This window comes from Ixodes scapularis, unplaced genomic scaffold (genome assembly GCF_016920785.2).
Source record: "Ixodes scapularis isolate PalLabHiFi unplaced genomic scaffold, ASM1692078v2 PGA_scaffold6__148_contigs__length_123643588, whole genome shotgun sequence".
In the NCBI taxonomy this organism is placed as follows: domain Eukaryota; kingdom Metazoa; phylum Arthropoda; class Arachnida; order Ixodida; family Ixodidae; genus Ixodes; species Ixodes scapularis.
In genome coordinates this window covers 47,679,239-47,751,327 of record NW_024609881.1, presented here as the reverse complement: position 1 = coordinate 47,751,327, position 72,089 = coordinate 47,679,239, and the positions used below count along the sequence as shown (strand labels likewise).

General features: G+C 46.8%; 2 protein-coding genes and 1 pseudogene across 2 annotated transcripts; 2 read left to right on the top strand and 1 right to left on the bottom strand.

Annotated features, from left to right (window-relative positions):
• LOC121838476 overlaps positions 1-2,160 on the top strand; it is a 15,837-nt pseudogene extending 13,677 nt beyond the window's left edge.
• Positions 2,161-33,886: 31,726 nt separating this feature from the next.
• On the top strand, positions 33,887-43,957 carry LOC121838475. The gene is made up of 3 exons (XM_042294753.1): positions 33,887-33,907; positions 34,129-35,237; positions 43,882-43,957. The coding sequence occupies exons 1-3, from the start codon at positions 33,887-33,889 to the stop codon at positions 43,955-43,957; spliced, it is 1,206 nt and encodes a 401-aa protein (XP_042150687.1).
• A 23-nt stretch (positions 43,958-43,980) lies between these two features.
• Positions 43,981-71,016, bottom strand: LOC121838474 (cytochrome P450 3A14-like). Its single transcript, XM_042294752.1, has 5 exons — positions 70,885-71,016; positions 69,884-69,975; positions 67,175-67,315; positions 62,085-62,247; positions 43,981-44,315 (listed from the first exon to the last, which is right to left on the bottom strand). Exons 1-5 carry the CDS (start codon positions 71,014-71,016, stop codon positions 44,238-44,240), a joined length of 606 nt encoding a protein of 201 aa, XP_042150686.1. The 3' UTR covers positions 43,981-44,237.
• Positions 71,017-72,089: the final 1,073 nt, after the last annotated feature.

Sequence of the window (72,089 nt, the reverse complement as noted above, 5' to 3'; positions counted from 1 at the left end):
CACCAGTTTTCATGATGGGAAAGGCGCAGAATTGACGACAACCAAGAACGGAAAACACAGGATTGCGCGCTGTGTCTTCTATTCTCTGTTGTCGTCAATGCCGCGTCTATTCTACCATGAATCAACACCACCTCGCCCAACTTATTGGCAACTTAGCTACGGAATCTGAGAGAGAACTGATTAAAGCCTATCGAATGCGAGAACACGGTCAAAATCACTGTGTGAGTGTATTCTCACTATCGCTATTGGGGGAAGGGGTGCCTTAATTAGACAAATATGGTTAGTTGGAACATGTGATCCAGTGCTGCTTTTATGTTAGTATGGCACATGAACACATGGTTTTCCTTTGCCCACTGTGACTCTGGTGGTAGTCCCAGCATGTGTGGTGTCGTGCAATTCTTCTCCTTTTGTGTATGCGTCTTTGGAGGCCGGGTGTCATTTTCAACTAACAAAACATATATTGTACAATATTCTAAAAGCAGTAAAACAATGAAAAAGAATGAAAAGAAATGCAATAAATAAAATGTGCTGCATTTTATTGCATACTAAATAATGCATGTGTGCAAGCATTATTATGTAGTACCAACACAGGTGTGCTGGAGTCGGGAACTCAATGTCAAGGCAAATTCATGCAGCAATAGGTGTGTTCCTTAATTCTTCCTTGTTCCTTGCAGAAGTGGTATCAGCACCTTCCACGCCTTTGGCGTGGAAGGTGCTGATGAAGAGGAGAAAAATGAAGAGGAGAAAGATGAAGCCAAGAAAGTCCTCGCACTCAAAGCGAATAAGAAATGCGTACAAGGTTACTTTTTCAGCGGCAGGAAGAAGGTGCTCCTGCGTGACCTTCATAATTTAACAACTATGAAGGAGGATAGTGTTAAAGGGTCAACGCTTGACTCCACTGCTTCACGCGTGCAGGAATCTGGTGGCACTATGGACATACTTGTAGACAGTGATGACGTACTGGTTGGCCTTTTCTACCAGGACAGCGACATGAAAAGGGCAAATGAGAATTTTCCTGAGGTTGTTTTTGTTGATGCAAACACAAGGCAAACGACAAACGGATGCCATTGTATGTGGTCCTTGTAGAAGATTCTAATGGTGAGAGCGAAGTAGTGGCTCTGATATTGTGTGCACGTGAAGACGAGGCAACTGTACAAGCGTTGTTTTCAAGATTCAGCACAAACTGTGGGTCAACCACTGGCACAAAAGTGGTAATGACTGATAAAGATTTCGTCGAAAAAAAGGTCTTGAAGACTGTGTTTCCCTGTGCAGTCAATGCCATATGCTTGTTTCATGTCCTGCGCACATTTAAAAGAGAAGTAACCACAGAGAGGATGGGCATCGATTCTCGTATGAGAATGCTCATTCTAATATTGCAGAAATTGTGCTACTCACAAAAAGTAGCACAATACCAAGAGACCTATAAAGACTTACAGGACACGAGTTGCACCAAGATGCTTGAATATTTTGACAGGAATTGGCACCCAATACACAGTGAATGGGTAGAAGGCCTCAAACACCAAGCCACAACCTTCGGAAATTCCACAAACAACCAATGTCTGGGACCGCCACTGGGTAACATGATATAGGAAGTAGAGCACGGCAGAACCTGAACCTGTGAGGCGCGCCAATTGATCCACCGCCGTGGAGGGCCGCACAACGCGTAGAAGATAAAGATACATAAAAAAAAGGAGAAAGAATTGCGATTGAATGAGATTATCTGTAACTTAATTAATAAGACAACAGTTTGGAGAATCGTGAAATCCAATGTGGGTATGCTCATGTGACCTACATAAGTGATGGTGCAGCAAGCCACTTTAAGAACAAATACGAACTACACGAGCTCCAGAGCCAGAAATACACGTCAGCGAGGTATATTTTTTCTGCAACTTGACATGGCAAGAGTGCCTGGTAACTGAATCGGGGGTCGTGTCAAGCACCAGACAACGTTGTGCAGCCTCCCACGGCCCACCAAGTCATGATCAAGTCGGCGCCAGAGATGGTTACCCCACCAAACACTAAACTGCCGAACGTGAAACTAATCGAAAGCAAAGGACTGGGACACTGTCTATGTTGTGCGTGGAATTGAGCCCTGTCACTTTTTCGCAAAGACAAACATCTTTTTCCGAAAACAAGGATTGGTTTTATTCTTCTGGGCATAAAGCCAGCAAAACCTGTTTTTTTCATCAAAATAAAAATGGTCACCGGACATGGTTGTTCGATCTTACCTGAAAATGCCCTGTTGCGTACCGTTCTGCAAGTCAGAACGGGGCAAGGCAGTGGGAGTCAGCTTTGATGAATTTCCCACCACAAGGATCCGGGACGAGTAAATAAAGGCCGTCAGTCGCAAAGGTAAATATTATTCAGTTTGAGTAGTTCACTAGACAACACCTATTTTCCAATCAAATTAACATAAAACCACGCTTAGAACTAACCTTGGTTCACAAAATTTATGCTAAATATTTATCAACCCCTCAGTGCCATAAACCCTTGAGTTTTTAGGAAATTTCAAGTGAACTCTAAAAGAGTTGTGGCTATATTTTTTGCCCAGGCTGAACGAAAATGTACATTAATTTGCATGATGCCTCTTTTAGGGGCCTCTGATGGAAACACTCTCAGTTCAGGAAATCTTTATCAAAAGAATGAGGCAAAAGTAAGTCGTTCACCAAATATTTGCGTCCGCGCGGGGAGCTCAGCCTTCGTTCTGCTCCCAAACGCGCGAAACTAGGTATGCCGCATCCGGGGACAGCGCTCCCCGTAGGCGCGCTCCGGGTGAAGTGGCCGAACGTAATAAAGTTGGTCGTGGCCTACCGTACCGCAAAACTTATTGCCCGCCGTCCGGTCCTGTAGCCTGGTCCACAGAATAAAGCTGAAGTTTATCTTGCAGTCTGATCCACAGAATAAAGTTGAAGTTTATCCTGTCGTCTGGTATACAGAATAAAGCCGAAGTTTATTCTGCGGTCTGGTCCACAGAACAAAGCCGAACACAATCCTGTGGTCTGGTCCACAGAATAGGCACTGCGTGAAATAAAATGTAGCGAAATGCTGTGTATTATACATTATCTGGGGCAACGCGCAATAAATATATTCAGGCAAGGAAGTGATTCGTCTCATTAAGCTGCGTAAGACGCGAGAGGGATGAAAAGTGTTGCTCATCCAAACTTCAACGGGTACCGGCACCGGCGAAGAAAAACGTCGCACTGTGGTTTCTCCGTTCTCGGCAGCAATTTTATATACGTGAACCTTATTTAATGAAAAAGAAACAACACAGGGGTGTCCAATGCAACTTCATTGTTCAGAAACAAACACTAACTAATTCAGATATCATTAACCAGAAAGGTACAAATGTAGTACAGGAGACTGTAATAGTACGGCGCAAGGAGTTTTAGATTGTTTCCCATGTTCCGATAACAATACCACAGTGGACACATGTTGAAGATAATCGAATCGAACATACTGTACTCACTTGTGCGGGGTGTGCTACTATGACCGTAGTTATGAGCACGAAATGTATTTCTGCCGAACAGCACGTACGGCATCAATCTCTTGCCGGGGGGAGTGCTGAAAACCTCGGACGAGCATGGTCGGGGTCTCCGGGAACACCAGAGTATGAGAAAGTGATCTTCGCTTAAACATTGCCTCGTTCCATCGATGCGCCGCTGCACCGGCTGCACGTCCGCCGAATCTTGCCAGGCTGGGGCGGCCACACCAAGCCTGACGAAATCTACGAGGAACTTATCACGCTTGCGTTTCGCCGCAAGGGCAGACGCGGTGGTCACTGCCATCATCACAGTGACTGCCATGACCCCGTCGACAACACCGGAGGTTCCTGGTGCCCAAGAAACTCTCGTCAACCCGCCCACAGTGAGCCCACCTGCACCACAAGAGACTGTTGCCGAACCTCCGGGGAGATGAAAACATGCGCTCGTATTTCCATGTGTACCAAGCATGCCTAGTTTGGTCGTCATCCGGAACCGAAACCAATTTTCCCGCGATGTCTGGTTACCATTCTCGACAAACATCCGAAATAGTATAAACAGAGCGGAACATTTTACCTATTAATATGATAATATATTACAAAAATATTTTGTGCGCTTTTTAGAATTTAGTGAATTTAATATCGCGAAAAGTTGAAACACTTATTAATGTTATCTGGCAACCATGGCAACGCTCTGAATTTTTCCGAACTTTTCTGAATCTCTTGAGATTCGGCTACTCTTCCGAATCTTTCCGAATCTTCCGATTCGGCTCCAAATCTCGATTCAGATAAAGATTCGTCCGATCATCACTACACGAAACAATGATTCCTGTTTCGGCGCGTGCCGTAAGCGAAATAAGAGCTCCTACTCGGTGAACCACTGCAGTGTGTGTTTGGAAAAAAAGAAGGGGGAGGGGTGCGGAGGAGGCTGGGCAAGGCAGGACTTCTTGAACTTGACTGCGCTTGGACTTCGCATGTCTCGTTTATTAGAACTGTAGATAATAAAAGAATGTCGCTTCGGGTACAAGGGTACGGGACGCTTATGCTACGGCAGAGCCAAGGAGGAGGTTTACGTTTGCCGCGCGGTATAGGCCTCTCGTCTCCAGCCCCCTAATAGGCATATCCGGTACGGGCGACGAAAAAATACAAAAACGTTTCAACCTGTAAATAGTAAAAAAATAAAGGGGAGGCAAAAAGATAATGTGTGACAGTTACACTTATATCCGAAGTGTCTTCTACTGGCATAGCGACGGCAAAACAATGTTTTCGCCCCTACTGGAAGTGACGACAATTGAAGATGGTGGCGCCCTTGAAGAAAGGGTCTATACGTGGTTCGTGGTCGCTCTCCCTGTCAGGAGCTGGTAAGATATTCGAGCTCGCGTTTACCGCTGGGTAAACATACACATCCTCCTTGGCTCCACTGTTACATAAGCAAACCATACTTCTGTACCTGAGACGTCGCTCCTCTATTCTCTACAGTTCTACTAAACGAGACTCGAGCAGTCTTCAGCCTGACTCCAGCACAAACGTTTATGCGCTTCCTTATTTGCGTCTACAAAAGTAACAGCTACCTAAAGATGACGGCTCGTCAACGCTTCCCATTGAAGGAAATTTCGAGAATCCACTGAGCTTTGAGCGCATCAAGGTGGATTACTGTGACAGTTCATCTAGGTTTTTTTGAATGTGCGGTGGCAAATTGATGTCTTCGCGGCAGTGATATCATCTGGACAGCTGTGTGTTCGTGCGTGTGTGCACAGGAACGGCACAGAGGCGGAGCTTCACTTCACATGAACTTTGACTCTGCCAGGTGGGTGGCCACCAGCGCTGGTCGTCAGCGGGGAACTCCTCGGTCGCAATAGCATTGCGAAACCTTTGGGTTTCAGTTGGTTTGGCAGCGCAGTTGAAGCAACGGAAGAAGGAACAGACATCGCCGTTGTGCACGCAATGTACGCAGCTCATAGCTTACTCAGAGCTTTTGCGCCGATTACCTCAGCGTTCACAAGAAGAAGATACAATCCAAGAGAAATTTTCACAGTGTCAAGCTCCTAGATGTTGAATCACTGCAGAAGCTGCTACCAGGATGGGGTAATTTGAAGAATACAGACCAGGTCTGCCAGCACTGCTTTCGGCGCCTTAAGGCGCTCGTCCTACCTTCATCTACCGCCACACCCAAAAAAATGAATGAGACACTTCTTCAGGAAGAGCTAATATCCTGATCTGCCGGCACAACTGAAGAAACCGACGAGACATTTCTTCACGAAGAAGCAGTGAGTGACCTCACCAGGTACGTCAAACTTTCCAAAGTTTCTTCGTTGAAGCCAGCATCTTCCATTCGGAAACGGCTCAGAAAATCTTATGGAGAGAGAAAACAGGGAGAGATTGTAAAGGAAGCGTTGACAAAATTACGCTCAAGTTTAAGTACCACCTATGGAAGCACCAGTACCCCTGGACAGACAGAGGAGGAATGTGGCATATGCACTGGTTGGATAAGGAATTTTAAACAAGCTAATGAGGCTTCAACATCCTACCAAGAGCGTCTTCGTCTCTTAACCTTACTTCCACCTGAACTACCTAGGAAACAACTTCAGGAGGCAGTTCCAGCTGTCACAAAATACATGCTAGGGAAGTCTCAATATTGGCGCGAAAAGAACGGGGTGCAGTCAGTTTCGGATCCCCACACGAGGTCAAGATTTAGCCCGTCAGATGTGCAGGTTCCACTGGACTACTTCACAAAAGATGAACTGGGATGCTCGCGGCAAAGCCCGAACAAAAAAGACGTTGTGTCTGTTGTCATCGAAGGCAAAAGAGAGTATGTGTCGAAGAGATTTATGACACATTCAGTATGGGAAACATTTCAAATATTCCACGAAACTCACCCTCGGAGTTCAATAGACCCTTTACAAAAGTCAGTCAAGCAACTATGAGATACCGAAACCGCCGCCATTAGTGCGTCGTCGTTTCGGGAGCGAGCGAGCGAGCGATGGCAGATGCTTGTGGCAGTACTCCCGGTACCTTGGACTACGGTCCTCAGGGATGAGTGATTTTGCCCTCCCTGTGGAGCAGTGACCTTACTACAGTTCCGCGTAGCTTTGACGAAACTAAGATAGAGGCGTACCGCGCCTCAACACTCGCTTCGAGCCGGCAGGTTGCCCGAAGCAATAAGTTCCTCACCGAGGCCTATGTTGATCCGGCGTCGGTTCAAGTGTTGAGGTAAGCACTGTTCTTTCTTGTCGCCCGTTCAGACCTAAGCGTGAGTCAACCCAAAGCTACACGCGCGCGCATCACGCCGTGAATGTGTTTTACGTGCAGGCGGACTTGTGCCGTCTGCCGCTGCGCCGTACACAAGGAAACGCCAAAAGAGGCCTAATATACTCGCGCATCTTCGGCCTCTTTTGCAATATGAAATAAATTTGGTATTTTCTGGCTCGTTGCTTTCTCACAGCTTGAGATAAGTTTGCGAAGCTCAGTGGCATTCGGACTAAAGAGTATGAGGCGGGGGGTGAGAGGTAAACAGAATCGCTCTTGCGTCGTGCCGGTGAACTTCGCCTCTGTACGCCGTGCCTCATAGCTTTTTTTTTTTTTTCTTTTAGCAAAGGCGCCAGTTTTTATCGTATTGCTTTCTGTGCTGCCAAGTTTCAAGTTGACGATTTGACGTGTGTGGTGCCCGCGAGCGTGCACTATGTGCACTATCAGCACGAGCATGCTAGCTCAAAAGTTACGACAACCAGTCCTAACTTTCGGTGTAGTAAAAGCTTCCGGCGTTTATTAAACGAGCAATCGCATATATGTCGCGTCTTTTCTCACACATAGTGAGCACTGCTAAAATTATGCCCCTTACTTATTTGAAAAACAATGTGGGTGAACACATAGTATGTTTGCTCACTGTACAATCTATGCGGTAAACATAAGTAAACAAGAACGCAAATTTATTTCAGATCCACCACCGGAGTGCTCATCAAGGCAAGCTGCTTTAGGAGCCAGAGGAAAACCGCAACGCCATACCAGGTTGTCTGTGACATCCAGCAGAGTGGGGACGTATGTGACGCAAACTGTGAATGTGCAGCGGGTAAATCTGGGGCATGCAACCACTCTCTAGCTGTCCTGAAGCTACTGGCTCTGCTACGAGCGAACAAGTATGATGAGGCTCCACCTGCAGTGGCCTGCACAGAGTTGCCTCAACAGTGGCGGCGTCCAAGGGGAGAAGCGGTCGCCTCCACGAGCCTGCAGTTAGTGGACTGGAGGAGCGTTCGGGAAGAGGGGCTCGAAACACTTATCACGTCAAGGCTGTATGACACTCAAAGGAACATCGTAGATGTCAACGACAGAGTGGCGTTGACCCGGCAGCTCGGAGATTACCTTTTCTCGACCCAAGGTTCGCCCTTTGCTAAGCGCCTCCGAGCAGCTACCACAGGGACAGTCAAGACAAAGTTTGGAATGGCTCCCCCTGGCAGTCCCTTAGCATACCAACAGTCACTTGTGCCATTCGGCTATGAGACTTTCTCCAGCCCGGAACTGGCTCATGTGCAAGGAAGGAGTGCTGCACTACCTTCTTGTCCTGCCTTCTTCGAGGCCTGCACAGGCTGGGACATGTCCGGGCTCAACTTTCCTGTGGAACAGGACCTGCTCCTTAAGTACCATGTCATTTTTGTTTTTCTTTTAAATTTGACGTTCATGTTTACACAACGTAAGGTTGGTCTGCCAGGATGAGGTGACACTGACTCGCACTGTAGATGAGCAATTTTTTCAGTGCAGTACGACTGCTAGCCTGGGGTCTTTAACGTGCCCACGCAGTAGTGATACATGATCCCACGCTGGTACGATGCTCATCCAGATCGAAACAGGCAGGAGTAAGGCTCAAACCAAGGATCCTTAAGTTCTGCAGCACGAGCTTCCTCTACACACGCGTTGAGCTTCAAGCCGCTTCATGTTTCAAAAGTAGCGCAAGGTTCGTCAATGCACGAGGCACCTACAACGTGCAGCTCTTGGGAAGATCATGGTGGGACGTGCCTCGTGCATTTCTACAACGATGAATGGCGTCACTTTTACCAGGATAGAGGGACTTTAGTCGAGCTGGTTGTGCGCTTTAGCCCACTCAGCCACCGATTCCCCCTTGGGAACTTAGAATCACACATGATATTCCAAATGTATGAAAGGAAGAAGAAACGAACCACAACACCTTAGGAAAGTAATCTCGTCCTCATTCATTTTCAGATGTTTGTTTCTAATACAAGCAAAGCAAGCACGAATGAATTAAATATTGCTTTTGGCTTGGATCCTTGCAACACAAGTTAGTATAAGCAGTATCACCCAATGCCTGTTCATTCTTGCCTCGGGCTTTGCTACCATGCTGGTAAAACTTTTCCACCATTTGCTCTATTCACTTGCACATAAGCAAATTTTCGTTAGCGTCGTTTTCGGTGTTCCAAAATCTCGGAAGCATTGCGAGTGGCTCTAGCGGCAACAAAACTTAAGAAGCACAATCTGGGATATATTTCAGTCGCTAAACTCTTGATTCCTTCTTCCTTTCTTCGAAGTTCACCCGAGTGAGTCCGCCAGGGCCATTTTGGCTGGTGGTGAACTGATTGCCAAAGCGTGAGCGCATCTTCATCTATGAATAATGGCAAGCATATGTTAAAATCAAGCACCAGCTGATGTTCCTTTAGGTTGCTGAGTACTCTGAATGGTGCAGTCGGCCACAGCATGGAAAGAACTCAAGCTAGTTGGAAAACCCTGCCTAAGTGCACATTAAAGCATGAGGCATAGGTTCACAAGCATGGATTCCGCCGAGACACCAAACCAGAAGTTGTTAGATGACACAATCTCATAGGGCCGCTAGAGTCATTGTACAAGTTAATGCAGGCCCCTGATTTGCATTACGGCTGTAGGGACAAGTATTAGCACAAACATTTGCATTGCAATTTCGTAGTTTGTAACGAGGATTATGAGTGGTAAAATAGCATTAGGTTTCTCTGACATATAGCACCTTAGATGAGAGGAGCTTACACAAATCCTGGCATATTTGTAGCTGCACCATGGCTCAAAATTACTACAAACACTACAAACACCAAAACATCACTCATACAGCGATATCTCAAATAGATGACCGTATTTTTCTAAAAAAAAGGAGGCACATTTGAGATACGTTGACCTCTTGTTTCTCTGAGAAAAGTCGAGAAGGAGCAGAAACAGCCTTGCGTCTTCTCCGCCTCGCCGCCTTGAGGTGGCAAAGCGAAGAGAGGAGGAAACGGGATATGTTGACGTCACACGCCTCGTCGGCCTCAGCCGAGGTATCACCTTATGGGTGGTGTTGTACGGATTCTAGCGTCCCGCCTACCCCCGCCCTGCATGGTTTTCTGAAATTCAAATTGCAGTTCACCGTCCCCTTAAAGGCCGACTTACGAAACCATTTTCCGCAGGGTAGGAAAGTGCTCCCCAACGACCTTCGCTCCCTCCCCTCTCGCACTCCTTCCTCCTCCTCCCCCAAAAAGGGCTGGCCCGGAAGCTAGTCTCTGTGGAAAGGAGAAGGGGTTTCCTCCTTTCTGGTGGGCAAGGAGGAAACCTCTTCTCCCGCGGAAAATGGTTTTGTAGGTCGGCCTTTAAGTACAGACAGGTCCGACCATGTTCTTCTTGAAATTCACATTCTGATGCAACAGCACTCATGTACTGGGTGTCATTGATTGTAATCACTAACAAAGTCCTCTGTTTTTTCAGTCTCTGCTGGTGACTCCCACGGAGGCCACAATTTTGGAAAGGAACACCCGACAGCAGGCCAAGAGTCCACTGTGGAAGGCAGCCCGGCAGACCCGACTCACTGCCTCATGCTTTGGGCAAGCTATCGAACGAGAGAGCTGGACCCTGAAAGGACTCGACAATTTGACTTCAAGCAAGGACCTCTCTCGTGTCCGTGCAGTCAGGTGATTCTAATATTTCCTTGTATAAAACAGTTGTTGAATAGATTGAGATTTGTTTTAGTTGACACTGTTCAAAATTGGAGCGCTGCTTGACGCATTTTGAATCCCAAAGTGCCCGCAATTTCACAGAAGCATATTGCAGTGAAGGCACCACACAGGTAACAAGATTGCTCGCATCTGGAGGAATGGCCAAGATGTCCGAGGCATATGTCTGTGCTCAATGACTTACCATACTGGGTAATGGAGACACAAGATCCCCATTAGTCAAAATTAATCCCCAGTCTTTCGCTCGGCACGCCAGGTGCTGGTCTTCGGCTTGGTATAGGAACTCGCAGAATAAACATTTTTTTTCAAAACTGCAGTACCACTGGAGGCCAAGTGCCTTGCGGAAATCAAGAAAAATGGCACCAAGTGATTCTTTTTTCTGGTGGAAACGAAATTGCTCAGAACAGCCGTAGTGACAGCGGTTGTCATTGGTTCTGAGCAGGGTTGTAAAAGTTACTTCAAAAATGTACCTAAGATACAGTTACAGTTACTCATACAAAAATGTACCTATAATGCGTATCTAGCTACTCGCTTAAAAATGTACCTAGGTACAGGTACAGTTACTTCAAAGGTACTTTTTATTTTCACGTCAAGTATTTTTGTCAAAGTTGTCACATTATTATTGGAAGTAAATCCTTTGTATATCGGGATGTACTCAAAAACAAGTTTGATAAACGTGCTTTATTGGTGTCAATGTTTTTAGGAAGGAAGAGAATATTTTAACGGCGAGCGCGTTTAGGAGCTCGTGTCCCAGAAAATCCGTTGGATGTCGGTGGCGTGACGGGAAATTCCTGAATGGTCGATAGGGTCGTGACGTCACAGCCACATGACTTCGCGCGGGAATTTCAAACAACCCACAACGCTCATGTGAAACGTGACGTCACGCGTGGAATGAAGGTGGTTAAGGACATACAAATTAATGGTCGCGGCATGTTTCAAATGATCCCCCTTGATAAACTAATTCATTTGCCTTAAAGAAAAATTAGAAGAATTTACGCAGAATCGCATCCACGACCCTTCGGTTGCGAGCCAGACAAGCTACCGACTAGGCAACGGGGGGCTTGGGAATGGCACTGCGATCCTGCCGTCATTAAAGTGCCTCGATGACTGTCTGTATCAGGGTAAAGGCATTATCGCATTGAGTGTTGTTAGCGCGTGCTGAGCAACACATAAATAAACCTTGCGGGGTAAAATGGCATCAAAGCACTGGCAAAAGCTCCTCGATCGCGCCGGGAGTGTTGCATCATAAGGACTAGGTCGTTGTGTGACTCAAGAGCATGAGAAGCGATTGAGAAGGCCATGCGAACGGGGTCCGATAACCCTATCGCGTTCAGCTCTTAAAGGCGAAGTTTAATCGTCCTCCCAGTTTTTTTGTTTTTTTTTTCTTCACAAACATTTTCAGTTTTGTAAAGAGCAAAATTTGAGTTCGATTTATTGCGTGGAAACACTACGTGATGTTATATTGCTTTACGACTGTAATTATAATTTATTTTCAGTTATATGTTATATTGTGTTTTCTACGATTTTGACGAAGTGAATACAAAAGTACCTGTAAAAAGTAACTTCACTTAGTTACAAGTTACTGGAAAATGTACCTAAGATACAGATACAGATACTGAGAAATGAAAGTACTTAGGTTTGTACCTCAGGTACAACAAAAGTACCTAGATACTGACTTACAGTTACTTGTACCTAGGTACTTTACAACCCTGGTTCTGAGGAGCCGCATCACCACAGAAAGAGAGCAGTCCGTGTCATGGAGACCCAGGGTGGTGACCCAGGGGGGCGATTCTACCGACAACGACCAAGCGAGCACGGCAGATAGGCCTAGCAGGCACTCCGACTCGGCGACCGTCTGCCCACGACCGGCTGGCGTGCTGAATGGAATATGTCCATGCGACCCCTGTGAACCCTTCCAGTCTTATACTTTGATCGCTGACCTCAATTTTAGATTAAGAGGTCAATCTCTTCCTCTTGTCATCTCCCTGTTTTCCGAGGCAATGGTGTCTCTCGATGGTAAAAAAGCGGTGCATCTCCGACAGACGCAGGAAAGGTAAAGCAGCCATCACTTTGACTAGCAGACGTAAAGCAGACGACGCTAACTGCGCCAACCTGCCGACGCCATTAAAGAGTGAGGAGTCTCGCCGCACACGAAAGGAGGGAAAAAGTATTTGGGAGGGAACTTGAGGACACTAACCACCCTCACTCTCTGTTCTTATCAAACAAACCTCGGCGCTTCGGGGCACCTTGCCAGTGAGTCCTTGGACTTCCCTCTTTGATGCGCGTCTGCTAGTTGTTAGACAAAAACAATGTACCGCTCGAGTTATTTTGTCTGCCCTCTCTGAAAGGTGAAGTCGAGCTCGCTCGACTTCCAAAAGTCGCAGGAAAGGTAAGACAGACGCGGACGACGTTGCGAGTAAACGACGTTGCAAAGGAGCAGACGATGCTCAGATAGGGGGCCGCGATCAGCCAATCAGGGCTCGGCGTTCCGACGTCACTGCTACTTCCTTTCTCATGCACAGAAGACAAAAATGCGCCCACTTGCGAGGCGTATAAAAAGTTTGAAAGCGCTTTGCCTTTGCAGCTTGCCATCCACAAAATGTTTCTTGGGTCAATGTGAGCGCTGCCCAATAGGTGACGGCCTTACCGTGGGTAGTTTGGGAGTGACCGACGAAGATGAGGTCACATTTTGCTTTGTGGGAACGCAGCAACCTAATCAAAAAGACAGTGTCCCCAACTAGCTTTGTGCAAGAGCTCGGCAAATGGGCGACCAGATGGATTTTTCATGATCATGTATGTTGCACTCAAGCCGCGGATACCCACGAGTCGAAGGAATGTGAACAGAGAGCAAGCATTGTTCTGCATTTTGATTTTGCAGAGAATTTAAAACAGATGAAATACCCTGCAACTAAAATCAGTCTCGCGCAATAAATATTGCTGTTAAAGGGGCGGTGCAATGATTTTAACACTGAACGAATGTGCAGCTTGTATTTTTTATATTGTTTACTTCGGCATAAGTAAGAGAAAAAGTGCCACCGTATCCCAAAATACCTCTATTTCGCTGCGTAATCGCAAAATAAAGAACGCTTTTTTTCCCAACCTGCGGCCACATGGTGGCCGCAAATGGAACCTGTGGTGTGACGTCATTCGGAGTGGTTTTTGTAAGTGATAGTGTTAGGCAATTGTAAGCTTGATTTAAGGTTAAGTTTAAAAAATCTTGTTGTTTAGGCATGCAAAAACGCTTCAGAAGCCTAATATTGCCGCTAAAAGGGTATGAATTATTTGTGGCGCCATCTACCGCAAGTCAACAAAACCTGCCGTCGCCGTCATCCGTCGACGCCCGAGGCGCCTACGGTGGCTACACGAGCAACCCGGACGTTTTGTCTTTCCCTCGCTCGACGGAGTGCGTTGGTCGTGGTTCGTAGTATCGTGGTATCGTTATTGTTCCTGGTGTCTCGACCTCGACTTCGACTTCGATTGCCCGCCGCGTCGACTGCCGACGTCGCTCAGGCCGTCCGCCCATGCCGCCATGTTGGTCGGGAATCGGCGGGAGAGCGGGAGAAATCGGCGGGAGAGCGGGAGAGCGGCGAGCCCGGCGAGCCACCGAGCGCTGGGGAAACAGAAGCCAGAAGAACCCAACCGGAAACCAACGCCACTCCGAATGACGTCACAGGCGAAGCTGGTGCCGCTTCAATGTTGAGTTGAGGGGTGCCAGAGATATCAATTTCTTTCATTTTTTTTAATGAAAACTATGGCAAGCAGGAAAGAATAGTTTTCGGCCCTTCGTTTTATATGTGGCCGGGATCAATTCCCGCAATTAATTAGCCAAAGTCCGCAAATTGTTGCACCGCCCCTTTAACACTTTGTTTTTGGCAGAAAAATTGTTTTGTGACATGCTTGTCCCAATTAGGCTGTTTAAAAATACACTTTTTTTTTTCACAGTTACCCTTTAAGAAAAGAATACTTACGTCTGATACACCGTTTACTTGCAAAATGAAAACACTTTCTTTCCCAAATGTCATTTTAGGTGCCAATATGACACGACAGGGTACTGTGGCAAGTCCCCAGTGACAGATGCGCACCTACGGATGGTTGTGGGTGTACCACAGTAAACATGCTCTATAAATAGGACTTGTATGTATGTATGTATTGTATGTATTACGTATTTATGCGGCACTTGCTCTTTGCAACGAGCGTCTACAAAACAAACATGCCCCCCCCCCCCCCCCCAAAAAAAAGGAAAAGAAATTGGAGTATTGTTGCTGTTAGAGTCGCCGCACTGGCGCTCCTCGTAGTTAATGGGCTGAAACAGCTCGTCAGATCTCCCGAGACTCGTGCTGTTGAGAACTTCCTGAAGTCTCTCCTGAAGCTTGTCTGCTCGTCTTCTTTCCGTCTGGAACTGCCTCTTCAACTCCTTCACCGTAGACAATCCTCTCTTGTCCTGCATCTTGCACTCCTCGATGTTGCCCTGTGCTCTTGCTGCAGCTTCTTTGCTTTCTGTCGAAATTGCACTTCTGGTTGTTTGACATCTCTAGCTGAATGGTGAGATCTTTTACGGCATCGTTCAGCTGCGACTTGAGCTTGGTGTAGCCGTCTGAATGTTGCCTTGCTTTGCACTGCTTCAGGGCATCTTTGGACTCCTCGATGGCTTTCTGTAGCATGTAGACGTGTTCCTGCACATCGGCATTGAGCTGAAGCACCTCCTCCTTCATAGAAGGCAGCAGACGCTTGTACAGTGTCAGCGCCGCTTCGTTCTCTATCACCTTCGCCGCACGCTCCTGCTCAACAAGAAGTGCTTCGCTTGACAAGTGTAGCTTCTCCTCAAACTCCTGCCACATTTTCTCCGGGGCCTATCTGTGTTTCTCCTCTTCCTCCAGCAGGTATGGCCCCATCTCCTCTACCAATGCCTTCCTCTCCTTTGCCACATTGTTTGCCTCGGATGCAGCAATGGCGGTACATCGGGAAGCATCTTCTAAACCATGAATGGTGTTGTGCATTGAAGTTATCTTGCCTGCCATTTGCTCGTTCACCCTAAGCAGAGCCTCCCACTCCTTGTCGATGTAGTCGATCTGTTGGCACGAGTCTCGCAGTAGCGCCTCCAGCAATGCCTTCTCGGCGAGGGTTACAGGTGGATCGCCCACCAAGCCTCGAGCCTCCGCTTCGCGCACGCCACAAAATTAGTTTCTTTTGTAAATCCAAGAGCTTGCTCAATGCGAGTATCGACGCCTGCTGCAGGTTCCTGTGCTGGACACTCTAGAAGCAAATGTTGTAAAGTTTCGTCCGCATCACCACATGCACTGCACAGCACGTCCGTTACGTTGGTGTCATACCTTCTTCTGTACAGACGGGTACGCAAGGCACCACCGCGGGCCTCGGCGAGGAGTCGACTTCCCAACGTATTTCCACAACAGTGGATAGGAGCAATGTCGCTCCTATCCACTGGTGTGGATAGGAGCGAAATGTACAGCGCCATCTACAAGCCGCGAGAAACACTAGGTCGGCCATCTTGTCTAGGTCGATAACAACAGCTGCCGGACACGTTCCTATGTACTCCTATATTCCGTCGGCTCGGTTTTCTTCCAGCTAGGTGCCTTTACATTGCTGTGTCCCGCACAGCAAGCAATGTGGAGGCACCGACAGCGATGGCAGCAAGGTATGTCAGAAACGTTCAGTGTGTAAATGCTATTGGAGTGATCAGAAGGACAAGATAAAGACAGGAGTGATCTTTTCCTTTGAAGAGTGACCAGAAATGGGTGCAATCGATCGCTAATACAATTTAAACTTGGGGTCACACTGCTTATACATCATTCAGATATCAATGAGAGTTACCATGCCATTTGTGCTTCGTATGCTGCACAACAACCAGTTCGAGGACGCGCTTGGGACGCGGCATACGAAGCACAGATAGGCGTCATGGCGACCCCCGCTTGAACAGTGCCTGAAGACTGTCTTTTGAATGTTGTGCAAGCAGTCTGGGGAAGAACACAGGCATTTTCAGTATGCAGGAGTTGTGTAGCGTGGGGACGGCAACTTTGTAAACTTAAAGGACACATGCAAAGGAAACAAACATTTATTTTAAACATCCTGGTTGGAAAAAGGAAGTCATAAAACAAATTTACAACGAAAAATAAAAATTTTTAGAGCTATATTTACGGCGCGACACGAATTCATAGTTGCACCCGCAAGTGCCGTGGAAAAGTGGCCCTTATTCATCACGTGACTGGCACATATTTTTTCATGGTGCTTGCGCTCTTTCGGAAGCTTCCTATGGCCTCTAAAAGTAACTTATTCATCCTTGAAGTATAACAAAAAACTAAGATTAATAAGTAACTTCTAGAGCCCCAAGGAAACTCCTGAAAAAGCGCACGCAGACGTGATAGACCTGTGTGCCGGTCAGATGACGGCGGCGGCGCCCCGAAGCAGACAAACTTAAGCGGCGGCGGCGACAGCGGCGTGGAGAAACGCGTTGAAGTGGCATCACACAACGTTCGGCGTGCGGCGGCGGCGGCGACGCAAAGTCACGCCGCCGCCATACACTGAGTGCTATTTGTATTTATATTGTATAATGTTTTGGGCCACAGTATCCCTGGTGTTCAATTGTAGCCTTCTTATTATTTGTATTTTTGTTCCTTTCCTTCCACGGCCCTTTGGGCCAGGTAGTATTGATAAATGAATAAATAAATGAACGCGGCGGCGCACAGGCCTACCACGTGACCACCAGCGGCTCCCGCAGGCGCAAGCTACAAATTCGTTTTGCGCCGTAAATATAGCTCTAAATTTTTTTTTCTTGGTTGTAAATTTGTTTAATAAAATTCTTTTTCGATCTAGCCTGTTTAAAAAAAAGTATTTTTCCTTTGCATGTGTCCCTTAGCGCCAGTCTGTTGACTTTCATCTCTACCGCGACGTATTTGCGAGGGGTGCGTTTACTTGCGACAAATTTGTGACTGGTGTTAGCAACAGGGTTGTGTTGCCTCCTCCACTATTGACGTGGTTATCTGTTAGCTGAACTCAATAATATTGAGCGTGCGGATCAAAAACAAGTGGGCATAACTTCCTTGGCTATTTTTCTGATTACCCGTAAGGAGTATAGTATTACCAATGTGGTGATGCAGTGACTCGTGCATAGTTTAGGGAGCATCATATCCGTACCCCACTTCCAACTGGAATAGTCGGCTAGAGTAACAGGCGAGTACATGTGCGAATGCTGCGTATATGTGAATACTGCGAACCATTCTCATCTGTTTTTACTTTATTGTGCAACAAGTATCAGTGCTCAGAATAGGTATGCACCAGAGCCCTTATGTGTTGTGCTCCCTCCGTTATTATGCTAGCAAGCCATTCTGGCATACAAAATGTTGATTGTGTACTGATTTTTTTTTATATCTTCTGTAGGTATCCTTTCACAGTTTTCCGAGGCACGAAGAAGTGTACAAGAAGTGGATTATTGCGATCAGGAGAGATGAAGGGGTTAATTTTCACGTGACAGAGTACACAAAAGTTTCTTCACGCCATTTCAAGGAAAGTGACTTTATCCCTAGAGTAGCGAGCGGCAAAAATCTTCTCCAAGACGCATCAGTGCCATCAGTGTTTTGCTTCCGAAAGCAGTGCAAAGTTTTCAAGCCACCGAAGCAGCGTGCACTGCCATTGCTTAGAACTGTCAAACCACCTGGTCAAGTCCTACCAACACAAGGACCTACTGACAATGATGACGGCGTTGTAAACCAGGATGCAGGTACACCCGCCGGCGATATCAAGGTGAACGCCGGACCGTCGACCGGTTTGTGCTATCAGCGCCATGACGTGGCTGCCGCCGCTGCTCGATTACTTATCACGCGCTTCGCCGAGGTTAAGCGCTTGGGATGGCAAGTGAATGACAGATTTGACATAAAATTAGACATATAAGGGAGCCGAGCCATACCTAATTGAGGGAATTTATAAATCTCCTTGCTGTATGAAAATATTTTCTTCATTCCTGAATTAAAACAAAACAAACACAAACAATGAACACAGGTTGTTAAACCATTGCTGCCTAACATATACCCTTACACAATAGCCACGGTTGAAGTTTGAAAACTTTGCTGCAATGCAAATATCAACAATCACAATATTTTTTCTTGTCTTTTTTTTTTATTACACCAGGCGCGCGCGTGCGTTATACCCCTTTGAAAGCGTGTTTTTCACCTACGTGCACGGCTGCACTGCAGCGAAGCTAGCCGCGAGATTGCAGTGTTAGCTTCGCAGGTATTGCTTCTCCGCAGCGCATCGGTGCTTGAGGAGAAGCGCAATCAAGGGGGCTAACCCGCTGCAATCAACACTTCAAAAAGTATGAATATTGCAGTCAATTTTGAAGCGATTATCAAATAGCGTATTATTTGGAACTAGTATTTGATAATTCATACATTCACGCAGCACTACTCTTTGCACATAGTACTTAGGCATCCAAAAAAACAACTGTACTTTCTAGGGCTGGGCAATTGATCAATTAACCTTCTGATTAATCGATTAAGGCTTTAATTGCGATCAAATATTTTAACCGGTTAATCGGTTTTTTAATCGGTACTCAAAAAGAACTGGACGCACGCATGGCTCTATCCTGGACGACCTGCCCAAACTAGGGGTGACTACTGCCCCCGCCCCCGCCCGCCCCCTTAAGGAAAACGCTGCGTGGCGTACATCCGGTCGTTCTGTACCGAGCGGTTCTATGAGCAAGGTTCAATTCTCGCGCTTGCAAAGCGTCACGTGTTCGAGGATATACATTACAGTTCGGCCGAGGCCAGAAGAAAAAGCCGGGCCCACTATTCATCCTCGCGCGACAGCGAAACTTCACGTGTTGAGGATCTATTACACATCCTGCCCAGGCAAGACAAATAAGCAGAAAAACAAACTGGGAAGCTAACAACGCCATGGTTACTTGTTCCAGTGTTCAGCCTGCAAAAATGGACGAGTTCACAAGTATGAAAGGCAATCTCGCTGGAAAGTTTGGGTTTAAAGTAAACTCCAGGGGTGAAGTTTTTAACTCGAAGGAAGTCCACTGCAACATCTTCAACTTACACCAGCTCGCCTGCACTCTGACTATTTTTTTTATCTGCAAAAAGCCATTTTCGTACAGTGGAAGCTTAAGTTTGCTTTAGTATCACCTACGAGCAAACCACCTATGTACTCCGCTGCAACAAGGACCATCCGCCAAAACGCAGACAACAATCAACGCCTTCTCATTGAGGCCCCTTTCTCAGAAAAAAGAAAGCATTGCCCAAGCCCTGACTTCTTGTCTTCCTGTCGGGGGATGCGGAGAAACTTCTTTGTCTTCGAAGCTAGAGCAAAAACATTTGAGTCTTTGAATCGTTGGACTATATGTATCCTCAATTCTAAATGTCCTTAGCGCCGTGTAACAGAGAGAAAAATAAGTCTTCAAAGGCAAGACGAGTTGTTGCATTCCATTTTAATATATTATTTATAAAAATCGACGCAACCGATTAATCGATTAAAGGGTGGCGATTAATCGGGTTAAAATTTTTAATCGACGACCAGCCCTAGTACTTTCCCAATTTTCAGTGGAATCGCCAAGAATGCCACGTGCCAGACACTTCGTTTTCATTTCGAGAACAGCTCCCTTTGGCGCAGACATAGTGCAAAATTGTGCAAAATACAGCCTCTGGAGCAGCATGCAGCAGGTTATTCGTTCTGGTGCAGTTTGGCACAAATGGCACAACAGTTCCACCACTGCTTTATGCTTACTCGAGACTGCAGTTGCTGCCGCCAGAAACTCCAAAGCTGTCAAGCAACAACAACAAAAAAATTGCAAAGTATGCGGGTCCACAGAGAGCCACTTTGATAAAATAAGCTCCGCTTATTGAACAAAAAACAGGATCAGGAAAACAATGGTGTTGGCTGGTTAGCAATAAGACACCAGTGATGTCCGTTCGTAGTGCAAGCTGTGCAAGTGCTGTGGCAATGTTTCCGTTCACTCGAGGACAACCTCCCAGCATCAGTTCTATTAGGCAGATTGTGTCGAAAACAGAGATGCTATGCTTCAGTTTGTCCGTCGTCGAAGCATAGAGAAAGACAATGTACTTCCGCAGCAGCTCGCCAGCATGCCACATAACAGAAGTGGAAAGAACGTAGCTAGGCGACTATTGCAGGCTCGTGGCCATGGCCACCACCACGGCACCCAGAGCCACCCATATTTGTCCTCCTCGTAGCACTATTGTAAGATCTGGTGCCACTGCTTATCGCTTTTCTGACGTGCTCTTGGTAATATGTGTTACCAGGCACTGCCGCATTCGCATACGTGCCATATAGTTCCCCGTAAACGGAATGCCCTTTGGACAGAACCCACGCGAGAAGCTAACTGGAGTATCGTATTTCCTCTCCGTGCTCCGATGGATTGGCGAGTGGCATTGCAAACCAGAGTGCCAAGGTAGTACGAGAGCTGTGCAAGACCTGACATCAGAACCAACCGATGGCAAAGCCTTTGGAAGGAGTGATGGCAGTTTCGACAAATGGCGCTGAAGAAAAGTGATGTCAGCGTTCGGAGCTTCTTTCTACGTTCTTGTCTGGAGCTACGTGGGCAGGCCTCACCTTGAGTGGCTGCAGAGAGGGTTCGCGGGGCGTCTTGTAAGTTCCCTTCCTGCTTCATAAAAGTTGCTGTATCGTAATTCCTAGTATATAAAGTATACCTACTCCATACTAAACCTCTCCGAGCCATCTCGCTGAGGACATCGAGAGTCCGTGGCGCATCAAGAAGAACAAAGGACCATTTACTGGCACAGTTGACAGCACAAAGCACAAGAGAGGAATCGGCGACGGCAGCAAGACAACAGTAAACCCTTGCAGGACGCCAAAGGCGGCATTTCAGCAATGAACAAAAAAAAGGCAGATCATTGAATTTCTTTCACCGGCCGTCTGCAGGATCGACACGAGGGGTAATACCGAGCGCATCAAAAACAACTGGGAGCTTCACAACTCGAAAAAAAAAAACCGAGAAAACCACGCCGCCCTCGGTTATTAAGAAAGCGTCTCGGCCGGGCAAATGCTTCCAGTGCGAAAGCACGCGCCACTACGTCGCTCAATGTCCGTTTGCTCGGGAGGCGAGGGGAATAAAAAGTGACGAACGACCACAAGAAGAGAGATTAACGGCACCTATCGCAGCTGAATGCCGTAACTTGGCACATCCAAAGCTTGGAAGCGTAAAAGTTAGCTGCCGATGCAAGGTGATTGATGCGATTGTCGACACCGGAGGAGAAATCACCGCAGTCCGCGAAAGCAGCGTGACAGAGGAGCTATTAAAGCCGCATGGGAGTATAGACCTCGTGTCCACGTTCAGCGAGGAAATAGAGGCTAAGCTCGCCGTGGTACCACTTGCGGGGCATCCTTGATTCACGATGTGGGTGACGCGACGTCAATGGTGTGCGCTCTTACGGATAGGCTCAGACACACTGACTGCCTGATCTCTGCGAAAACATGGAAACAGTTGCACAGGAATAGAGAGGGGATGACGAGGTTCACGTACAAGCAGTAGGAAAACGGGCCCAGCAGGGAGAACAGGATCAAGGAATGGAGAACCTGTTCAAGCCACAAAATTCCAACACGGTTTCAACTGATGTGCCCCCACCGCATGATATCTCCGGAGAGGAGCGATAAGAGCCAAATCTCGAGACTGAGGTAATGCAAACCAGTGACGCACGAAAGTCCTGTAATGAACAGCGAGATGAAGAGTCATTATGACGGGCTTGGCAAAACGCAAAAGGAGGTAAGGTGGGCATGTCAATACTAGACGGATTGCTGTACCATAAAGATCAAGTGCTTGGTCAGAAAGTGCTGCAGTTAACACTACCCGAGTCACGCCGCAGCACTGTGCTTTGTCTGGCCCATAAGTCCTTTTGGGGCAGTCGTCTCGGCTTCCGCAAAACAAAAGCGAATATTAAGTTCAGTTTTTACTGGCCAGGCATGGAAAAAGACATTTGCAACCATTGCAACCGTTGTCACAGTTGTCAAGTTCGATCAGACAGACGGCGGTGCGACAGGATGCCGATAGCACCGCTCGCGCGCCCGAAGTTACCATTTCAGAATGTTAACATTGACGTGATCGGCCTTATCGACCCTCCTTCAGCTAGAGGGCACCACTATACATTGTGTGTCATTGACTTGTGCACACGCTGGCCAGAGGTAGTTTGCCTAAAGTCACTGTCAACCAAGGTGACGTGTGATGCGCTGCTGATCGTGCTCACCAGGATGGGAGTACCAGAAGTAGAGTGTTCGGACTGTGCAACGAATTTCACGACTGCACTTACTAGCGAGTTTCTCACGACACTGGTTCGCACCTCACGGTTCTCGACCCCTGACCACTCGGAAAGTAATGGGTCCGTAGAAAGGTGGAACCGTGTCTTCAAAAATATGCTGTTTCACGTAATTGAGAGAGACACCCGAGACTGGGATTGATTTGTCCCCTTCTTGCTGTGGGCCTACCGAGAGGTCCCCCACGACACAACGGGAATGTCGCCTTTCCGAATGCTTTTTGGCAGAGACCCGGTCGGGCGTCTCACTATCCTCGGGAGAAGCTGGGCGGGTGATATTGAGGTCCCAGCGGAGTTAGTGCACGCTCCCGCGGACTACTTAGAGAAATTGAAAACACAACTAGAACCCGCAGTGCCGCACTACAACAAACGCGCCATATAAAAGGTGTTCAACGAGGGCAACGCGGTTCTCATCTTTGACACAAACCACTCAGAGAAAATGTACCCGAAGCGGCTGGGGCCGTGCACCGTAACAGAAAGGTATCGCGAGCACTCGTACTAAGTGCACACGCGCGACGGCCGCATGCATGCTGGTGCACGCAAACGAACTGCGCGCCTTCGTATGCGAAGTTGCATCGGTAAGTGTTATGTTTCACAATGATTGTGATTTTGGGGAGGTAGAATACGCTCCGCGAGCAACCGAGCCCGGTCAGGTGCGTCCAATTCTCGATCGTGAAAAGACCGCCCACATCAATGAAGAAACAGCTGCCTATATAGGTGCTGCATTCTACCAGCACTAGGCGCCCTTCTCGGGCCAGCCGTGTATGGCGCGAGTGGGGGAATACCGCGTGAAGCTCATCGAAGGCACCAGCCCAAAGCATGGCAGCCCCTGTAGGATTCCTGAAGCTTTAAAGGGAGGAGGTTACTGAACAGATCAGAAAGCTTCTGGACTGAGGTATGATATATGGTTGTGAAAGCGCGTTCGTGCACCCGATCGTATGCGTGCCGAAGAAAGACGGGTTACTGCGCTTGTGCATCGATTACCGCGCGCTTAACACAGTGTCGGAGAGAGATGCCTTCCCAATGGGACACTCACAGGAGCTTATCATGCGTGTGAGGGCGCCTCACGCTCATAGTTCTGCGACGCGGTTACTGGCAAGTGCCAATGGCCGAGGATTCTCAGCTTTGTACGGCATTCATCTCGCACTGTGGTCAGTTTGCACGGAGAGTGATGACCTTCAGGCTCAAAAACAGGGGCAGCAACTTTCTAGAGAAATATGAACCATGTGCTGGCAGGTTGAGAAGACTATGCGTGCGCCTATCTGGGCGACATAGCTGTGTTCAGTATGTCGCTAGAAAAACACGTTGAGCACCCACTCAGGGTGTTTACCGCATTACAGGTGGCGGGCTTGCATGTAAACCTTGAGAAGTGTCAGGCGGCTGGGCCTTCCATTCGCTATCTGGGGCATGTTGTAGGTTCTGGAAAGCATGGTTTAGATCCCAACAAGGTGGCGGCCATTGAGGGACTCCAGGTGCCCAAGACAAAGAAGGAGCTGAGGAGCACCCTTGGCCTCTGTGGCTATTACTGTAGTTATGTTCAGAACTTTGCAAAGATAGCTTGGCCGCTGATGCAGCTCACCGGGATACCTTGGCCTCCTCAAGCCCATGAGGCATTCAAAGCCCTCAAGCAAGCTCTCTAGAAGGCCGTGTCGCTGGCTACCCCTGACCCGGGGTAGCCAGGCACTGGCTACCCCGGGTCAGGGGGAGCCAGCGACACCTACACTGATGCCTCAATGGTGGCCGTCGGTGCCTGTTTAGCACAGAATGCCCACGACGGCTCCGAAATTCTGACCGTCTATGCTAGTCATTGGTTTACGCCGACACAAACGTGGTGGGCCACGATCGAACGTGGAGCCTTCGGGATGATTTGGGGATTAAAGAAGTATGAGACATGGGTCTTTTGCACCCCGGTAACCGTCGTTACCGACCATAACCCACTCTCATACCTTACAGGCAGTGTGACCCAAGGTGCAAAACTCACACATTGGGCCCTAGCGCTACAGCGTTTCAATGTGATAATCCGGCACCGCAAAGGCAGCACCCATACAAATGCGGATGCCCTGTCTCAGCTCCCTAACGGCTGCTGGGAAGCACTGCCGGCTCGAGCACCATGGCAAAGGAGGCGTGGAATATGTCCTTGCGGACCCCACGAAAAGTGTTGCGACTCCTGTGCACCAATATGAACTCCCGCGGAGGGAATGGATATTTGTCTTGCAGACTCGTTGAGTGTTTAATGGTGTTTTCATACCTGCATATTTCACGTAATCCTTCTTGAAGTATGCATGCCTTAACTTTGAGGTGTTGCAACGATGCCGGACCTCTTTTTGTGTTTGTAGTCCAGTTAATTCTGGTTTTGATTTATGGATCTTGGAGGGGAGGTGTAAGGTCTGGCGCCGTTGTTTGTCGCTTTGTTGACGCGCTCTAGGTAATATGTGTTGCCGGGCGCCGCCGCCTTCACATACATGCCATATAGTTCCGTGTAAATGGGATGCCCTTTAAGGGGAACTGCCACGGAAAGCAAACTAAAATATTGTATTTCCCCTCCGCGCTCCAATGGCTTGGCGAGCAGCGTCGCATACCGGAGTGCCTAGGTAGTATGGAGAGCAGTGCAAGACCTGACATCAGAACCGACGAATTGCAAAGCCTCTGAAGGAGTGATGTCAGTTTCGACGAATGGCACTGGAGAAAAGTGATGTCAGCATTCAAAGCTTTTTTCTATGTTCTTGTCTGGAGCAAGGCGGGCAGGCCTTACCATGAGTAGCCGCGGAGAGGGTCCGCGGGGCATCCAGAAAGTTCCCTTCCTGCTTTGTAAAAGTTGCTGTATCGTAATTCCCTGTATATAAAGTATACCTACTCCACACCAAACCCCAACGAGCCTTCTCGCAGATGACATTGGGAGTCCGTGGCACATTGAGAAGAACCAAAGACCATCTACTACTACTACTAGAGGCACAAGTATTCTTGAGTGCAGAAAACTATCTTAGCGTCAAGTCTCGAATTAAGGTGCTCGACTGTTGTGTCGATGTCTCGGAAACCATGCGAATAGACAAACCCCTCCCCGCTATCGTCAACCAATCCAGAGAAAGCCCGTTTCTCCATCAGGAGGAACTTTTACCCTCGTTTAAGGTATTCCATCAGTTTGGTTACTTTATCACTATTAGGGCACAGCCAGTGTTGCACCGCCAGGTTGTCCTGCGGCAGACGATAGAAAAAACGGAGCATCGTACTCACTGAAAACGTGTCACCCACGAAGACGAAGCAGGAAGGCCTCCAAGGAGTATGACGCAACTGCGACGAAACTGGAAACGAGCAAACAAGAATTGCAAAGGCTGCTTTACACATTTGCTTTTCAGAGTGACCGAGTGCTCTAGGCTCGCTTGTGAGTGCTTGGAACAAGGGAACACGTGGGCACACTAAAAGAATCTTTCCTCGTAGCAAACGCCGCCGTGGCATGGCGAGGACGGACAAAGCACCACGTGGAAAGATGCATTTTCTGGTGTGTTATTTTCTATAGACCATGAAGGTAGGAAGAAGAGGCAATGTATCAGCTCAAACCAGCCAAACAAGCAACTCCCAAGTGGTTTTGGTCTTCGAGTTTTGTTCGTTTGTGGTCATCATTCGGAGAATGCCCCTCCAAAACCAAGTCTCTCCTGGCTTCATGTCTTGTCATGTCATGTCGCCCCCAGAAGCTTCTACCTCCATGCTATAAACGGTAATTTTCATAAAAGAAATTACCGTATTAACTTGCATAGTGAAAGCACTCACATAATGAATGCACCCCCACAACGAGTACCGATATTTTTACTTTTTTTTCCCCTCGCGTAATGAATGTACCTCCAATTTTCGACTCCGTGAGGCTCGAGTTGCGTCCAATTTAGCTAGCCACCAAGCCAATTTTCTTTTGCCGCCAAGCAGTCAGGCCAAGTCAAGGCAAGCTAGGCTGCTCTCGTAATGGCTGCAAGTGCGTAGTTGCGTAAGTGATCAACCGTGAAACCGAGCGGCGCACACACTTGACATAGCTTGGGCCGAGGAATCGCCCAGCCCCGGACATTCTTTGCCTATCGGATGCATTGATGTGAACAACCTACCGTGTAACTGCATTTTCGGTTGCATGTGAAAGTAGTCGGTTTAAACTAATCCTCACTCCCCTACCTGGATATACAGGTTACCATTGCTCCTCAATGTTAGCCCAGTTCTTAACCAGTTAAAAGTATTGTTAGTTGCTTATAACCTCAAGTCAGAGTCACTCCTGTATTCTTATCAACTTGTCACCAAGAAAGAAAACAATATCCTAGTTCTTTCTTGCCGACACATATTTTTTTCATGAAATGTATGCTAGAGGCATCCCAAGTGTAATCCCTACTTTTGACGATATTAGGTCTGGGTGGACGTCGGCTCATTTAGAAATTTCGCTGTTCTAAATTATTTTTTGATCCAGGTAACGCCATGTTCTCAAACTTGAGCGTTTTGTCCTAACCGCTAGCGTCACTCTTACCGCTCATTCACACTGAAAGCGGATCCGCGTTCGCAAAGCGGTTGCGATCGCGGTTGTGTAAAGATCCAGTACAATTGCACGCGCACTTGATGGCATCAAGTGCACGTGCAATTGTACTGGATCTTAATGCAACCGCGTTCGCAACCGCTTTGCGAACGCGGATCCGCTTCCAGTGTGAATAAGCGGTTACCGAGTTTGAGCTTTCTGCGATCCATAGTTCATTTACCCCGACCGAAAAACACGGTTCTCTTTTCTCGGGACTCTGAAAGATGTGAATATTTTCACACACTCATAGCTGAAAGTTTGAAGTTGCCCTTTAGGCAAAGGCAGTGTGTATTCCCCCAGCAGCCGGGAGAACAATTTTCCCGAAATTATACCGGCAGTCGCCTCCCATGGCTGTCTGAAATCGTGTGAAAACTGCGATACTTCCTTATTCCCCCGGCATTTCGTGGAAACGGTTCATCAGAAACATTTCCTGGACACGGGTTTTATGAACACACGTTCCGTCGACACAAAAGGCCCCTTCACACACTTGCACCCGAGTACTGTTTTAAGGAAATAAATTAGTTTGCAGGCGGTCCACCAGAAGTCAATGGGGCAGCAAACGAGTTTCCTGTGTCCCCAGAGAGGGGGTTCGGTTCACTGAACTTGGAGAAAACGAGCATTCCATGTTGGGACCCAGGGAGGCTGGCTATAAAAAAGGGGAGGCCAAGGGCCGATGAGGAAAGCGATGGACTCGGAGCTCAACAGAGAACTTGGTGTGTTAGGCTTGCTGCCCGGCCACGAGAACTCTGGACGGCCCCCGCCCCTCAATCCTCCAGAGGAGACGACAGCGTTGTGTGAGCAATCGGGTCGGCCATGCAGTTTGTCGAGTTGCCAGGCCAGGGCTGCGTTAGCAGACTATGGAAAATGTTATTAACTGTAGATGGTTGAACATGTTGGTTTCTACCATACTTCCAATCGGAGCCAATCAGAGCTCGGCGTTCTGACGTCGCCGCCCCCCCCAACCCTTGCTCAAGAAGACGAACTTGCGCTCAGCATAGACAACTGCAAGCACAGCACACCCGATCGGTGCCCCATGTGTGCAAGCACTTGCAGCGTGCCCGTGAACAGAGCCTTTTGCAAGCTTGGAAAAGACCAATTGCTAAATTACCCAAGCATCAAAGAGACCGCTGGGAATTTTGTTCCACTCGCCGCACGTGCTGGCGTCTGCAGCAGTAACCATTCTAAAGCGAAAGCCTAAAACAAATAACATGTTTCACGCACATTCGACAACACCTTATTTTAATCACTTACTTTCAATCTTTTATACGGGGAAGGCAAGCGCGTGCGGCGCGTAGCACCCCATTCCCTGCATTCTCCTTGATTCTTGAGTAATTTAGCGATAGGTCTATTGCATGGGCTTACCAGCACAAACGGGGACATGCCAGCTTCCAGTCGCCTTGCTTTCAATCGTTTTTCTGGGTATGGTGCACAGTCAATTAGTGCGTTGAAAACAGCAAATCCTGAACGCACAAATTGACTGTGCACCATGTCCAGAAGGACGACTGCAAGCAAGGCGACTGTAAGCTGGAATGTCCCTCTTTCGTTATAGTAAATCATTAAGACGTCTTGTGCCTTTTCCGCGACCACGCAAAGTAGTCTTGACATCAGGGAGTTTTGGTGGATCGTTTTCACCTTCCCACAACGCTCTCCGCAACCCACTACGACACCGGAACTCTAGTCGAGGCCACTGGCGCGCAGGCGCAGTAGCGGCATCTTCGTTGCGGAGGGCTTAGCGGAAGGGGAAACGCGGTCTACGAAAACTCCTTATTACGATTTCGTCGCGCGCGTATCCTTGGGGCGCGTGCTGGCCCGCCGCGAACGGCCAGTCTGCGTCGGCTCATTACCGAAAAGAGCTAATCTGAGCAGTCGATTGCCACCACCAACGGGAGGCGACTAGCGGTACAATTTCGGAGACATGGTTCTCCCGGTTACCGTGAGAAATGTCGTGAGCCCGAGAAGAGCTCTAGAGAAGCTGTCACGAAACGTTACCATGTCCGTTGACGCTGTAGGCTCCACTGCATTCGCCGCTCGTGCACCACAAAGCTCCACATATAACCTCTGACACGAAGCACATTTATGAAGTGTCCAACGGTTCAACTTCAACCGCCCAACACGAACCACAAAGAAACACAGAATCGCAGCAAAACGCGAACAAAAACATAACATCCATGCCGTCGCGTTCCAAAAGGTACCTTGTCTTACTCCAGAGTAAGTGTTTCTCACCTACGGCGTTCGAAAATGTCCCCGCGTTTATATTTGCTCTATTTTTGTTGTCACTTGACATGACTCCCGCTCTGCTCGCTGGACTCGCTGTGTTCCAAACGTTCCAAAATTTACTCGAACCGACTACGGGAATGGCTGTGTTCCAAATCGTGTTCCAAATCTTCCTCAAATTGTTCCGACTTAACCCGGCAGATTGCGTCACGTGACAACACAGATTGAAAAACGCGGGGTGGGTTTTAGAATGCCAAGGTACAGTTAGAGCACTATATAGCTCCTTCGGAGCAGAGTAGCGCAATCTAGAACGCCGTCTCTCGGCGACTAGCGGCGAACGCCCGGAGGTTCCAACTGCGGTCAGAAATGCATGGAGAACGTGAGAAAATCGTTGTTTCTTCAGTATTGTGGCGATGTACGGAATGGCAATTGTTTTTGACATAATAATGGAACATTTTAGAATAATTTGCGCTAAGTTTTGTGCCCCGCAAGGACCTGACTTTTTTATTAAAATTGCTTGTGCGGCATCATGCAGCAGACGACACGGCGACGTCACACCATTCACGTGACCCGCTCCGGCCAACCCGAAAAGCGCATCTCCGCTGCGAGCAAAAATCGTCTGCTTCAAACGCCATTGCCTTGGAAATTGCCTTCTCAAAATTTGCACACGCATCCGATATTATTAAAGCTTTGACAAAGTGTTTAGTGGTTTACTAACTTCACGACAGACTAGTTTTGAAAAGTGTGAACTCGCCGTTCATTTTTTAATCAGCCGTGTTGTATCGATCTCCATGTATTCTCCCATAGGGCGGGCCGCCTCTTGGAACCCTGAGTACCACGTGACTCGCGCCGAGCCGCTCTGTCGGCCATCTTGTCGGCAAAACACGAGGTTCAAAGGATTGCGCTACTCTGCTCCGTAGGAGCTATATAGTGCTCTAGGTACAGTCGGGAGCAAAAGTTTGCGGGGCGCGGGAGCGCGTGCCGAAATGCATCGCCGCGCCATCCGACGGCGCGCCGCCGCATTAAGGAGACACGGTTTGCGCATGCGCGCCCTTCGTGCTCGCAAACATGTCTCTTTCGCTCGTTTCTTTTCGACGCGCTCCTGATAACAAGAGTCAGCGCCAGGCGCGTGTGTTAGCGCTTCGCTGGCTGTCTACTGCGCCTCTGCTTCAGCCGTCTCAGCCATAGAGTTATTATAATGTACGCTAGAGGTTCAACTGGCGCTAGTGTGCTGCTGCAAATTGAAGCAGACAGCAACCAGTCAGATATTGACTTCCGGTAATGCATTTCTATGGGAAAAAGCGAGTACATTTTCTCGCTGCGCTCAATTATAAGAGCAAATATCACGAATATTTCGTACGTACTAGGCATATTGGAACATTTCTCAGTCACGCAGATGAAATAATTGGTCAGTTACGGCGTTTTTATTTGAAATTCGTGGCATGAAAAACGGTGCTAAAACCGCTTCGTACATGTATTTATGTGCACTGTCGGACACTGTTAGCGCGAACACGGCGTCGGCGCTTTCCACCATGGGGGATATACGTGTCAAACGAACGAAGGACATGTGGAAAACCAAGAGAGACAGCAAGAACTACGCAGTAACACTGGATAAGTAACTCCTTGTGCACGCAGACGATCAAAATAAATTGAAAGCCACGTAGTATAGTCCGATTTGCCATAAATAAGTACTGCTTTATTCTTTCTGGTCATGAATATGTGCGAACATGCACGTTCTGGGTTGAAATCATCAACCGCACGCTCCAAATCTCTGCAAATAGGGAGAAGTCCGAGAACAGGTGCCCGATAAAAACTGTCTGACATAGGAAATAATAAAAAAGACACCTTTCGTAGCCCACGTACTTTATTTTTTACATTCGAAAGTTCTTTAACCGAACGTAAAGATGCAAGACGGAGTCATTTTTATAGAGTGACAGGACGGGCATATTAGCAATATATAAGCGCCACCGGAATGCTAGCCAACCTTGAACACACTCTACACTCCTCTCGGTCGTTAGTTTGCTTAGAATCGTCGCTCGTTTTTACATACCTGCCATAAAACAGAGGTTTGGGCCTGAAATATAGCGAAGCTTAACATCGCTCAGTAGTAAAGAAAAATGCTGTAATTAAAACAATTACACTTTTACAATATTAATGAAGGTACATACTATCATTTACAACCGATATAACAGAAGTTGTTTATGTTATTTTCTGGCGAAGAGACAAAATTCACGCGCGTTTTCCCATAGGAATGCACGGGAGCACCGCAAAAGTAGACTGGTTGCTGTCTGCTTCACTTTGCCTCCCGGAAGTCACATAGACACTAGCGCCAGTTGAACCTCTAGCGTACATTATAATAACTCTATGGTCTCAGCCACCGCGCTTTGTCACTGAGCTCGCGTGTGTGTGTGTGTGTGTGTGGGGGGGGGGGGGGGGGGGGGGGGGTAGCCAGCCAATACCACCTAGAACACAAGGCCTGCGCGTTTCCTCCTCTAAACGTCATCACTAGTAGATCCCCCGAGCGCCCCCTAGGTAGCCCGGATGAGCGCCGTCGTCTGCTACATCGTCTGCTAGAGCGGTTGACAGCACTGCCGCTGTATCGTCAGACGCTCGACCCGCGAAGGTCGAAAAAATCGGATGAAATGCCGTTCCACTGCTGCGTGAAAAATTGCCAAGGAAATAAGCACAAGTCTTATAGTTCAGTGCCAGTTTTTTCGTTCCCGACCGATGAAACCCGAAGGCAGCAGTGGCTGCAAGCACTGCCGAAGGAGAGTGTAGTGTCCGAACGCTCAAAGGTGCGCACGTAGTACATTCAAGCATTGGCTCTTCTGCCTCTTTAGTTGAAGAACTACGAGGTTACACTGATAGAAACTTCTTTTCGTATTCGACACGAGATGGGATCTCGATAAGGACGGGCGAGGAAATGCACGTATACAGTTTGTTTTATTGAAGTTTTTTTTTTTTTTTTTTTTTTTCCTTCTCTTGTTTATTGACGTAAGAGCGCACTCGCGAACTCGGCAGGTACATCTGCAAACTGACGTTCTGTCGCAATTTGGGCTTACTATACCCACCGTTCACGAAGAAAGTGTAGCTTCCGCAGTGCTGCAGCGCCAAGTTACTGACGACATCGTCGGCGTGATGCTGATCATACAGTCGAGCTGCGAGCCGATCAGAAAGTTTCAACGTCGCACAGAAAAATTGACGCGGGGTACGATATGTAATTTCGCAACCTTTTCAGAGCACCACGGTACAGGAATTGCATATTCAGTGCTTAATGGCGCATATGACAACCGGTTCAGTGTAACTTCGCGCACGGCACATATATGCAGCACGAATGTCGAAGTCGAGGAGACTTGCATTCGTAACGTAGCGTAAGAAAACGCTGCCCTGTGAATGGGTCCTACCGGGCAGCTGTTTCGATGTTGCGTGCCGGCAACGTTCGAAATACGGACTCCACTAAATCGAAGCGTAGTCCTCATGTTTTGATCGTGTTTTTCTTGTTTTGAACGGTGTCCCGTGCGAGCGAATTAAGAAAAAGCTAGAGACGCGTGCCCAACCAGCCCAACGCTCTGCGCATTCCGGTCTCGCACGTGCGTTCATACAGTGCAGGCACTTTTCTACGCTACAGGCTCATTCCTCAGGGGTAGTCCCAACAGTGCACAATCACTGCAGAGAACACCTTCACCTCTTTTATAGTTCCTTTGTAGTCATGCACTCCTCTCTACCCCAAGAAAAACACTGAAGTATTATATTCCACGTGACTTTAGTAATCTGTGAAATTAAAAGCTGAATATTTGATGAGAGAGAATATCAAAACAACTGCTAGTTAGAGTTGTCGCTGCCCGAGGAGTCCAACTGGAACCCCAACTAAGGTGCCAGGTTCGGCCAGGTTCGATTGACGCATGGTTAGATGAACTTATGGAACAAGAAAAAAAAAAAGAGGAAAAAAATGGGAGAAAAGGGGACAAACTTACATTATATTTATTATTAGGCATATATTATTTATAATTATAGTATAATTCACCAATAAGCTCAACTCAAGCCCGTAATTTACGGTGGACGGGATATGCTGAATGATGTAGGCCACCAGCAATATAAACTTCTCTGCTTAACTAACATACAGTGCACAGAGCATTCACAGAGCACTCCAGTACAGTAAAAACAAATGTAGCTTTGATACACCAGCATTCAAAATGGAAATAATATATATAAGCACCTCGATTACTTAGTTTTGTTTTATATGTACAACTCTCCTTATTCACTCTTTCTTGCACTACTTGAAATGTAGTGCAAATATATGGCACTCATCTATGCTTTTACATCATTTGAAGGACAATCTACTAGCTTCCTTCGCTAAAGGGTCAGTTTGGATTGAGGAAATATATTGATGCCTTCAGTGGCGAACATGCGTTATAAAAAGCTAACCGTAAATCAAGAACAACTATCTAAAATTCAATAATGCCAGAAATTTTATTGTCAAAAAAGAAAAAAAGTGGAGACATTTTTTTTCGTAACAGGCAATGAAACAGTCAAATGCCTCACTACAATCACTACAAAATTATTTCACATTCTTCACCAAATTCTACAGCTGCTTTGGCTACCACATAACAGCAGTCACATGAAACAGTCATACTTTCTTTATTGTAGGTGTGTGCAGCACACTTTGAAGACAGATTCGTGATCACGTCAACACAGTACACAGACCCCAGAACCGGAGCAGTCCTCCAAGCCCGTCTCGATAGACCGAGACTTTCCAACAATGCTGTGCCGACAATATTTGCCTGCAGCACCTCTTCACTGCCCCAAGAACCACCACTGGCAGAGCCACCTGAAAAGAGACCAAGAGAACCCAATGAGGAAAATGATATCTCATTTGACCAACTCATAGACCAAATTCAAGACATCAATGCTACTCCCTTCTGGAACTGCATTCAAAACGACCAAGGTGTTACATTCCTGAACATCAACCAAGACCCCAACAACGCCCCACAGCTGAAGTACTCCGTTACTGTGAAGCCTGACTTAACGGTATCAGTATACTGTTACAGCACAAAGACAACCAAGCTTTCAGGCGCCTTTTGGATACCGACCACCATCACCAGTCTGAAAACGCTGGTTGACCTGCTCGACAACATCAGAGCATTCGACAAGTCGGCCACATCATCTGGCACCAGCAAGAAGAAGGACGCCATTCTTGGACTCATCCTGTCGTTACTTGATGACCTCAGGAATGACAATGAAGTTCAGGACATCGCAGACGCGCTGGCATTTTTGTGCCAACAGGTAGATGTGCTCCTGAGAAAAAAGCCCAAGTATGCACCAGACTTTCTCATTTTTGCAAGCCTCATATACACCATTTCGCCACACGCGTACAAGTTTATGAGGGGCACCTCCCGTATCATGCTGCCACATCCCTCTACGATCAGGAGACTGTGTTCCAACCAACAGCTGAACCCCTCAACAGAGCAAGACGATGAACAGCTTCTGTCTTACATAAAAAAGCAAAGTGAACACCTTGAGGATCACGAAAAAGTTGCCACCCTCATGTTGGATGAAGTACATTTAAAACCTTACATCGATTATAAGGGAGGAAATGTCCAAGGCAGCTCTGCCAACTCATGCAAAGCAGCACGAACAGCACATGTGTTCATGATACAGAGCCTGTTGTCATCCAACAAAGATGTCGTACATGTCCTCCCTGTGTGCCAGATAGATGCCCAACAGCTGCACTGCTTCGTGAAGAAAATTATTCTAAGGCTAGAGGCACTACACTCTAAGAAAAAAGGGAGGAGAAAGGTAGCAAAAGCGACTGTTCCTCCTTGTTGCGGACAAGTTGCCCAGAGAAGGGAGGAACGGAAGTTCACATGAAAGGAGGAGGACGAGTTCCTCCTTGTTCAGTTGGCGCAGGGGTAGAACATCGCGCTACTGACCAAGTGGTCAACGGTTCGATCCCCGGGAAAGTGGTTTTCTTTTTTGTTTTTTTTGTTTTTTGTAAAGTTTTTTTTTTATTTTTGTTTATCAAAACACACATAAACAAACCCATACCGATGAAAGGAAAATTAAAGTCCTTATTATTCTCCGAGACGTTTTCCTCCTCCAGGCAGACCGGAGAAAGCTTTCGCCCTCCCGATCCATCTTTCGGTTTCGTTTTTCGAGCAGATCGCGCACGTTGTTTAATAAATTAATGTTGAGTTGATTGAGCTTCAGCGGCAGCGAAGGCCGCCTGTAATTCCGTCTTCTAGTCCAAACGTGCAGAACATTTCGGTTGCATTGACGTTTTTACCACTAATTTTATCAAACGAGCTAATGAAGCCGCTAGAAACAGCGAAGTTCCGGAGCAGTGCCAGCAGTGCTACATACACTGGGTAAGACGGTCGTCTCTAATTTGCGGGACACACGCGGAACTACAGCAGCGAAACCACGAGGAACTGTGTCGACGTTTTCGACGTTATGGAAATCGCGGGAACTGCGTCCAAGGAAGGCAGGTTTTCCTGCCGGCTGCCTGGGTGCCTTCCGTGCTGAGTTCGGTTCCGTTGTCCCGTGCCGAGTGCCAACCGGCGTTCAACGTGATTCTTCTGCGTGTCAGCAACATCGTCAACGTGGTTCTGTATTTCTTCGTGTCAGCGACATCGTGATGGCAGTGTTGTGGGTTGTGAACAGAAGACTGGAATTATCGCCGATGTGACCGTGTGTTCGCGTATCAGTGGTGTAACAACAAGACGAGATGACGTAAACTGTCGGGCATTGATGCCGCTGGTCGGGCCGTTATCGGAGGGGCCGGGGTGTCGCAGGATGACATTCCGCTTTACATTAAAGAGTTTAAAACCACTTGAGGGATTAGGTGCAGTCGATCGACGTGTGGATAGTCATGTTGGAACGCTGGTCTGAACGGTAAGCTCCTATCGTACAGTGGCCAATGTGACTGTCGGTCCCCGAGAGCGATTGCGCTCTGGGGAAAAGACAACACTACGAAAGTATGACTGAAAGTACGTATATTTATAATGGAAGTTTAGCATTAAAAAAAAAGACAGGCAAAATCGAAAAAAAAAAAACAAAAAACGCTATCCTTTATTTTACTGTTTAAATATATTACGGTTCCTGTAGAAACTGCCCTTAAGTGGCGCGCTGGGATGAGCGCTAGAAGTTTTCGAGCTCGCAGCGGCGCAGCTCCGTACACTTAACAGTTGTCGGAAGTCGCGGCTTTGACTGCATTCAAGTTGATCGAAAAGCGATTTCTGTGCCCGTGAAGCATCACTTTCAGCTGAGTGGATATCCGCTCTGCAGAGATTAATTCAAGACGGCAATTGCAGCTTTGCGCGAACAGCACAAATAGAAAAACGAACACTACAATATAAATACTGGCTACGAAGGGCCATGCGGGAAAACAAACTCATGGCTTGGAACCACATTGGAGCGGCTTGATTTATTGGCTTTCAAATAATTATGGCATGATCGAGCGTCTTCTTTTTAATAAGAGATTCATCCCCTGAGCCATTAAAAATAGCCTCAGATGTATGACATTGCTGAAAAAAAAAATGAACATGTTCGGAATACTTTTTTTTGCTTAGAGAGTCACCGAAAAATTTCGTACGTTCAAAACGACCACTATAAAAGACGGAAACGCAGGGCTCGGTAGTAGTGATCGGGGTAGTGTGCTGTTGTATTGATGTTTGTATGTGCGATGCCTGTGTATGCGTTCAATATATGTTGACCTGATGTTTGTAGTGTACGCAACGTGTCTACATGTGTTAGAGATTCCGAAGAAAAGGAAACGCAATTGAGGCGTAAGAAAGTAAAAATATTTTTTTTTGTAAAACATGAATTGGGCGGTACCTAGCGCCACCTAGCCTAGCTACGTGCGATTACTCTGCTTGACCCTGCCATCTGGTGGCAAGCGATTTAACATCCTTTTACGCTACGCGGCTACGCCATAATTTCGTGTTACCGTGCTGAGATAAGCCAAGAGGTTGCTTCGGATTTGCTTTTTTTTGAGAGCGGCTTTTGGTTTTGCGGGCGAATGATTTTCACTCCTCCGTGATGTGCGGTTGACGCTACGGTTGACGAAGGAATTGTGGCTCGAGGAATAGCAAAGGTAGGACATAAAGTGCGCGAACTGAGTGCCGGTTGTCTCCGTTGAACATCGCAGTGCTGACGATGAGAAGACTGAGTGACTGCATGCTTTCGAAACGTAAGTTTCTTTACTGCAGGGGTAAAGAAACTTCGGAAATAAATACAGTTCGCGGAAAGCTCGTGTTACGTTTTTATTTCCTGCTCTTCTCGCTTCGTGCAATAGACTTAGTGTTCTCGTTAAGCCTTACCGAGCTCGATTTGCTCGATTCGTGGCCGCCATAATGAGATGCAGTCGACGGAGGAACTTTTCCTCCCCTGCTTAAAGGGACACTGACAGGGTATTTATGCTCGCCGAGGTTTTTAGTTGTACGTGACATATGAGAGCTCAACTACCCAGAACAGAATTTGCGGCTCGAAATTCGGTTTCTTTCCGCCCGAAAACCGCCGATCAAGAACTGGCCGGTTCGAGTCTCGCTCACTCTCTTTTCCGCGATCACGGGCCGTTTTCTAAGGTATCGATGCGACCACCAAATTTAATCAAAGTCGTGGGTCACTGAAGGCAAACACTCAGTATTAAAAATAGAAAAAAATATGAAACCCATTTTTTGTGGCTTCTAAAAAGCTGCAAATACGTTGATTGAAAAAAAAAGTTCCACAGACAACCGGAAGCATTCTGTGCGTGCGTCGTTTCGCGTATCGTGGGACTCGCAGGGGCGGCGATGGCAGCGGACGACGGGCTTGGGACCTCTATTTCAGAACTGTCGTTCGCGGTACCGGCGAATTTTGTCTGCTTTTAAAAGAGAAATTTGGGACTAATCAAAAGAATTGGTATTCATCTTGTACGACACGCCCGACCACCAAGCCGATTTGCACGAAGACGTCGCCGAGCCGTCGCTCCCTTCTCGTGGCTGAAGACATCGCTCGTGCAAACGTCAAGCACGACGTGTCTACTTCGAGTTGAATATGCACGCGTACGATTTCTTTACTAGGTGAGAATGTCGCCAATGCGTGGTGCATCCCGACTTCGACCCGGGAGTGCTTTTGCTAGAGGAAAATCGGCAGCAAACTTCTTACACTTTATTGGCTGAATTATCACCAAGGAGAGAAACCCCAGTTTGGTATGCCCTAGTAGCTCAGTGGGAAAGACATCCGCTTCGCACGCGGTAGGACCGGGTTCGATCCCTCGTAAAACTTTTGTTTTTGTTTTTTTCAAATATTTTTTTTTTATGTTTACATTTCTTTTTTTTTACAATTATCATCGAAGAAACAAAAAAAAAAAAGAAACAAATGTTGTGGACGACACGTCGCTGAATTAAATGGTATGGGATTTCCTTTTTGACACCTGCGAACTCAATGTAATCACTTTCCACAAAATGCAAGGAGCATATAAATCAGCGTCCGCATTCCGAGGCGCCCGTAAATGGTCTACAGGAATTGCAGCCAGCCATTGGTCCCGATCCCGTTGATCTTTCGGAAACTCTGTCGCACAATGCCACTTCTGTTTCGGACGCAGGACATGTGAGCCAGCTCTTCACGCAACATCTTGGGTGTATTCTTTTCGGAGCCGATCAAAATTCACCACGGGCACTCACTACTCATCTCCAACTCCTCAATGTACAAAACAACTCATCTTGGAGTACAGAACGACGAGCGGAACATACATAACTGCAAAAGAATCCCACGGCGAACAGTTCCCGTACGCCGCATGTCGTCTGCTACCGGGAAGGAGAAAAAAAAAAAAGCACACGGTCGGGTGTAGCCACGTGACTTCCGCCGCTCACTCTCTTCTCTCCACTTCTCCGACCTCCGTCGGGTTTCGGTTTCGGTTTCGCGCAGTTGCGTCTTTTGGCTTTATTAAAAAAATACGCTACTCTGTTGCAAAATATTAATTGGGTAGTCCTCCGACACCATAATGAAGCGCCTGGCAAAAAATTAAAAAAAAATTTTGGGGGGTGTCAGTGTCCCTTTAAGGGACGAAAGTTTCTCCCTTTCTGAAGGAACATATGTGTCAAGAGCGTTCCTCCCTTTAAGGAGGACTATACTGACCCTTTTTTCTAAGAGTGTAGGATTCAAGATCATCGCCGTCGTAACCGACAATAATGCCATCAACCGCAAGATGATGTCACAATTCGCCACCCACGCCAAATTCAATATGGTCTACAGCCACCCAGCAGACACAGACAGGCCCCTCTTTTTCATCGTGGACCCTGTACACTTGTTGAAATGCATTCGCAACAACTGGCTGAGCCAAGGAACTCCTGGAAAGTGCTTCGCATTCCCAAGCTTCGAAAGCATCGAAACGGCGACTCCTGCCACATCACAACAACAAGCTTCATTTGATGCCTTGAGGGAGTTACAGCTTCACGAGACTGACCAACTGGCTAAGTTTGGCTACGGACTCAGTGCCAAGGCGCTTGACGCAGGACACTTGGCCACGACCTCGGCATCCGCGCGCTTTTGTTATTCTCTAAAACGTCGATTCGCTCAATTATTACTCTCCGCTAAAACGTCATTCGCTCAGGTGATATGGACTCAAAGCAATGGTTGTCGGAAAACTATATTTGGTCCCTGCCTACCAGTCACCGTGGTTGCATGACGTCGGGTGTTGCCGTGCCCACGTTGCTGCGGATATGGCGCTTTCTAAACTGAAACGTAAGGACCTCCGCAAGGTCATCAACATTCCTGTTATTGTTTAAATTACGCTACTACAAAAATCCTTCTTTAACTCAGACTGCTGTGTCGAAGTATTCATTACCTAGGTTTCTCTCGGTGGGCTTTCTTTCGAGAGGGACCCGGGTACATAAAAAAATCTACCGGAAAAGAAAGTTGGTGAAGAGAACTGAGCTAAAGCAAAGAAGGCAATGTCTGCACGCTGAACCCGCACAGCGCGTTTGTTCGTCTCAAGTTCAGTCGTTCCACAAAGCGCTCCAAAAACTTTTTCACCCTGGCTCGCCATGTCTTGCATCGACGCGCTCAGGCTCTTTTTTTTTTTTTTTTTCGGTGTATTTAGCTTGTATCTCGTCTGCAGGCCTGGCAAGCACGCGCTGCTGGACAGTTACATTTTGCGTACTATTTTGGGAACCAGTTGGCGAGGGAGCGGAGTGGCATGGTTTCGGTTTCGATCGAACAGCCATCTCCGCTCGCGCGACGAAGCACATGCCACTGCAAGCTGCCGAAGTTGCCCTCACGTGCATGCGAACATTATTGCACGAGAGAGGCACCAGCCGGGTCGCTTGCAATCCATTGCTTTACGTTTGCTTATTTTAACGAAAATCTGGCACGTCGGGAACAGTAAAATGTTGGCAAGCGGTTTTACATAATTGCTTGGCAACGCCTGCAGCGGGACGTCTCAATGTCTCTTTGGAGACATTGAAATTGGACATTCATTACTTGTCGAAGGCAAAGCGAGGCTTGCAGCAGCCTTTCAGAAAGTTTCGAAAAGCGAAACGAAAAGCACCCGCTAGTCGTAATGCAACTTTTTCTTGTGTACAGTTCCGCATTGCACTGCAGTAGTTTGGTGTTTGATCAGTTGGAGACTACTTTGCTTTATTATATTATATAACTAGTAAACCTAATGCTGTGATATTTTCTATTAAGCTGGTCATTTTCAAATAAATTTTAATATGTGCAGTTTGACTCTTGTTTATCGATAGCGGGTACGTACATATATGTTTATCATTTAACTGAAGCATTGCAAAATGTGTCATGTCATTGGCATTTCAGTTCACATGTTGAAAGACTCAGAGCTGGTCTAACTTGACCGTAACTTGTTTATTGCGGCGAGCAAAGTGCCTTTCATCTGTCCAGCACTTAAAAAAATATTTATATTTTTCTAAGAATATTTGCTTTAAAAGCCACTTTTGCTGCTCCAAAACACTGATTTGGCTGCTCCAAAACAAAGTTTTGGCTGCTCCAAAGGCCAATTTTGCTGCTCCAAAACACTGTTTTGTCTGCTCCGAAAGGTGCTCCAGAAGTGCTTAGGCCAATCACATCACTGAGATCGGGAAAACCTAACAAGTTTGTTCCGTAGCGAAATATCTGACCGAAGACGAACGTCCCTCGAACGGTCTGGGTTTTTGTTCACAGGGAGAGGAAGATTCCGTGGGCAGTGCTTTCCTTGAAGCGACCAACGGCAATTGGAGCTGGAAAACCCCGATGTCTCCCCGATTACTAGCTTGAAACAGAGCCCAAATTTTAATGCGTTAGCGTTAAAGGGCTCGTAATACGCTAAAATATAAAATAAATGAATGTAAAACTGAGTAGATTTGTAAATTTAACCAGAAAAAACCAGAATTTGGGAATGTTTTTACAAAAAAACAATTTCTCCCCGATTATGGGTTGAAAAATAACACTCAATTTTCACCTTCCAAATTAAAAAAATAAAAAAGATAAAAAATATATATATATATATATATATATATATATATATATATATATATATATATATATATATATATATATATATATATATATATATATATATATATATATATATATATATGTAAAACCCGAAAACGAACAACCCTATTTATACATGATTAGTCGCATGTATCACGGTGCTGTGTGTAAACAATGTTTGGTTAGAAAAACAAGCATTGTGATTGCCGCTCGGTGTTTCTATAAAAGATAGACTGAAAGAGATTGTCCTAAAACTTCCGTGACATTTTCAAAATTTCAGCTCAGTTGTGTCGTCCTTATATATACAGGGTGAAACAAGGAGACGGCAGGCTCTTTAAATCGACCGGAAAATTCGGTTTCTTAACCGATCGCGCTACGACTTTGTGCAGCATTGCCCAAAGATGGTGATTTTTTTTTTTTTTTTGTAAAATTTGCGAAGAGCGAATTTACCCGAGGAAAAAGTAAATAAAGAAAAAGGCTTAGCTCCTATTGAAACACAGCGACGCCACCGGTCTGCCAATAACACGGCGCCGTTTCGCACGGGAGACAAGAGATGGCGCAAGCGGTTGCGACGCCAACTGCCGCCAACGAACGGGCAGACAACGCTGAGAGCCGGCCCCTTTGCAGACAAGGAACTGCAGTTACTTGCTGTTACCGCGCCTGTCTTTTTTGTTTCTGTGATTGTCGCCGCCTGCGGAACGTGCGCCGCTTTTGAGTCGAAAATATCGTCTGCAAAAAATACCTGCTCTCGGCGCCGTATCCCAGTTCGTTGGCGTAAGGGACTTTACGTTGGCGGCGTTTGTTGCGCCATCTCTTGTCTCCCGTGCGAAACAGCGCCGTATTGTTTGCAGACCGGTGGCGTCGCTGCGTTTCCATAGGAGTTAAGCCTTTTTGTTTCTTTACTTTTTCCTCAGGTAAGCTCGCTCTTCGCAAATTCTACAAAAAAAAAAAAAAAATGTATGCACCATCTGCGGGCAACTCTGCACAAAGTCGTAGCGCGATAGGTTAAGAAACCGAATTTTCCGGTCGATTTAAAGAGCCTGCCGTCTCCTTGTTTCACCCTATATATATATATATATATATATATATATATATACAGCACGTATTTCGTAAACCATATTTCATGATATATATGGTTACGAGGTGCCCATTTCATGATTTTATGAACTGTAATTAATTCCTTAGTTCAAGGACACAATTGATTTAACTTTTAATACTGCAGCACAAAGTTGTACCAATCATGGGTATTTTATGTGACCTACTACACTTCGCCACAACATTTTATACCGTGTAAATAGATCAGATTGAACTTTAGCATTTTGTTTAAACACGAAGAAAGGACAGGAAAAGACGGTATCCTTCTAAATTTCAAGCTGATCTATTTACAGAAATGTACCAACAACCTCAACTCTCTAGTGTTGTACTTAACGATTTTGTTTTAGGTAAAATATATGTGACTCGTAAACAAAGGGACGTTGAGTCGTGCGAACACGAAGTTATGTACACTAACCCTTTCCCCAAATCTTTGGCAGCTCGTTGCTTGTCGGCCTGGCTACAGTGTAGCCTGGCAATAAAGACCTCAACGTGTTGAAAGTCGAAAGATGTTTGTCCTGTCCGTCGTCTTTGTCTGACTCTTCCGTATATTTTTGAAAACAAGTCTGGTGAGGAACCGGCTGGAACGCTAAGTACTTTCTCACCACAGAGCCGGTCACATGATTTCTAAATCCCTCTTCAGGAGGGATTTTGTGCCGGGAGAGATACCCACATTGATCAGCAAACGGGAATAGGCTAAAAGTGGTACAGCACTCACTAAATGTCTCGCCTACAACCGAGACACCAGACGCCGAATGCGGCTATTTAACTTCCGGCTGTCTATAAACATTCACTCAAAACAATTACTTTTCTATATATTTTTGTGGTTTCTATCTTTAGGGCTATAATCGCCCAAATATCACTAAAGTGTCTGCTCAGTATAGTACCGGTGCCTTTACTTGTGGCAGGGACTTAGTTTTTTGTTGAAAATTCCACAAGGTCGCAGAAAAAATTTTATTGTCACAAATGAAACAAAAGGATAATAAAGGAGCTCGTCCGTAATGGTCCTCGCTGACTGCAGTCTCTTGCGGGTCTTTTCCCGTAAGGTTCGAATCTGGGGCTCGGTCCTGTTAGTACTGCCGATGCCGCGTGGTAACATGTAACACAGTCACATGACTTGTAGCTTCTGCCACTGAGCTAATTTCGGCGTATGGACGCAACGGAGAAAAGGGATGGTCGTTGGCGAGTTGCAGTGTTCATAGTCTGTGGAAGACAATCCAAGGTCCTCTTCCCGGCGTCGATACCATGCCGTACTGTCCAATGGGCATTTCTCTCTGAAATTATACATGCAACAATTTGCAACAAAACAGTTCACAATTGATAAAACCTGATGATGGCCTAACTCGTTCAAATATTAGATCGAAGGTCTCAGACATTTCGATCATGCACCGTTCAACTACAGTCGAGGGCTTTATGTAGAAGCTTGCTTTTGGTGTCACATTGTTTGTTGGTCTTTGGACAGTACCATGCCATAATGTCTAAAGGGCATTTCTTTCTGAAATTATACTTTCCTTAAGTTACAACAAAACAGTTCACATTCGATGAAACATGATGATGGCATGAACTCGTTCAAATATAAGATTCAGTTTCTTAAACATTTCAATCGTGCACCGTTCAACTACAGTCACTGATCACTTAAAGGGGCCCTTGGTGCCTTATGTAGAAGTTTGTTTTTGGTGGCAAATTGTTTGTTGGGCTCTAGTCAAGCAAAATGACCAGTTCTAGAGGGAAGACGTCTTCTTAAACTCACAGAAATTGAACTCAACGGGCACTAAATTCTCACGTAGGTGCCATTTCTCGGGTTCCTGCAACCTTCATAAAATTTGACCAATGAAAATAGTTCATGAAGAGGAGATTGGGAACGTTACTATTATTGCTCTTTTTAGGCGCGTTGCGCATTATATTTCAACAAACACGTAAAATCTTTTGCTGTGGGAGACGTAACACGGCAATTATCGTTCGAGATCGCCGTCCGACGGCGCCCCCTGGTGTGTGCTCCAAGGTGCAGACAGAGGTGTCGTGTCACGAATCTCTGAATAGACTTGTGAGAAGTAAATTGCCCGCCCATAAGTGTAATTTCGGGCTTTTAGGGTGCTTAATGAACCGTAGATTGAGTCATCATTAGAAATAGATGATCTTAGAATCCACTTGAGTGCCCCTTAAAGAAACACTAACGTGTAGCTTATGCAGAGCGCAAGTTCGTCTGCTTCTTGCGCAGGGGTTGCAATGATGTCAGAACGCCGAACTCGCATTGGCTGATTGAAAAAAAAAAACAACAACAACATCAACAAAAAACAAATAGTGGTTAGACCTGGCATCTAGCATTGAGGCCTACCCATTATCTTTTCAATCAAAGCCAATCAGAGCTCAGAGTAGTTCTGACGTCACTACAGCTTTTATGCAAGAAGCAGACGATTTCCTCTCCGCATTGCCTTCACGCCTCTCGCGGCGTGATTCATTGTCAGGCGTTCTTGTCAGCTATTTGGATTTGGATTTTAAAAGAACAATGCAGGAGATGTTTTCGGGACGTTGCAATCCCTACAACACTACTTGTAAGACGATATTTCGAGTGGTCGACTGTACTTTTGGAAAAAGAGGTCGAGATTGAACGAGGCTGACGAGGCGCGTGACGTCAAGATATCTCGTTTCCTCCCCTCCTCGCTTCGCCCCCTCAAAGCAGTAAGGAGTAGAAGACGCGAGGCCGTTCCCTCTCCTTCTCGAAGAAACAAGGCGAAAAGAAATCTGTCAAATGCGCCTCCTTTTTTTTTTTTAAAATACGGTCATCTGTTCGAGATATCGCTGCATGAGTGATGTTTTGGTGTTTGTAGCACCCCGTTGCGTGCTTTTGCCGCCGTGTTTTGTTGAATCCAGATTTCGGTTCAGCATCACTTTAACTGCGCACGGATGACAAGGCTCTGGAGACTTTCCACGACCCCCACTTTGCTAAGTTGCCACGACTATACACCAGCACATCTTTCTGACGTCACTCCATTGCGGTGGCACTGCTGTTGGCACTGAGCATGCGCAGTGGCCACAATCAACGTGTTGGTGTATAAAGCGGGTAAAAATCGAACTACCACATTGCGCAATCTACCGTTAAAAACAGTTCGGATTGGATATGGCCCTGTAATCGCCATAAAGTATCCCACTCAGACGTCGCATTGGTATAATTAGAGATAGTAAACTTAACAGGAACAGAAACGGTCGTAAATCTTACTCCTACCCGGATCATTGACTCTCCCATTTGCACGCTGAATGAGGTCCAAATTTGACTGGTTTGAGCTCCCCCAGTGAACAAATTACAGAAAGGCACTTACAGGCTGCTTAAGTGTAGGAATGCGAAAACATTCTTACACGCAGCACATTCCTACAAGCAGCGCGGCACGTGTTCCTATCACATATGGCGTTCCGGCGGTGACATCACGCAACTCTGCTGGGCAGGCGTGTCTTGCCTTGCGTGCTTGACGGCTTCCGTGACGATGCATCCGCGTTGCTGTGCTGTTCTTTGTGTTTTATTTCTGATGAGAGTCCGCTTTCATGTTGAGCGCCCGGCCGGCTTCCGTGACGAAGCATCCTTGTTACCGTGCTTTTGGCCAATGGGACTTCAGGTGTCGTTTCGCTCAGCCAATGGGAACTTAGGTGTCGTTTTTCGCGGCTACAGACGAAATGAAGGTGCCGGTTTTCGCTGCTGCAGACAATAGGGAGTTTTAGAATAGCGCACGCTAAAGCTTTGTGTACGCAAAGAATAGCGTCGTCGCCACTGCGCATGCTCCGAACGCCAACCAGGTTTTGCGCTTTGCGTGCGCAATTTTAGCGTGCGCTATTTCTCGGAAATAGCGTGCGTACGCAAAGAGTCTTTGCGCTTCTCCTAGCAGGATTCGTGATGAGCAGTTGGCTAAATCCAAGACGAGCACAGTTAAAAAAACATGGCGGCTTCCAGGATTATGTCGGCGGCTGCTTTGGCGGCGTCGTAAGTGCGACGTCGGCGGTATCCTCGCGACTGCAATTTTCAATACGGGACGACATTGTACTCGGTTTGGCAGCGATTACCGACAACTTGATGCTTGCTACGCGCGAACATTTCACGGCGAAGGTACGATGTGCGAAGGTCAGTACACGAGACCTCTCTTGCCGAGGCGACGCAAGCGGACACGACCGCTCAACCGCTCACGTCGCGTTCTCATGTTTAAACAAATTAAAATGCTACTCTGGACCAAAAAACTCGTTTTTTTTCTAAAGTAACAGCATTTCGTGTGTGAAATAAAAAATTTTACTGTATCTTGATGGCGTCGCAAGCGCGAGATGCTTGGGCTTTTGCGTCGCGGCGGAGAAACGCTATTCTAAAACTCTCTTGCGTCGCGTGCGCTAATACAAGCGCTAAATTTAGCGCTAGCGTGCGCTAAAATTGCGTACGTTCTTCTAAAACTCCCTAATGTCGGCTTCGTTCCATGGGACAGTACATGCTTTCGCGTTAATAAAGGGTCCAAAACGCAACCCGCGAAAATAGAATGACCACGTTTCACAAGCTTGTTGTCTTTGCGTAGACTCACCATCCCGATAAGGGCCCAATAGTCCGTAACAGGTCAAGGACGAATTGGAAGCTTCTCGAACCTCTTTCCACCCGACAGAGCGAACGCTGGAGAGGAGGTAGCCTCCCCTCCAGCCTTCCTGATCAAGTGGAAATAGGTGCGAGGAGCTTCCACTTCACTCTTAACCTGCCACCGACTCTAGGCTGAATCTACCTCTTGGCGAATATGTGCTGCCACCGAGACACGCGACTGGGTTCGAGACTAATTCCCAAATCACACGGCAGCGTAAAGGTACCTTTAGCTTGGGTACCTGTCGTAAAGGGAGCTGGAGAACGTGATCACACGGCGCATAAAGGACCCTTTCGCTAAGGGAAATCCTGTGTTAAACGGAGCTCGCCGAGCTCCCTTTATAGCTACAGGGAGTAGCCTCGGACCCAAAGCTCCAAATAAAAATCACAGATATATAAATATATCTTGTTTAATGCATTATAACAGATTGAATATATAAAAGTAGCGAATTACGAAATGACTGTGGACACAGATGCGGTGGACAAATACATTAACGAGGAACGCGTACTCCTGGGGGGCTATGTTCGACAAATGTTTCGTTTCTGCTAAAAAGAAACAGAAGTGACGCAAGTAGCGATATCGCGTCTGATTGGATAGAGGCTCAAATGATGAAAGTTCCCACTTTGGTCATTTGAGCCTCTAGCCAATTCGACGCGATATCGTTACTTCCGTTTCTTTTTAGGAGAAACGAAACATTTGTTGAACATAGCCCCCCTGCTAGCAGGTAGCAGCGGCGGCACGTGGAAAACAATGTCTTGTCCTGGGGTTACCCAAACATTCAACACGATGGGCGCCTCCTCGAACAAGCAACCACCCAAAAGTCGATGAAACTGGCCAACGACACTACACGACCCACCCGCACCGGTAACAGTGTAGAACGCGATACCAATCCCTACCTGGCCTTCCATTACGGCCCATCCGTTGCTGAATGGTCCGCATCTGACGAACAGCTACACTCTAAGAAAGAGTGAGCACCCCCCCTAGTCATCATGCGTTTTGACGGCTGTAAATACCCCACAGGCTTACTCAACTACCCACTGGGCTCGAGCCATTGAGCGTTACCACCCTGTTGGCAAGTGACAAGCATGGTGTAGTCACGTTTTATAAACTCTTGAATTGAACATTCAAGTGTATGCAGTCGTTCAAGAGTAAAAGTCACTTCAAAAATCTCAAAAAGTACTTGAAACTTGCTTTCTTTGTGCGTTGGTTACCATTTATTAAATTTTGAACCGGTCGAAACAGGCGTGTGGCTCAGTTCGCCTAAACAGGCAGAAAACAAACATTGCCAAAGAGTACAGGCAACCTTGGTAGGCACCTACTAAAACCCGAGGCAGATAAAAGTATCGCGGTTGTCCTTTTTGGTTCCGTCGCGGGTTTTACCATGTACCGCTAGTAAACAGCTGGCAGCTGGCGTCGTGCTCGAGGAATTTAACCAAATCTCTAGAAAGCACAGGAAGCTACGCACAGGCGTGAGTTGACTGGAATATTCGCCGGACGAGATACTCTTGTCGTCTTTTATTGTTCGGTTCAGTAAATACCGTGCTCTCATTAAAGGTGTGATCGGTCAGTTCTGCGTGCAGATCAGTTGCAAATGGCCTCCTCGGCTCCGCCGAACTTGCACGCCTGTCATACCCAATTTTTTTTTGCTTTCAAGTGCAGTGAAGTATGAAGCATTGAGCACCACGACTGAGGCCGGACAGGACGAACGTACACAGATATCTGGGATCATGCCCGTGTATTTCACTAATTCTCTGTCTTGGGATATATGATTCGCGTTCACTGGCTCATTTGGCACATTTCATCGAGCATACTCGATAAAAAATGCTTCAAACAAGTGTGTGTCATTCAAGGTAAAGTACTGTGAAGGGGACTAGGATTTCAGGCCTTTCGGCACGCGTACCTTTTACCTATATAAAAGATTCCAACTAAATTTCCAAAAATAAGGCGTTGGCAAACATACACGTGCTATTTGGTTTAGAGTTTTTTTTTTTTTTTAGAAATAGTATTGCTGGAGAAGCCAGCAGTACTGTTCTCGGCGTTCTTTGATGCTTCAGGCCGGTTAAGACACTTGCGTTTGAATGCGTTTGACAGCGTTGTAACGAGAACCGAAAGCGACTCACCGGCACATCTGTGCTTCGTATGAAGCGTGGAATCCAATTCAATGAATCGTCTTGGCACGCGATATAAGCAGCAGGAATGTCCTGGTTTCTCGCTGCCGCAACGCAGTCAAACGCAACTGTCTGAACTAGGGTGCCTCAATGTCCTTCTGTTTAGGGTGATGCCACCCTTTGTAGTACCACATGCCGACAGCACGCGCTCACGGGAAAAATACAAAGAAATCGACGAAAACAAAATGTCGCCATAGCACAGTCAGCGCCACAAGCGCGTGCAGGGACACGCTCTTTCACGCGCTTCTGAACAAAAAATAAAAATAAACGTGTGTGACAAAATGGCGAGATGCCACCACCCTAAGCAAAGCGCACATGAAGGCACCCTAGTCTGAACCAGGCTTTAGATAATTTAGCATACGTATTTCGCGTTCGCTGTAGGTGAAGGCACGGACCCGAAAACGAATTCTGCACTGTCCTCTCGGCACGAGCGCGAGCGCATAGAACGCATATTTGAAAGACACGCACTTGAGCAGAAACAATTGTAGCGAAAAGAAGAAAATTGAAACAACGCTTCGGGTAGGACCGGCGGACAGGCTTCGCTAGAATTAGAGCACTATATAGGTCCTACGGAGCAGAGTAGCGCAATCCTTTGATCCGCGTGTTTCGCCGACAAGATGGCCGACTGAGCAGCTCGGTGCGAGTCACGTGGTACTGAGGGTTCCAGGAGGCGGCCCGCCCTATGGGAGAATACATAGAGATCGACTCAACACGGCTGATTAAAAAATAAACGGCGACTTCACACTTTTTGAAACTAGTCTGTCGTGAAGTTGGTAAAGCACTAAACACTTTGTCAAAGTTTTAATAATATTGGATGCGCGCGAAAATTGTGAGAAGGCAATTTCCAAGGCAATGGCGTTTGAAGCAGACGATTGTTTTGCGCAGCGGAGATGGGCTTTCCGGGTTGGCCGGAGCGGGTCACGTGAACGGTGTGACGTCGCCGCGTCGTCTGCTGCATGATGCCGCTCAGGCAATTTTTTAAAAAAGTTACGTCCTTACGTGGCACATAACTTAGCGTAAATTATTCTAAAATGTTCCATTATAATGTCAAAAACTATTGTCGTTCCGTACATCCCCACAATATTGAAGAAACAGCGATTATCCCACGTTCCCCATGCATTCCTGACCGGAGTTGGAACCTCCAGGAGTTCGCCGCTAGTCGCCGAGAGATGGCGTTCTAGATTGCGGTACTCTAGAGTTCCTGCATATGCTACCTACGGTAGCAGAGTTGCGCATTCAGCCTCGGCAAGTGGCCGTAGCGCCGGCTTTCCCGCACGCCCTGGTTGCTTTGCTCCTCACGTGACTAAATTTGGCGAATAGCGGCGCCGCGCGCGCCGCCCCGCATGGAAAACAAGAGAGGAGGAGAAGGAGGGCGAAAGCAGGGGAACATACGCCGGGGAGCGAAAAACGTCGGCGGAGCGACCGTAAAGGTGGCTTTCTTGCACGCCACCGGATGCTTTGCTCCTCACGTGATGGGTCCCGGCGAATAGCGGCGTGGCGGCGCGGGGAAAACAAATGCGCAACTCTGCTCCCCCTTCGGGGGAGCTATACAGGAACTCTACGGTACTCTGCTCCGAAGGAGCTATATATACTTCGTCTCACCTTGCATGGACTATAGACCCTTTCCGAAATTCAGTGCCATCTGGTGGTTTGTAAAGCAGTTTAGGTTTTGCCATATCAATGGCGGAAATGAACTTGGATCGGCACCGTCACCTTCGAAAGTCAGCGGCACGCGAGGTTGTTCAGTGTGAGTTCTTTCTTGATCACTTTCAGTTCGAAGGTGACCAAGAACCTGCATTCAGAACAAAGCTCCAACCCACTCAAGTGCCTCGAGAAAATTCTCTACACCAAAGTGCTTTAAAGCCGATTGTGTGCCGCCCACAGATTGACTGAATCTGAATTATTAGAAATAAACGCTTACGTAGCTCTTGTGTTCCATTCCTACGTCGCGTCGTACTGACCCCCCGAATGTACAGGCCTCGCAAGATCCGCTTAGGAGCATCTTCAACGTCTTCCTTTATCAGTCACTAGAAGGCCGCCATTGATATGGCACAGATGCCGTTCCACAGATGATGATAGTGACCAAAGTGGCCAGACTGAATTTCGGAAAGGGTCTATTGTTAGCCGCGTATGCCAAAAGCGCGAGCTATTCGCTTTCGACTAAGCCTCGGCGGCTGCACGAGCGCTCGTGCAGCGAGTGCTCCAGTCAAGGTAGACAAGTCAACCCGCTCGCGCTTGCACAGCCTTGCTCTAGCTAGAATCACCTGCGCGCGTTCAGTGTACTCAACATTTACTCAACCTCCGCTGAAATCATTCGGATATGTAAAAAGAAAAAAGAAAATACATCAGCGTGTTCAGAAATTTGTGATTTTAGAAATTGGTTTCGATAATTAATACAATTAATTAAACAGACAAGGACAAAAACAGTCACCCGTGATCAAGGGGCCGAACTGGCCTTGAAACGTCGGGCTCCATATCAATTTTTGGTTAGAGTTTTTTCCTTTCTTTCAAACAGGCTTCAGCGCGCGCCAGATTGAGCCGCCATAGCCGACCTTCTCTTGTCTTATCGAGATGCCGCTCGAGCCACTGAAGCGGGCGTTGACGGGTCTCCACAAGGGCCTATGCTGGGGAGAAGGACACAGTAACACTTAAAATGGCAATAACCTCTCCAGCTGTGGTAATGATGAAGTGAAGCGAACGGAATAAGAGGGAACAAAAACTGAAGGTCGGTTATGGCGGCGTCCATTCACAGCAGCTTGAAAGCGTATATACTTGAAGTGTAGGCAAGAGAGAAAACGAAACTGATCAAAACGTGACGTGTAGCGACTATTCAATTTGATTTATAACCTGCAGTTCACTTTTGCAATGGATTACATTAGAGATACGAGCGCTTTTTTAAGGGCAGTAGAGGAAAATAATATATGCGGATAAATCTTGCACAGTCTTTTCGTATTTATGAAAAATATGACAGTGGTCACCGTCCTAATTGGTAACAGAAAATATAGCAGTATATGAGCTGGTGGTCTCGACTAGTCGCGTAGAGTGTCAATATCTCATGTTGTACCTTGTGCTGTTTGAGAACGCGTTCATGTATAATGTTGTACGGTGTCTGTATGTCGCGTATGTGTGAAGTGTGGTGTGGAATATGTAGTCTGACGAGGCGCACAGAGTGAAAGCTGTTGGTTTCTTTTTTCTTAGTTTGAGCGTTGTCCGTTAGGTGGCGCGTGTCACCGCCCAATTCAAGGAGTCGCGCGTTTATGTGTCTACTTATTTGAGTGAAAAACATGGAGGCGCTCCATGGCTCCACGGAGCAGCCACAAAGGGTTTGGTTCTCGGACTCTCGTCCCAGTGGGATCAGTCCCATAGCCAGTTGAATGGGTGTTCCGTGCGGTGAATAGTGCGTGCACAGACTCGGTGGGAATTACCAGGGACTTGAAAGTGGATAACGAATGCTAACAGTGGAGCAGGAGCGTTGAACGATCGGAACCGACGCCGCTTGAATCGGTGATGCCTCCCTCGCCTCGCCGCTGTCAACCGAAAACGCCGGATCACTTGCGGCAAGCACAGCAAGCAGATTCTCTGTTCAATAAAGACATCGTTTCATTTGTCGCTATACGGGTTTTGGAGTGCTTTAGTGCGCACGGAAGGCAGCGAACGGGCGTGCGCACTTGAGAATCGTATTTTAGCAAAAAGCAGTCCAGCTCGCTAGGCCTTACTCGTATTGCTATACTGTCGCTTGCCAGCCGCCATGTTTTTTTTGGGGTGCTCACTGTGACTACCTGTTGATTGCATGCCATGTGGCTACCCATGGGGTCGTTAGTATTACTAAGGAGGGTAGCGATATCTGTGACGGCTTCTGACTACCCCAAATGTAGTACCCTACGACTACCCTTTTGCTGAGAGTGTAGGCCGCGATCATCGCCTCATCCACCTCACACTGATCACCAACGTCAAGCAGAAAGTACGTCGCAATACTGCTCGCATCACAAAACTGGGATCACTTTCGCTACCATACCTCCAACAACCCCCCACCGACGGACGCTGATCCCAGAGCCTGGGCTAACCATCTCCTCCAGGCACAGAACAAATGCACCAAAGAAGCCCAAATTACAACCGCTACCCCGTATATTGACACCCATCTTGTCAACCTCTGGAAAGCTAGGCGCAAATTGGTGAAAAAATGTAAGAAAACCAAGCACTCGAAACACCTAAACCACAAAATTCTCAACATCACCAAAGAAGCCGAAACCTACGCAGAGCAACTCACCACCGAAAACTGGCTCCAACTTTGCGACTCCCTCAACGGCCAACTCGGCACCAAAAAAACGTCGCGCATCCTACGCACACTCCTCACACCCTCTCAACCTCGCGACCCCCTCACACGGATTATGCTCGCCAGCAAAATTACCTCGCACGACCTCGAATAGCAACTCCGCGACACCTTCTTTCCACCACCAACCGACACACCACACATACCAGAACCTCCAACTCCTCCCCTCGACCCATGCGACATGGACGCCCCTTCTCACTCAATGAACTAAAGCGAGCACTTGACTCTCTCAAACGAAACACATCACCTGGCGAAGATCAAATCACATATCAACTTCTCCGCAATCTCGACGACACACAACTCCAGCAACTCCTAAACTACTTCAATAGTGCTTGGCAAACTGGCGGCATACCAGCAGAATGGAAACACGCCATCGTCACCATGATCCCCAAACCAAACAAAACCTCCGAAGTAAAAAAAACCTACGACCCATTTCTCTCACCTCGTGCACCGGCAAACTTCTTGAGAAGCTTGTTCTACCCTTTACGCTCATTGGCTACCGCAAGAATATCTCCACACAAGACTGTCTCCTTCGGTTATACAATTACCTCCTTTAAGACAAAAGCACCACACAACTCCGTTTACTCCTAAGCCTGGACATATACAAAGCCTTTGATAACGTCTCGCATGACTCCATACTCAGTACCCCCAGAGAAACGCAGTGCGGCCCTCGAATGTATAACTGCATACGCTACTTTCTATCGAACCGCACGGCCGCCTTTAAAATTCCTGGGCACATCTCCACACCTTTTGCGTTACACCAAGGAGTACCACAAGGCTCCATCCTCTCTCCCACCCTTTTCAATCTTGCCATGAGCAAACTTCCCGTACAACTCCGACACCATCCCCCACCTCAAATTCTCCATTTACGCCGATGACGTTACCCATGGACCAACACCGGTTCCCCCGGCCAGCAGGAAGAGACACTGCAACACGGCTGCGACACTGTCGCACGCTATGCCATTAGTATAGGTCTGGCCTGTTCTCCATCTAAATCGGAACTCTTCGTCATCTCCAACCGCAAAAACAATCCCGACGGGCAGCTGATCACCGTACACCTCGACGGCACTCCCATACCCCAACGCCCACACATCAAGCTCTTAGGCCTCACCATTCAAAACAACGGTGCAAGCGATATCACCGTCTCCACCCTCTCCAAACAGATAAATCAAATCCCACACATCCTCGGCCGCGTTTCCCGTCGCCACGGAGGCCTCAAAGAGAGCGACATGAGACGATCCATCGAAGCTCTCATCTACTCTCTCGTACTCTACCATATCCCCTACATCCCGCTCACTACCCGTCAGCTCAAACACCTCCAGACACAGCTCAGCAAACCTACCCGCCTTGCTCTCGGCGTGCCACAGTACGCTCTCCTAGCGCACTTACAACAGATGGACCTCTTCAACATACTCGAGGAGCGAGTCGAATTGCACCGACTGGGTCAACAGCAACGCCTAACCACGTCCCTGCAGGGTCGCTACATTCTCAACTCTCTCGGTTACGACGCCCTGCACCTCCCCCCATCGAAACAACCACACCTCCCTGGGATACCATACCCCAAATCACCACACTCCCCATACCCAAACATATGAATCCCGACAGCAACCCGGAACGCCGCGAGCACAGAGCCCAACTCATATCCCAAAAACTCGCCACACTTCAGGCACAGCAGCACCTCTTCTACTACACAGATGCCAGCTGCGACCGTGGCACCAAAATCGGCCGCACCGCAATTCATTGACCCCAGACCAACACAACGCTCAGGCAAACATAAACCGAAGCGCCTTCGGCAGACATCCTGGAGACTCAGGCGCTGTGTTCCGCTATTCACCATTCCATCGCCAACCCCCACGAGGGACAGACCTCCATCACTGCCCTGACAGATTCCCAAAAGGCAGTTCGCACATTTCAGTACAACCAACTCCCCAACTACATGTCGCGCGAGCTTCGAGCCGCCCTCAACACCACCCCCACCCTTCGCTTCTACATCTATTAGTTCCCTGGCCACGCTCTAATCCCAGGCAATGAACGAGCACATTCACTTTCTCGAATCACTTCCACTCCGGGACCTGCGATTGACTGGCCTACGTCCTATGACCCCCAACTCCAGCGCAATGAATACCATCAACAGCGCTCCGACACACTCCGACAACTCAGCGAATCCAGACTCGCCCTCGTACCACCGCCTCCCACACTCTCCCGACAACAGGCCACCACTCTACGCCGAGCGCAGACCCACACGCTATCCTCCCCACACTATACTCATCTCTTCCAAGGCACTCAGGGCACAGCTAAGTGTCCCTTCTGCACTGGCTACCCAAACAACACGCACACCTACTGGCAATGCCTCCATGCACAACCATCCATCCGCTCTACACTTTCCAAGCTCCCTCCCGGGCTTCGACCCACGACATGGAAAGAGTGGCTCTCCCACAAATCATCAACACGTGCCCGCCATCTTCGACGCCCTTCTTCACCACATCACAACGATCGAAGAGAAGCTGAAGGCATCGAAAGACGCAACCAATCCCCCATGATCCACCTATCCTCACCCTTCTGAATGGCGTCCTCCAGGACACCACTTTGACACCCTGAACTGAGGGTCAATAAAGATGTTTCCTCTCTCTCTCTCCCGCCCAGGATTTCTTATCTTCATCGTCGTCCATCTCTTTCGATAGTGTGACTGACGTAACCATGAGACTCCGACGGGGTTCGTTTCTACCGGGTACTATTTAGTTACTTTAGTGAGAACTGCGGAAAGGTCACCCACCTCGCAATGGTAACTCGTAACCGCAGATGATTTAGGGACAGTGTGGCCAGACAGGTCGGACGTTTTAAAGCAAGACTCACTTAGGTGCGCCCTGAGACTTAGAGAAAAACAAAATGAAGTGCCGCAAAAGCAAACAAAAATATTTAGGTTTAAATGTGATATTTCACAGAGAAATAATAAAAAATTGCGCGTCAAACCGATTTTGAGGAATAATTGTTTATTATGTGCTCCTCTCGCGGTTTAGCAGGAATGCAATTGACATCAACTTAAAGTGCTCCGTTTATTTATCGTGTGATCCAGAACGCAGTTTACTACAAGTACCTTCAGCTAAGGGACCTAAGGTAAAGGTACCTTTACGCTGCCGTGTGAATTGGGTATTGGCCTCGAGATCGACCTAGAGGTGGCGCTACGGTCGCGCTATCATCATCATCAAAGCGGGGATAGGAGAACGGCCGCCCCATAGGCTTTCCACGTTCGCGCGCGTGACGGCATATATTCTTGCATTTATTTTGTCGCATACTATCGGTGGGAAGACAATTCTAGCGGAGAAGGATGTGGTACTACTCGGTGCTTCAGTGAAGATCGAATCGTGTTGCCAGCGTGCGGCCTAAATTTATATAATCGCTTCTGTGGGTGCGTCGTCTGCTCCAGGCAGACGTTGGAAAACATGGATAACCACGACTGATGCCTGTCTCCGGCTGAACTGGAATATTTATGTTAAATATTTGTTTTTTTTTAATGAATGTGTTGGCTCTTAAACGTGGCAATTAAGCAAAACAATAAATTCCAACCCAGATAAGATAATACTGGTACTGTGGGCAGTGAAATCGCAGCTTCTATGTTTTCTTTTTTTTTTTTTAACTTCTAGCTTTTGCAGTAATATAAATATTTAAAATGAAGATAAGTTAGCGCTGTATTGAAAATTACCATGCTATTGAGTTCCTCTGCCCTTTTACTGTGCCATAGTGTGGGCAAGTTTTGTGGAGTCTGAACACATCGACTGCGTTTCGATGAGGAGAGTGTGTCTCTTCTAGTGATCTGCAAACTGCACGGTTGGCAGGACAACTGAAACAAGTGAAACAAACTGTTCCAATATATCTGATGTGACTAATATACGGGTGTGACCGAGCAACGCAGCAATGTTCCCGTTATTAAATGCTTTTCTCGGTAGTGTGGGTTCACCCGTTTCAATTTTCTTGGTGAGGGCCGCGGATGTCAAGAGGCGAATACTATACATTTCTGGCTAAATAATCTTGTGTTCAAACACAGTAGACTGCAAACCCAACAAACGACGCGCACCATGCACGACACAGACAGCGTCGGCCGCAGTGATACTCGTTTACTGATAAAAGCTAGCGAGGCTTCACGAGACTTTCCGATCACCCTCTGCGCTCACCTAACGTAAGACTGGGCAGTCGGCATCGATTAACTTTCACATTATTCAAGTAATGCTTTAATTGCAATTTTTTTTCTGCCGATTAATTGGAGTCCTGTGCTGGAGAAAGTCAACAAGGAGTAAAAATGCCAGCTTTAATATTTTTGACGTCTTTGTTTCTTTTGTGACACTGGCTTGCACGGTAAACCACTTCAGCGTGCTTGACATTTCACGGAGGGTGATTATACTGTTTAAATAATAAGTTAAAAACTACTGCATTTTAAAAGGCTTCCCGTGACCATATTTATTTAGGACTCACAACGTGAAGTTTATAATGGGAATGCAATATGCCACTTATGACATAGTAAAAGCAGTAAAAAATGTGTAGTTTTAACGTCTTTCACGCAGTATGACCGGCGAAAAATCAACATACGGATTTATTCATTGATTAGTCTACTAAACGATAGCGATCAGTCGGGTTACTTTCCTAATCAAACCACAGGCCCACTCAACATTCAATGCTTTATGAAAGCCACGGTTTGTGCGAGATAACAAAAATACGTGGGAACAGCGATTGTATACAAACCAACACACTAAGATTATGGAAGCTTCCGACTGAATAATAATCGCTTTGCTGAATTTCTACGCATGGGAAACGATACAACACAACCTTTAGTAAGAAAAAACGGCAACAAAAACATAAAGCATTTAATAAGGAATGTCAAGCTCAGCCTGAAACGGGCTTGCCGCGTCGAGATCCATGCTTCTGAGCGTGCGCCCGTAGCAGACGACGCACGGCGGTATCCCCGCTTTCGCGCGTTTCCGATTTCGGCCGCACGGTGGCGACACGGTTCGATCTCGAGGCGAATAAGTGGCTAGAAAAAAACGCGCGCGTGTTTTTCTACCTGTTCCACACCCAAAACGTCAGCTGCATCCTGTTCACCCATTGAACCGGTTTGACCTAGATAAAGCTCTCCCAAACTTGCCTTTGTCCCCATCGTGGGCTATCTTCTGCCCCGAAGTCGACACAAATGACGAATTCGCGTGGTTCTTTCTGCGCGCTCTCGAGCGCTCTTTTCAGAGCTCGCTAGATGGGGCGGTTGAAAGAGTGCTGTGGACTGATCGGCTGGTTCATTCCAAGGGCGCCTCTCCCTCTCAGAGCGCTCCCTGGCACTTTGCCTGTAGCCGTCGGAGTACGGAGCGGCGCAGGCGTCACGTGGTACTTGAACGGGGATCACGTGGTTTTGTTCACGATGACCGGCAGTGGTCTGTGGTGGTGCGCGGGGTACGACATGACGGCGATTGATATGCGGTTCTACAAAGTGCTTGTGCATTCGATGGTGCGAGGATTACAACGTACGGGACGACATTCGTTTGCGCCTGTAACAGGAAAAGTCGACGTGTAAAGTATTCCCACTCCCAGTGCTTTCAAGAGATCGTTTATCTCATTTATCATCAAGAGATCGTTTATGAATTCGTTAAGCCTAACCGACGAAGAAGCCGCTCGCGGAGCTCGCCGCTGTGTTTTTGTGGTCGCTTCAAGAAATTTTCAGGTTTGGAAAAAGTGCGTTTTCAGGTTTGTGCTGTAAAATAAAGGTAGAGCCGAATATAATGCAATGTGATTTGTGTCACATGGCGATATGTGCTATATTCTGCTTGCACAATATTTCGCCATAAGAAAAATGCGGTCTATTAACCATTTTATAATTACCTGCTCTGTCGTACGCATGACCGCTATCGCAGCGCGTTCCCTGCCGAAAACGCGATGAGTTCACAACTTTTTGCATGCATTGGTTTTCGTCTGTATTTTTTACTGCGGTTTTCTGTTTTTTACATGTCGATGCGTAAAACAATTTACGTCACAACCGTTATTTCATCACGTTGCAAGCGTAAATTTTGCTCAATCGTCCACCGTACGCTGTAAGATCGTGTTGTTTTTAATGCATTACCAATGTCAAAAAAATTTTAATTCTCTGACTTGTCTGAGAATGTCAGAGCGCTCTGAACCTGTCTGAACCCAGCAGTTGTGATCGGTTGAAAAGGATCCCGAGTAGCTCTGGCGGCGAGGAGGGGGCGCTCTGCTGTGTCGAGGTCTTCTTGCAGTGCGGAGTGAATATAGATTTCACATTTAAATATTCTAAGCTTAAATGGTGAAACAAAATGGCTAGGTGGCGTAAGCTACCGCCCGATCCAAAGGGCTCAGCCGGATTCATCCATCCCTTTATCCGTCAGAGGAGAAAGGCGACTACCCGAATTCACCAAAGAAACCATCTTCCCTCTCTGCTCGGCCACAAGGAAGAAAGAGAGGGTACTAGACACATTTACTCTCGAACCGATGTTTCTACAAAAGGTCTATTATGTAAGTCACCTACTGGATGGCAGCCTGGGATAAAGATTGTACACGAGCGCTGCATCGCCATTCGTCTGAAACTCGCGTTGATCGGACACGAGTCCCGGCAGAACACTCAGGCAGCACCCGTGGACAATCAGTGGCTCTCGCTGGCCTCCAGTAGGTGGGAAACCAAATCCAGGAGTGCGACCGTATTTTCTTTGAGCTTTTGATTTAGAGCGTGTTCTGTTTTTTCTCGCTGTACATTCGCAGTCGAAAAAAAAGCTTAGGCGAGCGCGCGGCTTACACGGCCTGCCGCGCTATCTATCAGAAGAAAGCTCAACTGTTTAGATTTTGTCGTCACTCAAAGATCGACCAGCTGTCGCTGAGCTCATGCTGAATTAGCCGAATATAGAGGCGTTCCGCGACGAAATGTAGATTCAAGTGTCGCTACTGGATCGGCAGACTGAGTGGTCAGTTTTCGGGCGTTATTTTTTAATAAGTTTGATGGATATATGGAGATACGCAGTTTTCATTTTATTGATCCGAGCACTACTGTCGGTGTTGCGTCAGCAGTCGTTAGCCGACCAAGCGGGAGGTACTGACGAAATTCAAACAGTCGCTGAAATGCTGCTTGTTAACACAATTGCCTCGATGATAAACCAGCTTTCTTGAACGCACGCCCACATCATAAAAAAAACGAAACTTTAGATTAAACGCACATCTTCTGGAGTGCTCCGCATCTAACGCATGAGGCCACACTTCCTGATAAGAACACCACGCTTTTTAACCGTGATGCACAAAAATGGCTGCGAGGTTGACCCAGCACTCCCCACTCCTACCTCTATTAGAGTCTTGACTAACAAAGGAACAAGCAAACCATGTAATTTTTCTACAAATATATCATATTGCTTGATACACAGCGCAAAAACTGAGCTGCATGATGGCCCAGCACAGTGTGTCGTTTTTTTTTTAATTTCTTTCTACCACTGTAAAAATTGTTTCTTCCTTCTGTTCCAGTTTCGGGTTCAAGTCATTATGAAAGAGTTGTCCCTGAAGTTCAGTAGGCGCGGTCCTAGATCTTTTATGACGTTCAAGTTCGTTTGCTTCTTGCGAGCTTCGTGCGTTTGTTCACACCCCAAATGCACCCGCGTCCGTTTGTTGCTCCCTACCTCAACCAATGACGGCGCGAGCTTTTGCTGCCTCGTCATTGCGGGTTCTCTACGCGTTCCCTCCCCGCTTTTCTCCCCCCACCCCATACCCCCCGAGAGTCATTGACAAATTCGCCCTATGCGCGTATACTAATGGCCCTCACTTTTCCCCTAACTGCCTTCTGCAACGCCTACACACACGCAATCTACGCGTTCTCACGTGGCCCTCTGATTGGCATGCGCCCTTTCGTGTCTCTCGATACGGCACATACGCCTTCTAGAACACTTGCTCGCCGTAGAGGTGCCTGATTTTACTTGCCTTCTGTGATTCGCCGAGTTCCCAACGGAATTGCTGCGTCATCCTGGCCACAGTGTAGGCGAGCTCGACATAAGCAAGCCTGGTTCCCACGCAGTTTCGGGGTCCCATTCCGAAAGGCTGGAAAGCCAACTTCGGGATACGGCCTTCGTTCTCCTCACTGAACCTGCAACACATGGTAAAATAATTTTCTAGAGATTGCGCGAAACTTCGATGGTCTTGGCGCCGTATGCTTTTGCGTGCTTGGGAGGACTTGACGCGCGTTGTCCCCTTTGAATTGAGACGACGGGTGTCGGGACGGGACGACGGGCGCATACGATATCTCGGTAGTCGGCGTAACCTTTGCGCAGCGCGAGAGCGCAACAGCTTGAACCGCGCGATGCGCCAGCACTATCTCGAAATCGGGGTGTCCCCACCATTTGAGAAAAATTTGGTGCTCATGTCTTGCCTATTGCAAATAAGCAGAGTAGAATGTACTGTCCTAGTGAAGTTTTTGATACGGTGGGTAACAAATATCAGACGTTTTTATAAAGGACGAATGAGCAGGGATTAATACGGTTCCAATTACAGCACGAAGCTTGAGAATTCAAAAGGCCCGAGTTTATGAGTCAAGAGATCCATAGAGTTGTAAAGCTGGAGCACGTATTCCTTTATGGTAAGCCCCGTCGCAACAACCTATTTCTGTTATACCTCTTCCCTCACCTAAGCTAGCGATGTGAAAGCTACGGGCTCGCCGGAACAATCAACCGCCTAATCCTCGACCACCTGCTCTCCGCTCTTTGCGCGTGGTTCTAGGCGGCAGTGTCATCACGTGGCAGAAGATTGACATGTGACTTCTTCACCGCGCACGCAGCTTCCTCGGCAGTGTCAGCTTAGGGGGGAACGGAGTACAATGAGTGCAGAGCTCGTCGACGCACTCCTACAGTCACTGACACTTTAAGAAACGCGGGGCGTGGCCAATCTCGAGCATCTAATTATCACCCCGCAGCCAATGAAATTCCGGAATCATCCGAAAAAAGCGCAAAAATAAAAACCACCTAATAGGAAGCGTGAATCGCGAACATCCCCTACATACTGTGGTCAGTCACAAACTCGACGTTTTCCTACTCACCTTGATCAATCACAAAACCAGAAGTTCCCCCACGGATTGTGATCAATCAGATCCCCAACTTCTCTTACGAACCGTGATCAACGAAGATTGGGACCTGGCAGCCTGTTGTGTCTGACTTTTTCTAAAAGAGCCCTATTGTACTGCCGGTTGGAAGCTTGCTGTTCGATAAAAAGTTCTGAAGAGCTAATTGAGCTTAAGATTTCGTTCCATTCAAAATTCTGCAAGTTGACCTGCTTAGACATTAGGGATTTCTCCTACTCACTAGGCAAATCAATTCTTCGTAGAGTGCGGCAGTTTGTGGACATTAGTTTGGTACGGTTTCAAAGCGCTTCAGGCATTGACGCTGGCAGTTTTTTTTTTTTCTTTCTATCTTGAGCTCTACCTAAGGCCGTGGCTTTTGAGGTTAATGGCTGTGTTTTCGAGCAGAAGCGAGGGGTCTGTGTAGGGTCCTCCCTGGCGCCGGTACTGACTAAAATTTATCTGGGAGTGTTGAACCTGGGGAGCCTTCATGTGCGCTTTGCTAGGGTGGTGCCACCCTTCGTAATACCACTCGCCGACAAACCAGCAGCCATTTTGGTTCTGGGAGATAATCCGTGGGGCTTATAACCCTCCCGGAAACAAGCACCTTATCTCAGAAGTTCGGAGCAGCGTTGTGGAACCCACGGAGGGAGGATTAGCATTTTCCGCCTCGGATGGGATTACCGATGGACACAAAGGCCACTTTCCGGCGCACGGGAAACGCACGGGGAAACAATGAGGAACAAAATGGCGGCGGGGGAAAGGGAAACAGGCAGTTGGCATCGCTCTATGCGAAGCGCACATGAAGGCACCCTAGTTGAACCGTGTAGGGCAACTCCTAGCAGGGAAATTCGACACAAAAAGAAATTTGTCGTAGTGCGATTAGTGACTGGGACAACTCGTTGCAATACCGGATATGATGTTTGAAGATCTTGTTGCCCGCGTACTATAGCTATGCTAGTGTTGGCTCACTTGTGTTATTCAGCTTTTGTGTAGTGTCCTGTTTACAAAGTTTAGTCTTTTCTTTTAAGTTGATAAACATTTTAGTTCACCTCGGAAGCATAAAATATAATACTTTTAGGAGCGCGACAGAGACACCGCAATTGCGCATGAGTGACACGGACAGAATGTAGCTCGTCCACCCGCGCGACATAGAATGAGCATTCGCGACACAGATGGCATATGCGCGACACAGAAATAACGTAACTTGTCCACTTGCGCGACACAAACAGACTGCGTGTTTGCGACACAGACGGCGCATGCGGTACACACTCACAGACTGCGTATGTGCAACACGGAAATGATGCAGCTGGTCCACGTGCACAATACGGACACCTACTACGCATGTGCGGGCCAAACGTTTCACGTAGTACCCCTCAATTGACTAGCAATTTGTCATCCATTTTTGCCATTTGTGACTGAGAGAGGAGCCAAGATTCTGGTGGACAATACATATTCAGTCTGTGCCTATTAGAAATTAGTGAAAGTTACAATTTCTTGTGTCGACAAGAACTATTAAATCAAGGAAGGGTGTCGCTGGTAATTGAACTCGATTGGAAGAACTATGCTCGATAAACATGAGAAATGGTAAAGAAATAAGACATTGCTATGAATAGTTTGACGAATTGTCATAGTGACGAACTGCCCTATGACGATTTACTCCTATATGACGAATAGCCCTGCTACCACTTAACGTGTGACGAATTGTGATTCGACGGGCGGTACTACAGCCGCATCCACAATTTGCAGGAAGGGGTTCATTTTCAAATGTTGAGATTAACTTACTCGGGCTGCTGTATGAGCGTTATAGTGAGTGTTGCAAAAGCTATTGTGTCAAACTTAAGAAATCTTTTTTATGGAGCGCAAAAAGCCTGAGCCTTGGGTCTGTTTGCCGTATTTTTATGCATTTTAACACAATTTGGAAGCTTTTGCGGGAAGGCACGGCCTGGAAGATGTTTTATATGACTTTAAACTGAGTCCTTTAACCCCCTTTTTCGGGTGGTCAGCGGGGGTGTCAGAAAAAACAGAAAAAACCAGCGATGAATTGTGAAAAAGCAGTGGTCAACAACATCCCTAGGGCGTGTGGATTCACGAACCTCAAACTGGTCCGTGTGTGACTGACCACGTACTGGAACATAAAAGGGCGGTGGCGTTAAAAGCGACAGATTCTGAAATGTTGGAACACTTTGATGAATGAGCCAATTATATTCCCGAGTAAACAAATGTAAAAAATACTTGCAAAAAAAAAAAAAAAAGATCCGGTCAAAATTGTGATAGAGTTAACGACTCGTAAGACAGGCGCCGGAAACTGTATACGTTTTCCCTCAATTCCGTTGGACGCGGAGATGCGGTCTTTTCTTTCTAGTTAGGTTATCAAGGTCAGTAGGGTGCGTCGGGGTAAAGAAAGAGGGTTCTTTTGTAACTGCTTGGGCCTTGTCAACCTGACTGTGCTGTGAGCTCGCGGATGTTGGCGTTAAAACAGAGGGTTCTTTTTTGACCGATTGGACCTTGTCCACCTAACAGTGTGTGGGCTTGACGGTTGTTGGCGTTAGCATTGTTGAAGAGTTGTGGCCTATAGTACAGACCAGTGTCTGCTCTGTTCCATGGGTGCCGCCATGTTTGTTTGTGCAAGACGCCATGAAACAGTAGGGGAGCTGCACTTTTTGTCACGCTCAGTTTTTTTAGAAGCCTTCATACATATCGTAGTGAAAAAACGTCAGATATGCATAGTCACGCAGCTCCAAGACCATCACTGATGCCAAGAGTGCTGTAAAAAGCAAATATTGTTTAATGCGCAGCACCTCTCTTCACAAGACCATGCGTTTGAGATTATTATTTCCCGGTGTTATCGTGGGGGCTAGGATTTCAAAAACTGCTCTTTAAAGGAGACGTGTGAAATTACATTTTACAGCTGAGTTTTGAGAGGGTGTTGTGTTGTGCCGATTGGTGTCCCTAGAGTCCATTTTTTTCACTATGATAAGAAACCAATTCTGCACTTCGTAAGCCGTAGATGACTAGCTTCTTACAGCTTTAAAAAAAAGCAAGATGGAGCAACTCCCGAGCATCTTCTTATCAGTGCACTGCCAAAGAGCTTGTGGAATTAGCCGATAAGAATTCCTAAGAACGCATCATAGTGATCATTGCCTGCGTTTCTTAAAATGTCAGTAACCCTAGGCCAATGCATGAGGTAATGTGTTTAGGCAAATCCAAGGTAGTATAAAGCTATTATGAACCAACTTTGAACACAAAATCTATTTTGCCAACCAATTTTCCTAAAGTTTTGTTACGTTCGGCTGCAACGGCGGGCTGTATAAAGAAACCGACACCGAAAAGCGCTACGCGCGTAGGGGACCGTGTAAAATGACTTCAGGTCCCGGCAGCTTTCAACTCGTCACCTCCAGAATGTGCTCTGCACCAAGTGCTTTGCCGACTGAGCTATCGAGGGCCGGTGGTCGAATCACGCAAAGCGCGAGGGAACGGTGGATCTCTACACACTTCTCTTTTTTCCTTGGAGGGCCTACCACGCATTCTGTCCTTACCAGTCTTTGTCAGCTTAACCAAGCTTGTATAATTGTCTTCTTTCTTGAGAATTATCTCCGCTACTTTCGCCAACATTCATAGAACGCTGTAGCAGTAAATGAATACCGCTGTACTTGAATACTGACATGAGGCATGAGTGTTGACATTAAAGTTTACCTGCAATTTTTTCACATTGTTACGTTTTTTCGAAGTTACCTGAAGCTTGGAGATTGACATAACCATAAATAAACAAACTCGGCTCAATCATTCTGGAAAACATAGATATAAAAAAAGTGCACATGCGCTTGAAGAGTGTTCGTAATGACACCCATAAAATTATCATACGTCGTTATCGACGAATTACAAATACACAGTCGCTATTCTCTTTAACGCGAGACACGTTTTCATTGTCATGATCATCCAAAAGGCTTCCTGTAAGTAATACCTGTCAGGGTCAAACTTCGTGGGATCTGGAAAAAACCTCTCGTCCATGTGGATCACAAATGGTGGAGACATGATGCTTGTCCCGGCCTTGTATTTGATGCCCTGGTACTCGAAGTCTTCCTTTGCCTGCCTCGTGGTAAACCTGTGGATGAGGATGACATTTGCCTATGTTCCAAAGCGTAACGGGCATGCACCTGCGGAAACTCAAGTAGTACAACTCTTTGGGCCAAAATGTGGTCTTTGTCGGCGAATTCTGGCCCAAAGAAAACCCGAAGAAGCGTAGGAAGAAAGAAACTTCACATTTTTTTAGCTAGAATCTGGGTAGCTTGGTCCTAAAGTGCCAAAAGAGTGCCAAAGTTAGACCCTACGGCTGGTTGCTTCGCTGTCATGTCGCATATTTGGCCTCAATCGCCAAACAAGTTCCAGAATCAGGCGCCACTTCTAGCTGTTCGGTTTTCAGTTGGCAACTTTAGAACTAAATTGCTAAACAAATGCCAAATTTAGACTTCACTGCCGGTTCTTCGGGTCATACTTGACATCTGGGGAACAAGTCTGGCACTTCGGCAATTAAATGGCGAGCCACAGAATAGCCATAGAAACGACAACGAAAAAAGACTTTGGTCTTGGAGCAAAACCGTGATAGGTTCAACTTAGGCCTGTTTAAAATTTCAAAATTGCCAAGCTCATGCCGGAACGCAGGAAACGCAGAGGTGCACTGCTTTAATGCCACACGTTAAGGCTGGTTCAAATATTTGCGGGTGCGTACGCTGGAGGAAACTGCATTTACTTGTAAACGCTCATGACGAGCAAACACACTGGTGCACTGGCGCCATCTGTCAAATATCCCTAAAAGTTCCTATAAATAGGAATAAGTTCGTGCAGTATTTGCGAGATAAAATCTACGCACGCTCCATGAAAAATGGTTGCTCATAACATTGCCAGGATTATTTCTATTCCACGGCAGAAATATGGTGCGTGAAATTATAAAATATTTATACCCAAACTATCTGAGAGTTACCTGACAGTTGGCGCCAGTGTACCAGAGTATTTCACTCGCCGTAAGCTGTTACAAGAAAAGTAATGCACTCGAGCATAAGACATAAATTTATGAAGCAAACCGTAAACCCGAGAGCGTAATTGGAAAATGAAGAAACGAAAAAAAAAAATGGAAAGACTCTAAAATAAATCGAGGTCCATATTTATCTTTTCTACCCCGATATCGGAGGTGCTTCTTGGCGTGTTCAGCTTTCCCAAGGTCGTGTATGTTTGGCATGACGCGGAGCCGTGATTTCAGGGTGCACACGAGCACCAATCGGGTGTAAAGAAATTGTATAATTAAGCCAATGAACAGAGGGCATTAAAACTTTCCACAAGGGTGTTTTTAAGTGGTGCATTTATCGTACTCAAGTTTTATGAGAATAGGATATACAAATATTACGCAAAAAACATGTTTTTTACGCATAAGAAAAACAGGAAAACCATTCTGGTTGACGCTGCTACTCAAAAATAACACAACATAAAGCAAAAAAAGAAACGTGAAATGTTTTTTTTTAGATAAATTCTCGAAAGCGGATATAACAGATCCGAGTGTGTAACGCGATCTTCAAATGAAAGCGCCAACCAGAAAGTTTTTTCCCCCCCCGTTTTCCTACTTGCGACACAAAAAGAAGGTTGTGTAGGCTAATTTTTTTTTCTTTAAAACCTTCACTGATAAACTTTGTGTTTGACAAATAAACCACCTGAAGACGCCCTCGCAAAAACGTTTAGTGCACTTCGCTCATTGGTTTATCACACGGATTTTGTTTACGGCCAAGCAGCGTCTCAGAACATCTTAACATGGAGGTCAACCACACCTCCTCAACAACAAGGCCGGATGACTCAAGTTTCTACGTCTCGCAAAGAGGCAAGGGTAGGGAATGAATTGCACACGACGTCACCTTTCGACCGGAACTTAAGTCCTCAAAAATTGAAGACAAGTTTCAGCCGAAAGGTTACGCAATATTTGTGTTTAATCCACGTCCTTCGTTTGCCTCTGACGACGAAACTTTAGTGCTACAGCAAGGAAGTGTTCGGTGAACACATTGGCTTTGTTTGCAGTTTTCTGTAGTTCAACTGGTAATTGTTAGGATGCAGCCGAATTTAGCCAATCTTTACCAGCTCATCAGATCGTAGGAAAGGTTACTTGAATACAGCATGGACGAATACGAAAGTTCAGTTTGATACTTTGTTTATGTTCTTGCTATGTACTGAACCGCTTTCCCACATTGCTAGTCACCACTTCGTTTTGTTTTTATTTGGTTTTGTCTTCTCTTAATTTGAAGTTGAACTTGAAACGCTAAATTACCCCCCCCCCCCCCTTAAAAAACAAACAAAAAAACAAAAATATTACGTTTGAGCACCTCAAATTGCCTTTTGTTTACTTAATGCTTTCTGTAAGTCAATTAGGTTCCAAAAAAAGCTATAATATTTAGAGGTAATTAGTGTTAAAGTGAAAAAAAACAGAGCTGCTAGCAAAACTGATATAGGTTTTTAAACCTAAGAATAGAAATTGCAAAAAAAATATATATATATTTGCTGTTGTAATTTAATTGGGTTTTATATTCAAGTTAACATACAAGACGAAAGCTGCAGATCACTTAATATAAAAGCAAAGAAAAAATTGTGTTATTTGTTTTGCATTATCACTAAAAAAAAACTCTTCTACACTCACGTGAGAGCGGGTGGCCATATTCGCATTGCCTCGTCGATAACCTGCGTGACGTACTTTAGTTTTTTTGTGACTGTCTCGTAGTCCAGCGACCCCTGTAAGTACAAATTACATTAACAGAAACTCCCGTAAGTACCAATCCCATTAACAAAAAAATCACCTTTCAATTTTTGTTGTGATAAAAGGGTACAAACAATATTTACATGCACATTTTTATAACTCAATAACTAACTTAATACAAATTAAATTATGGTGGAATAACATTCTTAACTGGAGCAGTGTACGCCCAAAGCAGGTAGTCCTCGGAAACCAGATTTTGTTTGTCCAAACATAAAGTTGGGTATCCTCAAATTGCGAGAAGTCTAAACTCGTTCTGTTCGTTCTGTTCGGTTCACAAATTATGGTCTTCACTATCCACAACGTGGTTGGCTTCGCAATGATTCCTTTTAAAATTAACTATATAGATCCAGTTCCTCTTACTGATCTGAACACTGATAGAATATACTGTATTACAGATTCAGTTTGAATACAAATTTACTCTAGGTTGATCGTGCTGACGAGAACCTGGGGACACGGAATGTGTAGAGTTACCATACGCATTAAGCGTGCGGTGGCGCTAACCCTCACACATCAGTCCTACCCCCCATCACACACGGACAGCATGACCAACCGACACACATTATGCCTATGATAGATGAGCACATTCCGTGTTCCCCGGTTTGGGTCAGAGTGATCAAAGCTAGTGTAAAATTTTGACTTTAGAAACCAACCGTTAGCCCTCCCCACACCCCTGCTCTGGTTAGCTTAGCCAGTGTAGTACCTGGCTGGGAATCACTTAGTCTCGGGCACAATTCCCATTGGGAGTATTCTTGCATCCGTGTTTCCTAAATGGGCCCCATGGTGCCTATGCGCTATGTAGCTCCTGTTGAACGTGATGGTTGAGCGTTACAATGTTTGCACAGAAAACCACCGTAGAAGCACATTCCGTGTAAAAAAAAACTTACACCCTCGTTGAGCACATTCTTGACTTCCTGCCTAACCTTCTTCTGAACATCCGGGTACTTGCCGAGAGCATACGTAATGAAAGACAGGGCGGTTGCACTTGTCACAAAGCTGTGGGTGACAAAACCACGCATCACTATTAGGCTTAGCATCTCAAAATGTTCTTATATTTGAAGAAAGGTTGTTATGGGCCTTCACACACACTCCAACGAATGGTTATAGACCAACACGAGGCGCGGCTCTGCTTATCAACACGTCCGAAAGACCGCGCATGCGCGGATGCTATGGGGGCAAAAGCGGCCAGGCTCTCCGTGTTTTCGCCATTCCGTTGTGTGGCGTGCGCTTGTTGTTGACGTTGTAGGGACGCTTCTAGCTTTATTTGTGCGCCGTATTTCCTTACAACGTATGACGTATGCTAAGCCCGACTATTTGAGCTCGCTACCCCAGCCTGAACGGCAGTGGTATCGAGACAAACTGTGCGTGGACGGTGTTGTCTTAGACGATCGGTACACCGTAAACATGGCCTGCTGGACTTCCAACGTGAAGTTGCTGCCACCGAAGTCGATGGCTCACGTCGTTTATTTAGTTTTTTCGTCAAGCCAGTTCGCGGCCGATACGGTGCAGGCGTACAAGTCTCTTGAGGCCTACGATTACGTCGAGCCGGTGTCCGCACTGCCGGCGGGATTAGCACACTGTGAGCGTGCGGAAGTGTATTTATTAATTGATTATATACACACAACGTCTTCAAATCAAGTAAATTTATGATAGATTTCTTACCCTCATGACCACAAGGCATGATAAGCGGTAACGCCTTGTCCGTTAGGCAGTCTTGGCGGTAACACTTTACAAGTATAACGGCGTTATCAGTAACGCATTATTTCTTTCAGTAACGTAGTAACCTACTAGTTACTTTTTCGAGGCAGTAAGGGGTAACGTACTTACATTACTATTTCAAGTAACGTAGTTACATTACTGGTTACTACTTCCCAAGTCTTAAAAAAATTACACTTCAATTTTTTCCGTGTTTTTAGGCGCTAAGCCATTTGAATTTCTGAGTTTTCTGCGTATTTCTTTGCGTTTTTTCTGGCGAGTATTTAGGTGGTACCTTAAAAAGAGATAAATAATTATGTTCAGTTTTTGCATGAACATAAAGTTTCTTTATATATGAGCTTATGCATACCTGTACCGTCAAAACAGCAGTAAAACT

Bases quoted from the DNA above. Each gene is read 5' to 3' on its own strand.
- LOC121838475 (XM_042294753.1), top strand. From the start codon at position 33,887: ATGCGTTATAAAAAGCTAACC. The intron at 33,908-34,128 runs GTAAATCAAGAA...TCTTTATTGTAG, and splicing joins TGCGTTATAAAAAGCTAACC to GTGTGTGCAGCACACTTTGA. The intron at 35,238-43,881 runs GCTAGAGGCACT...TTCTATCTTTAG, and splicing joins GTGAAGAAAATTATTCTAAG to GGCTATAATCGCCCAAATAT.
- LOC121838474 (XM_042294752.1), bottom strand. From the start codon at position 71,016: ATGCGTGGTTTTGTCACCCACAGCTTTGTGACAAGTGCAACCGCCCTG. The intron at 69,976-70,884 runs GTAAGTTTTTTT...TTGTACTTACAG, and splicing joins AGAATGTGCTCAACGAGGGT to GGGTCGCTGGACTACGAGAC. The intron at 44,316-62,084 runs GCAAGTAAAATC...GTATAATTTCAG, and splicing joins AACTCGGCGAATCACAGAAG to AGAGAAATGCCCATTGGACA.